The sequence below is a fragment of the Diadema antillarum genome, unplaced genomic scaffold (genome assembly GCF_040938485.1).
Source record: "Diadema antillarum isolate AM-2024a unplaced genomic scaffold, OU_Dant_1.0 seq00000657_RagTag, whole genome shotgun sequence".
Taxonomy (NCBI): Eukaryota; Metazoa; Echinodermata; class Echinoidea; order Diadematoida; family Diadematidae; genus Diadema; species Diadema antillarum.
In genome coordinates, this window is record NW_027271569.1 from 516,830 (window position 1) to 588,918 (window position 72,089).

The 72,089-nt window shown below is 38.4% G+C and overlaps 2 protein-coding genes across 2 annotated transcripts; one reads left to right on the top strand and one right to left on the bottom strand.

Moving 5' to 3' along the window:
• Positions 1 to 7,992: 7,992 nt before the first annotated feature.
• LOC139736599 (thyrostimulin alpha-2 subunit-like) lies at positions 7,993 to 48,747 on the top strand. Its single transcript, XM_071647345.1, has 4 exons — positions 7,993 to 8,178; positions 37,238 to 37,381; positions 46,547 to 46,725; positions 48,649 to 48,747. The coding sequence occupies exons 2-4, from the start codon at positions 37,264 to 37,266 to the stop codon at positions 48,745 to 48,747; spliced, it is 396 nt and encodes a 131-aa protein (XP_071503446.1). The 5' UTR covers positions 7,993 to 8,178; positions 37,238 to 37,263.
• A 16,687-nt stretch (positions 48,748 to 65,434) lies between these two features.
• On the bottom strand, positions 65,435 to 71,183 carry LOC139736600 (glycoprotein hormone beta-5-like). Its single transcript, XM_071647346.1, has 3 exons — positions 71,077 to 71,183; positions 69,794 to 70,053; positions 65,435 to 65,702 (listed from the first exon to the last, which is right to left on the bottom strand). Exons 2-3 carry the CDS (start codon positions 69,989 to 69,991, stop codon positions 65,496 to 65,498), a joined length of 405 nt encoding a protein of 134 aa, XP_071503447.1. The 5' UTR covers positions 69,992 to 70,053; positions 71,077 to 71,183; the 3' UTR covers positions 65,435 to 65,495.
• Positions 71,184 to 72,089: the final 906 nt, after the last annotated feature.

The window sequence follows — 72,089 nt, forward strand, 5'->3', positions numbered from 1 at the left end:
CATGTATATGTATGGCACATATACATGTACGTGTACGTGCACGTACAATGATAATATACAGGAACCAATAAAGCAAATCAAATCAAAATCAAATTCTACACGGTTGAACTTGTTTAGCACGTGGCATTATAATGAAATTACATTACTACATTAGTACAATAATGCGAATTGTGAGCCTCCTTTGACATCATCCTTGTTCAGTGTATTATGTTTTGGGGTTCTCAGAGTATTGTGGCCCGTTGCATAAAACTTACCATTGAATTTCAATGGTAACTATACCGTCAAAATTAGGCGTCACAGCCAATCAGCATCAAGGATTATGAAATTTACCGCTAATTTGAAGACTTATCGCTAGAAAGGAGCGGTAAGTCCAGCGGTAAGGGTTTTATGCAACAGGGCCTTGGTTTTTCTGCTCAAGGAACAAAATGTATTTCTACAAATCTATACATGACATCGAGTTGTGTAAACATTAGCACCATGAGCTGACATACCTGTACAAATATATATGGGGGAAAAGTGTTCACATTAAAAGAGGGAAATTCATAGTAGCAGTGATTTTTCTTCCTCACATCAATCTTCCAATAGATTACACTGAATGGAGTCAGTCTCCAAAACTCTTACTGAAACTAAATATCAGACCTATTGACCGTCATATATCGGCTTTTCTGAATTCTCTCTTGGCGTGGAAAAAAAAATACCCCCAAAACCCTATCAGCAGGAAACTGTGTCAATTCGAAGTAAAACAGAACAATTATTAATGATCCCGTGCTCATAACGATAATGGTGCTTTCCTTTACATAATGTCCTCAATTAAAAGCGGATCGGGGCTAAAATGTCAAAGCCCGGTCCCTAAACACATTAAACACTATATCTTGTTTAGGATGAGAATGCAATTCCTCTAAGTATAGATATTCATGGAAAGATTTTTGTGCTAGAAAGAAGGTTGCATATGACGTATAATCACGCGTGTTGCCAAAGATAATCCCTAATTACCTGGTGGTACCATCTAAGTTTTTGTTCTTGTTTTTGTTTATTATGGAAATTTGCTTTATGTCATTAAGCCCACAGATTTTCATTGAATAACTATAGCATTCATTACGATCAGCATAATAACTTAACAGGAACAATATTTTGCAAAATATACAGGAAATCATAATGAAAATAACTCCTAAAAAGACCACGTCATATAAGTTGCCACTCGAAGAATATAAACAGGAACGAATAATCATTGACTATACACTTTGATAGATCAACTTCGACACTAAACATAATACTAACAGGACGCAATGCATAACAAAAAGCTCAGAAGGTCGTAAATCGTGATCTCTTGCATTCTTTTTGCAAGAAGTACGTGCGCTTCATATCTGCATGTACTCATTCATAATGACTGAGTCACGTGTGTGTATAATGGACGGGCCATATCAATATTGATCAATGGGTTTTGTGGAAAAGATTGCCATTACCGCTGTCTCAATAAGCTCTTTTCATACGTCAGTCTAAATGGAGGAAATGCATTCAGATTGAAAGAAAAATTGTGAATCCGTGGAGATAAATATGCATTCCATCTCAATTTGTCGTGAAGTCCAACCGTACGACACGAAATTTGATTTCCATTATTTTTTTTTATTTTATTACTGAACATGATCGTTACGTCTAATGGTCTCTGCGGCACGGAGGCGGAAGAACGCAACGTCCCAAACTTGCAGTCTGCTATCTAGAGATAGAGAGGATGAAGGCGTATATACCCGGTATACACTGTTCATGCATCGTCAAAAAGCGCAAGAGTGGGGAAAGATGGGCTTTGCGTTTAGGCGAGTTTTGCTCCGAGAGGGGAAATATGATTTCCTTTACTGATGAGCAAATGTCACGTAAATGATGTCTGCTAATGAAATGATGGGATACGGGCTCTCTGCTCCCCAAATCCATGTGACAAGAAGAGTCAGCACACCGCATTTTACTTCAGGTCTGTCTCGAATATTAAAAAAAAAGGAAAAAAGAAATGCAACTAGAGTGGTATACTTATTGGGTGTTGTTGTTTGTTTATTTTTTCTTCCAACATGAGCGGACAAACAGTCCATGCGAAATCAACTTTTCTGGACTGAAAGAGGTGCAATCAAATCTAGAGGGTTTCGTGGGGAAGATCAACCATAAGGGCTCTGTCGGTTCATGCCTGAAAGAGGAATAAGGAGAGGTAAAGCATGATTATAGAATGAGGGGAAGAGAGAGAGAGGGGTAGGGGGAGAGGGATGGCCGGGAAGAGGCATGCAATAGCAATAAAAAACTTTCCAGGAAATTCAAAGAAGAAGGTAGACAAATTCTAAAGCTTTGTCCTAAATAATGCTTCACACCATAAAGTCCTGTCTGTGTATAACAACAGTGTTTCCATACTGGAAACAAAACTCACCAATCCGAAAATAAATCAACAACAACAAAATTACCCTTCAAGGCCGAATCTGATGTTTCTGCCTGTATCTAAAAGCATTTTGTATTCAAACAAAATTGAACCAAACGTAACTGAACTAGCACACGTATAAAAAAGGAAAAAACAAAGAAACACGAACACACACACACACACACACACACACACACACACACACACACACACACACACACAATTCTAACTGATCAATGATTTCTTCTACTGTAGAGTCAAAGAAAATATTACAGTTAGAAACACCTCCCCTCACCTGTACATGTTTATTGCCAGATGAGCGTGTTACAATCAGATGAAACTGGAACATGAGTGAGGAGATCGGATCGTTTAATTATAACAAAATGGAGCAGCCATGTAATTTATGCTTTCTACTAATTGGAAGCTTCGACATAAATCACTCTCGTGGGACAGAAGTGATGAAAATTTTGTACTCTCTCATACACTGAATATAATCATTTAATCATTATGCCTGCGGTATGTTAATTTGCGTGGAAAAGGAATGAACGAGAATCAATTCGATTTGATTTTCCCCATCATACTGGGCTCATTATATCTATACGCCAAAAAGGGATCATGTTTCGTCACTCTAATTGAAATTTTTTTATGACAGTGCATGCACTGTGATCAACTTCCAGGCAAGGATGCAGGAGTTTTCTTCGGGTGCCAACTCCTGGAAATTATACTTTTTCTTTATTGCTAATTGCTTATCTGTGATACTGAAACAATAACGTTCATTCCTATGAAACAAATTTCCATAAAATCGTGACCTGTCCTCTTTTATATGTCACACTTAACCTGGTTATTTAGACAAGTTCTTTCTTTTTTTAATTTGCCTTCATTGCTTTTCATGCTTTTCTCTTCATACTTTCTATCTGCCTTTCTCTGCACCCTGAGCATCTATTCGTGTGGAATACCGCCGCATTACAAGTAAGAAAGTAAGAGAAGGTATATATACTTACAAAGGATAAGCGATACATATTTGAAGGTCCCTACAGACACGGAGACGTGACAATAAATTTTCTTTCATACTCAAATTAATTTATTCAGAATTTTCTGCACTGAATATATATTTCAATTGGAATACAGTCATTTTTAACCTCTTCTTTTTTCCAACACAATAAGGTATACATTGTGTACATTCGAACATAACTGAAATGTTCTTGTACAACGGGCTGTTAACAGATTGAAGAAAAGAATAAGAAAACGCGTCGATTTGGAACTACACAGGATGAAACAAAATTAGTGACTAAACTATGCTACATGTATTGGGAGTGTGAATGCAGAAGATTGTCGTCATAAACATTTAGCTTGAAGATACGACAGCCTTAAAAGAGAGAAAAAAACCGCGCAAAGCATGCATCATGTAAACTTATCGATAGCAAAAGAAAAGAAGGGCGAAAAAACAGATTGTCATTGTGGCATCACATTGCGATGACAACCAAAATTGTATAAAGTAAGGTGACTGTGGTGAGTGCTGTAGTCAATAGAAACAGAGAGAAAGAAAGAGAGAGAGAGAAAAAAAATATGAAAATTGGCAAGACTAGGGGGAACAGGAAATGAGAGAGGAGGAATTCCATGACTTCCAATTCCAAAGTTTTAATAAGTAGCGACTGCCCCATTTGGTGCAGCTTGCATGTCTAGTAAACTGTCTTCTTCTCATCTTATTTTCTCCGTATAGTTGAACTCGTTTCTTCCCTCAAGACCAGTTTTCCCACTAAAACTCAATCAATAATATGGTATAATCGATGAACTGGTTCATTCTTCATCCCACATGCATGAGGTACAAGTCGTAGTGGAAATTTTGCATACGCGGTGTTTTGGTATTGAAGATTTTTTTTCACGTAATTTCTGCAGGCTTGTTGATGAGGGGCATTATTGAAATGTAAATTGCGTTAAAGGGTGCGATATCCCCGACTTAACGAGCGATGATTAGATTTTCCTTTCTCCTCTGGAATTACAGTGAAAGTTTTATTGATCTTACAAGTGTCATCTGCTTCCTTTGGTGTTTTTTTCTGGTATCATTTCCCAGGCTCTTCTGTAGGCAAAATCTGCTCTGTGTAAGATGAGCGCAGAATCACAGTCACCCGCCTTTCTTTGAAAATTATTTGATTGTACGTTTTTTTTTCCCTTCGTTGTTGTTGTTGTTGTGTTGTGTTGTTTTGCTTTTGGTTAGAGTGCAGATACCAATCTTTGGAAGCTCAGTCGGTACAGAGCAGGCCGTTTCATTGGATCCCGATGAAAAAGTACGCCCTCCCTCCATCGCGACCGCAATAACGGGATCGCACCATTTTTACCGCGCCACGAGAATTACCTGACGATTATCATCAACACGTGCTCTGGAGCATCTTATTTCTGAATAATGACAGTTCTTGGAAATCGATTAATATAAGACATTACGAAAACATTTCTTGATTAAGAGTCCATGACAAGACGGTCTTCCTCCATCCTCGAAAATACCTGAACTCCATGCTGTTCCTTCCTTCAGATGATTTTCTGGACAAGGTTTCTTTTGATTGATCAAGAGGATTATGTCTATAAAGAGTGTCTCACTTAAGAAATATCTATTCTTGGAAATCCTCTATTTGATGAGCTAAATATACCGCTATAATCCAGATTTAACCAAAACGTAAGACGTCAAGTAATCTGAAGGATAAAGACAGCGTTATCACGAACTATATTCAGCCTTTTGTCCTTTCAGCTCGTCACGTCTCACCGAATTGGTTGATAGCAAAAAAATAGAGGACAAATTAGGTCAATATTAACGGCCAAATATTAGTGACCAGCTATGGACCTCTGCTTTGATAAACTTTACAAAGTGCACAAATTGAGTAAACGCGAGAGCATTCCACTAGCGTAGCGAACGGCCGGTAGCGGGCGGACTAAGTTCCTTTTTTATTCCTTTCTTTTTAGGGGTGAAGGGGGTTGTTTTTTTGTTTTTTTTTTTTGCTTGTCAACTTCAGTATTACTATAGCAGGCTACTGTGACAGTCAGTGACGTAGAGCTTCGCGGCTTTATTCATTTTAAACAGCAATTTGTTTTGGTGTGCTTGTCTTTCTCTCTCGTAGTTCTATGTATGGGATTAATACATTGCGGTAAGAGATGGGATTATGATACACGTAGCATCAATAGTATTGCAGGAAATTATAAATTGCATTGCGTGTACGTGAGCAGAGGTTGTTCCTGTGATGCACATTTTCATATAGGTATCGGTCCTTCCGGGCGACGAATGCCTTAAAGGGGTGGTTTAGATTTGGTTGAGATGGGGATTCAGCTTTAAACTTTTAGCGATCGAGATAATTAAAAAACATTTAAATAAAATATGAAAGAACATACAATTCTAAGAGGAATTTAAAGTTTATATGATGAAAATCAGTTTTGAAATGGCTGAGATATCCAAAAACAAAGTAAAACAGGGTGCTCCTAGGATGAGAGGCGGGTCACACCTTTTATTATTATTTGGTTTCTAATTATCTCGCAAAAAGCTAAAATCTGAAACCCCATCTCAACTAAAACTATACTATCCCTTTAAGTCAGTACTAAAGGGAATGGGAATGCTTAAAGCGAAACGCCATGCCATGTCCTAGTTGACGTCACCTGATGTGGAAAGTAGGACTAGACATGGTTACGTTTTTAAAACCTCATATTTGGGCAAGATTCTCATTAAAACGCTAATCATCGTTTGTCACACTATCGTTGTGTTGATTTTGTGCAATAGGTATATATATATATATATATATATATATATATATATATACATATATATATATATATATATAGAGAGAGAGAGAGAGAGAGAGAGAGAGAGAGGAAAAGAGGCCCTGCATGCTGACGAAAACGGAAGTGACGTAAAGGTCTATGGGAATGCTCATCAGAGATTCACGTATCAAGCCGTAATAGGGAGAACCGTCATCGGATTCAACGAAATTTCATATACACTCGTTTTTGCAGTACATTAATATTTATATCATTTTCAAAGAAAGTGTCATAGTGCTTCAAGATGTAAACCTGTACATTGAAAGATAGTGTCATGAACTTAATTTTTTAAAGAGATTTCTGAAGAATTTTGACTTTACGAATCCTCATTTAGACGAACTGTTTGACGATTTCCACAAGAAGGATTTCAGTCAATTGCAGTGTATAGTTTCATCATCAGCTCGGTTCATACTGCAAACATTTTGATCCGTCTAAATACAAATGTCTACTTTTTTGCGTAGAGTACTTATAAAGAAATATATAATAATTCAAACCAACTTCGAATCATGTGGATTCATTAATCAAGCCTTTTCTAGGTACCGCTATATACGCGGTTGTTTCTCACCAATATTAGTCATTCAGTGCGTGGGCCTTGATATCGTATATCGGGAAGGACAAGTCTAATAGATCACTAGGTGGCGTCGTAATCACCACGATGGTGGGTGCAGTTCGGCTGAGGCATTATATATTATTTTTTCTTTGTTTTTGATTCCAGTCTCAATTCTATGGAAAATCCACCGTGTTTGATCAAATAGAAATCATTCGCATCAAAACAAACCTTGACAAAGAAAAAAGCAAACCTTGAGCTCAATACTAAGTACGTAGGCCTATACTGGAGCGTCTTCGTTTACAATCATCTATGATTTTCCGCCAAAGTCAAGATGACAATAAAGGATATAAAGATTACATCATGGTAGTGGAATTGGTCCAGGCAAACTTCTACATCCAGAAATGTCTACTTTTCTTCAGGTTTCTAAAGTGAATCATCATGGATGAATGTTTCATAGAAAACCTGAGCTGAGCTGTTAACTTGACAAACCCTGACGAGTTCGACGAGTTCGTGAAATACGAGGAAGAAAAGCAAATAAGTAACATGCCCCTATTACGTCCGAATGAGCTGAAAATCCTTGAGTTATTGTAGCAGATTAGAGAGAGAGAGAGAAAGAAAAAAAAGAGACAGAGAGCGAGAGAATATACAATTGTAAATTTGCTGAGATTTAGTTTGTTAAGAGATAAGTAGACTGAGACATCCAAATATTTACAGCGCGAGAAGCCGACTTCCCGCGTATAACAGGAATTACGGAGTGAGGAAAGAGAGCGCGGAAAGGGCGCATCAGTACACATGCATACATGGCCGTGTGTCGTCTGCTATGACTCGCCCACTGACGGGCAAACAACCGCATGAGGTTCCCGAGTGATGAGTCAGTAGTAGTTTTCTTCTCGAACAGCCACCAGATCGCGTTGCCTTGGTAACCTTATCAATACACGGCTCTCTTGAGGATTCCCATGTGGCGGAATATAAGGGAAAAGGAAGATATCTCAAGGGCTGCAGACAGCGTGATTGCCTTGAAGTTGATACGTCGATGCTGCTTTGAAGAGGGTAAGGAATTACAAGTTTTGTCGAAAGAATTCAAGGGCCACTGGACTTTGCACTCGTCGGTTTCGTCATTTGTGACGCTCGTTGCGGACTATACCTATGCTAGACGACTAATTACACTTTGCCACATATAAAGTGAAATAATACATACACACACACGAAAAGAAAAGACACTCAAAATCTCTTATGCTTCTCCAAGGAGGTTACAAGTGTGGACGTTTGGGATTAATAAGTTCTCGAGTTCTACTTCATTAGTGATAATTCGCTCCGTGTTGGGTCTTCTTGAAGAGGTCTGTCAAGCGCACGGCGTGCGGTCATCGCTGGAACGAGGAACAAGTCGCTCTTCTGTGGTCTTTATCTTAAACAAGGGAGGCAAAAATCAAGGGAATAAGTGGTAAGTTTGTCTGTCTCGTTCATAGATATGATTATTACATGTTGATGAAAACTCCAGGTTACTAACCTAATATTATGGGTGATTGAATCATCACTCAGTGTTTGATTTGCCCGCTGAAGTCATTACAAGCCCAATTATATACACTGTACTTGTAAATTAAAGCGCATTGTTAAATTAAAGAGTGTGTGCACGTGTGTGATTGCAGATTAGACATCAAGAAGAATAGTAATTGTAGGAGGGATGGGGCGACAATCGAGCAGTAAAGCAAGTCGATAACAAGTAAGTCCATACAAGTCATTATGTTTTAAGCTATGCATTCAGTGTTACACAATGAAACGATTACTGAAATTATACGGCATTAATTACACTCAGAACACTCTCACTATACCACGATATCAAGTTAGAATTGATATTGTACATGTATACAGACAATTTGTTCAGTTATTTTTCGTAAGTATTGTTAACAAACTTCTGGTTTATCATTCTCCATATCATCATTATAACTATAATTATCATTACTTATGACGGAAAGAGTAATACTGGCAGCTCATGCGATGCCCTTGGCTATACACACGCACGTACACATACGCACACATACACTCAAACACACACGCAATTAGCAATTGTGTTTCAGTCTAATACTTGCTATCCATTAGCCATCTTTAAAGTCAACTTTAATCTCGAACATCGGTGGTGCTCGCGTGGCAACACTGACTTGTGAAGCTGTGTTCAATCAAAGGCAAGATTCAATAAAAAAATAAGATCCAAGACAAATTGGATTATCTATGGGTTGAACTGTCTTCTTTCTTATAAGGACACTCTTCTTAAAGCAAAGTGGTGCCTATATGTTTGAAGCCACACAAATGTAAGACAATATTATTAGTGTGTAAACACAAAAGAAAAAAAAAACACACACTAGACAATAAATACCTGGCAGCTATGACAGCCTGAGATGTACATTCCGCTAGCTTTCTTTAAAGTAATAATCATCTCAGACATGCACATATTATATAATATAACCTTCTTCTCTTTGCATCATTTTGAAATTTCAATCTAAGATTCCATGTTTCATTTTGTCAGTCCTTTATCTAATTGTGTTTTGCTTTGTTTTGTTTAAGTTTGTTCCTTTATTTCACAGCCAGCGATGACCGTGAGGAATTGTTAATACGTGGGGCGAGGTGCAGGGTATCATTATCAATCACAGTAATTGCTTACCCGATATAAGGGGGAGGGGGATCCTGAAAACGGATATGTTTAGCTCCATATAGAAAGTAAGAACAACTCGTTAACTTACACGGTTCCTGTTATTGTTGTTCGATCATTGTGACATACATTCCTTGAAATATAACTGATGAAAGAAATACATCAGTTCAGCTGAATTTGAAGAAAGAGAGGTGTCGAAATCTCTCCTCGCCATAAATCTTTCCGCAACAAAATCTCCACCATCATGCTGACGGCAACTCTCATATAAATTCTTTCGGCAAGCCTTGATCGCAGGTCGTATTTTAACCGTCCCTTTTACATATTTTAAGCTTTCATATCCGGTCGTTTGAGGATTCAGGCTTTCAAATATGTTCACACTGTTGCTCTTCAAAGAATTAAGAGTTCGAATTCTGTTACATTTTATTTAAAAAATGAGAAAGACAGAGAGAGAGAAAAAAAAAAGAAAAGGAGAGGAGGAAGGATTGAGATGGAGATGGAGAGGAAAAGCATGACTAGTAAATGCTCCCGATGTGGATCCAAATATCAATCAAAGCCATGTGAAGGTCTGGTAGCGGTTGGCAGTACGATATAGTTGCGGTATACATATAGACATTAAGCCCAAGGCATTGGAGATTGCCTGAAGCCTATTACTTCCGGTTGTCCCACAATTCCCTTCGTTTGTATGAAAATCAGAGGAAAAAAAATCGTCTATAGAAATCGTGTAAGACTGAAACAGATTCATTCGGGGCATTAATTGAATGTGACAGATCGAAATACAGAAAAAACTCCTTCTACTTTAAAGGGTAATTCCAGACCAGCTAAAAGTTAGTCTGAAAAGAAAGAGTAAAATTTCATAAGCAAAATGTCGTAAATTTTATCAAAATCGAATAAAGTTTTTTTTTTTTTAAAAGTGAAGCTAGAGTTCTCAAGCAGTTGAGATGGATATATGCAGCTGAGTGGGTTGATGACATCATCACCTCACAGTTTTCTATCGATCACGTACAAAAATCTGACGAAAATGATTATTCCTGCAAACTATTAAAAGTGTAAATATCAAGTTATTCCTGGTTGAATTACTTCAAAATAATGACCAGTCAGTTATGTTTGGACTTAAAACTGGGCATAATTGCGTTAAAAAGGAATTTTCAAGATTGTCTGCACAAACTATGTGGCAAGTTGTAAGGCGATGACATCATCAGCTCATTCACTTTCATGTTCATATTGATTGGTCAAGAACTGTTTTGTTAAAAAGATCGAAACTTCACAATTTCATAACTTCTCTAATCCTTATCCGATTTTGATAAAATTTCACTATTGTACTGAACAATTTCAAGTGTGATTCTTTTTTTTTCCAGACTACTTTCAGCTGGTTCAGAATGTGCTCTTTAAATTTAGAAGTAGCTCGTTTATAACTTTGACCATTATGATGCTGAATGACGGAGAATGATACCGGTGACAATGTCGGTAGTCCCTTTTTTTTTTTTTTTAGTGATGCCTATCCAAGCCTCAAAGCGCTTTAATAACAAAGCTTTGTAACAGAACAGTTTAAGCACACCGAACACACTTATGACAAAGAGAAATGCACATGTTACCCTCATGCTGATGAACGTCAAAAGAGCTCGCTTCTGTGAGTTGGACAGTTTACGCGCGTACATACACACACACACACACACACACACACACACACACACACACACACACACACACACACACACACGCACGCACAGTCACGCATTCACGCGCACATGATAATGAAAATGGAGGCAAAACATGCAAAAAGACACACAAAAAATACTGTATACTCTCTCAGAAGCGATGTACTTTCACTTCACTTATGTTTGATTGAGGCTTGTGGTAAAAAAAAAAAAACGCGGTTGGAATTGCGTTGGGATGGTGGAAATGCAGGAATCAAATCCCATCCATACATCGGGACGAACGAAGAACATAAGAAGAGCCAAATTTATTCAACGAACGGTACAAAACCACTTGTTTAGAGTTCTGTCTGATTTATGGTTTTGGTGACGCAAGTAAAAATGTTGAGAGGAGTTGTCTATGCTTTTGTTTTTGTTTTTATTATTTTTGTTCTCCAGGTGACTAAAAAAATGGTGAATACAAATCTCTGTACAATCAAACAGGATTTTGCGGACAAGCCTTAAATGTGATCATTCAAATCCCGGAAGGGGAATAGATTGGTCATGAAAACGTGTGTGAAAATACATAAGTGTACAAGGTAATCCACTGTCCTCCAAACGTTATTATACCCAAAGGAATCCAATCAATAACAGCGGTCTTTCATCCCGTGGTCATCTAGACTGCATAAATTGGGTTATCTCATTTTATCTATTATAAACATGTATCACATTGCTTTACCTTTTCTTTTAAAGAAAAGGAGATATCAACTTCACGCATTACATGTACAATTTTGAATAGCTTCCTGAATATGGGAAGGACGTTTGTGTCTTTCCTCTTTGCTCCGCCAAACCATCAACGGATTTAATTGTACATGGAGCACATTGATTTCCCAGGGGGGTGACGACTGAGAAGGGACGTGTCGACAAAAAGCTACAGAGGATGCGGCGGCCCGGTAATAGGCCGAGTTGTCAGTACTCTCACCTATTGGATTAATTATACATGATATTTCTGAAATATACAGAGGATGCTGAATGAAGCTCACGCAATAAATGCGTTCGGCGTGCTATCTAAATATGGGGCTGATATCAAATGAATGTGACTAGAGGTGGTTGCACTCATTTGCAAGCAGAGATTCACTAATTTTCATTTGAGAATAATAAATGGATATTTTTCAATAGATACCTTCTATTAATCATATATATATATATATATATGTATATATACATATATATATATATATATATATATATATATATATACATGTATTTATATACATATATATATGGGCCGTGACGCGAGAAAAGGGCCCTTAGGGCATTAAATACCGAAAATGAGTTTTCACCTCCACATTGTAGAAGGAACTCTGACGTATTTAGATATGCAAACCTTTTTCTGAAATTCCAATCCTAAATAACCCCATTACAAAATTTTAAAAAGCATGTTTTGTCCAAATCCTGTCATTTTTTGGATGCGTCTATGCATGCGCGCGCAGTTAGCTAGTCGATCTGTTTTGCGCGTATTGCTTTGTCAAACTTCCGCGCCGTTTTCTGGCGTTTGCGCGCAGCAGCGCTAAGGGCCCTTTTCTCGCGTCACGGCCCATATATATTAGGGAGCTTTAGATTTTGACGCGCGGACGTTTGAGCCGACGCTTGCGCTGGACGTTCTCCTCTTCCTGCGTCGTGTGGAAAAGTAGCTTTAGATTACGCTGGGACGCAACATATAAAAAATAAAATCGCGCCCCCATATGATCAGTGCATGAAGAAGCTCTCTACGTCGCAAACTGTGCGGACGTGAAAATAGCCCAGTACGCGTAGTAAACAACTCAGGCGACGCAAGCTAAAAATAGATTGACTTTACGCGCGCTACTGCGCAAGCTCAGAACATGTTTTTTTCCTTTGAACGTCCGCGCGTCTAAAATCTAAAGCTCCCTAGATTTGAAGGGACTAAAATTCTTGCTCAATCTGCTACCAGGTCTTGATGTAAAATTAAAGGATCTGGTTAGAGTGCCCATTGTATCATTTCGTTTTTGATTGCTGAAGCTGCTTTCAAATCAATCGGCTTTCATAAAGTGGACTAAATCGAATCAATTAGACACACTATTTTGCGACTGTAAATGCGATGTCTAATATTAGTTGATATCATCATCTTGTATGTCAGTCTAAACTACAGAAACCGTATTTCGTTTCTAGACGCCCACGAGGTGCATGATGGCCTTGACCTATTCTGGAGAAGTTGAGGGAGGGGGAGGGGTGATGTCTCCATAACAAGGGAAGAGCTCGAAAGGAAGAGATAAATCCCTTTGAAAAAAAAAAAACATCGGAAGGCTTTTGAACATTAATAAATCTATTGGAAATTGCGCTCAAGGACACGCAGCACTATACGGCTCCATCGGTAATTGAAATAGTGACGTGGATGTTAAGAAGCCGGATTAAAACAATGGCTTTTGTTTTCGACAGAACACGTGAATGCAAGTCCATTATGAATTTCAGTGTAATTTTCAGTTGTCCTTGTTTTCCTCCCATGCAATTATGATTTTTTTTTTTCTGGCTGTAATCACACCAACGAAACAGAATGAGAGTTGTTTTTATCATTAGTGGGAGAATTACAGTGAGTTATGGTATGGGCGTAATATGATTATGATCAGCATCATAATTCAAAATTAAAGGGAACTCCATTACATCTGTTGGGTAAGAGCAGGTATCATTGATCAATTCCTATATAGCCAGCATCTGAGTAAACTTTATTTTTCCCCAATAGCAAAATCTTCTATAGCATTTTACATCAGAGCCGTTTTTTGCTTTAATGAATGATTAAACAGGTAGTGATTACGAATTTTTGATAAAGATGATGACGATGAAAACAATGATAACAATGATAACAAGGGTTGATCATAAAAGAGAGAACTTTACTTATCTCACATGGTCATAATATTCCCTGTTTGCATTTTCCACCCTTTATCTTGGATTCTAATCATTACTTTTCGTCCTCACCTCTATCCTTGTAAATCTGCACACAAGAAGGAGCGGAAAATACAACACAATGTCGAATCAATGCCGCCGTAATCCGAGCTTAAGAGAGTTTCACTCTCTGGACAGCTCTTGGTACGAACGCCGCTAAGTGGCTGCGCTGCCGTTGCCATGGAAATTATCATTGCAAGACATCGACTTCTTTTCCCCCCAAAGCGGGGAAATGAAATCTTAGCGATTGTTTATCTCTCCTCTATAACACGTCAGAACGTATTCCCTAATGACATTTCCACAGCTTCATCATTAATCAATATCAATATATCAATATACATACATACATCCATATCATACATACATACATATATACATACATACATAGATTTAGATATACATTTACATAATCATACATGTATATCGATGTAAGAAATAATTATCAACTTTATGTTCATTGTGTAGGCTTGTAGGATTAATGTGTGCATATTATCACATAATGTTTATAATACATTAGGTAAGATCACCACGTGTCTTTTAGCTAAATCTATTCTTGCATGGAGATGAACTGGAATACATAGGCCTAATCATACGTGGATTTTTATATAAGAATATGTCAACTTTATGTTTTTTGTTTGAGATTGCAGGATCAATGTGTGCATAATTATTATCACATATACATGTACATTGAATGCAATCACAACGTGTCATGCATAGAGATGAACTGGAATAGGCCAAACGTACATAATTGTAGTCTCTTGCAGTATGTAAATGTTATGATTACATTTCATTCTTAAGCCTTGTAATATTCTCTAGAGAATAGAATCTGAATTATTGTACTTCTGGACTCGCGCAGTGTTGGGAAAATCACAGAAGCGTGCAGACCCCACCCCCAACACATATACACACACACTTCAAACATGCCAACACGGATGTGAGCATGTGGGCCATGACTATACGATGAGTTTAACGAAAGCGGAGTTTTGCTTTGCTTTGTTTGTGGCGCTTTCCCTATTAGAATCATAATACGTTTGAAGCATTATAACCCTCTCATATACCACCCTGCATACATTATAGAGTATGGCTGCATCGGAATGATAGAGACACCGGAACGAAGCGTTTACTAGTGGATCAACTCCCTGGGGTTGAGCTAGAAGACATTAAACGACCTTCCAGTGCTACTGATTTGCTTATGATTATGTGTGCAATTACAACGTTAATCACACGATAAGTGTGTCAATGGCGCACCCCATAATCATATTGCGGTTCAAAGCATCACATGTATACATAAAGCTTTGCTTTGAGTCTGTGCAATGAATGGGAGGTGACGGTGGTAAAGTGATGTTGAGGATATTATAGTAATCAGTTTCTGGACGGCTTTGTCGGCTTCAATGAGCTGTCATTTACGTATGTTATAAAAGAGGATAATAATTATGCCACTTTTTTTATTTGCATGAATATAATGGAATAAAGGCATCTCATCTAATCATAAGAATAAGAAGAACCATTCTGTGAAACCAGTTTTAGAGTAGAATGCTACTGACTTGATAACCATTTTCATTTGTGTACTGGTCGAGCAAGCACAGTTGATTATCATAATGTGACGATAACTATAAAAAAAGAAGACCATAGTGCTTTGAGCGCTTTACTAATTAATTGAATATAAGATAATCGAATGACGAACCTTTCTTGCTTGCCTTGGGAAATAAACAATATTATTCACTGTGCCTAAAAACGCAGGAAAACATGGCGTTTTATAAATCGTTTTGTTCATCAATGACCCCATTATTACAATGAACCGTATTGCACCTTATTGAAAGATAAGGCCTCATGCCCTGAGTAATGTCATACACCATTTATAGAAACTCACGAGGCATTGGAAATAGGTTGTATAGCGCATGAGAAGAGAAAAAAACCAATAACATTCGTCTATGAGAATGCCCTGACATCAGTCTTGTCAAGCACTGATGAAAACCTGCTAGCGCCATAGATTTTTCTGACAGTTTGTATAACACTCGAAAACCGGCTAATGTTATGGAATATTGCACAATTATTTGTACGAACTGCCTGGGGACAATAGTGTGTGTCTTCATGCCCGATTGCTCGGCGTTATTATCAAAACAATAATAATATGTCATCATATACTTTGATGGCTATCTGCTGCGAGATGACATTCTTATCACAAAGAAGATCTGAGAAATGAATACAAAATATATCTTGTTTGATCACTCTCGACATGCGAGCATATATTGCTTTTCAACTTGTTTAGGTCACTCGCACACGGTCAATATTGTCGCAAAATTCGCCGCCAGGAAGTGGCTACATTGTAATAAATCACGAGACACTAAATCTGTAAGGAGAACTTTGAAAAACATATATTCGTTTGTATGTCTTAAGAAGTCTGGGTAGTATGGGGAAACATGTGTATATATGGTTCTTTAACAAAGCAAAATATATCATGCGCGATATCCTTCATATACGTACAGTTTGTGTGCGCTTACAATATTCAATGCGATCTAAAGTTTGTGTTTATCCAAAATGTAAAAGTCGTGTAGTAATCATGCCTATACTGCCGTCATTCAAGAGCAGCTTGAACCATTTCGTGGTGTGACGTCAGAACTGGTGTCTGCTTGATTGTTACATGGAAGGGATATACTCTGATGTAATAAAGTGGTCACCGAGGGTGAATGTATGAAGTCATAGTCTTTATAGATTGAGTGCTGCAGAATACCGCATGTATCAGTATTTTATTATAGCATAGAAAACAATTCCAGAATGACTTGATATGCAGAATCAATAGTAACGCTTTGCACAATCTGGATCAGCATGAGAATAGAAAAAAAATAGTGATTTGACGTCACTTATAAGCAAGGAAAATGTCCTGATATTATGTGCACTTCACTGATGTCATCAGATAATGTGCCCATATGAGCTTCCTTCTTGTTTGATCCGTATCTGCAACTTGAAAGACACGGTGTCTTCTTTTGTGCGCGGGCTGAGTTAAAGATAATATGAAGTTTTGGTACCTCAAAAGTTTCCCTGAGTTTCCTTGTCTTAGTTTGTGTTTCAGGTTAAAGTATCTTTCATACAACTAACACTGTGAGACTTACTCGCCCCAAAGTGTTCTCACGTCTTAGTAATCATGCAATAATGGTTTCGTACAATACGTGTACATTGATTATCGCGGTACCGCGTCAAGTCAAACTAACGGCTCGTTCGAATTTTTCAGAGCCCGCTCTGCTCTGGTACGAAACCATTATTGCATGATTACTAAAACATGAGAGCACTTTGGGGCGAGTAAGTCTCACAGTGTTAGTTATATGAAAGATACTGTAACCTGAAACACAAGCTAAGACAATGAAACTCAGGGAAACTTTTGAGGTACCAAAACTTTATATTATCTTTAAAGTGACGATCAAACACATAGGCTGGAGGTGAATATTTGATGGTTTCACATTATACTTCATGGTTTTACAACATCTATTTTATTAATCTCTTTGCAACGCAGGTATATGTTTATCTTTCTTTTCCATGAACAACATTTTTCTTTCTACATTGTATCTCGCACCTTTGTAAATGAACGAATATTTCTAGTGAAATTATTTTATAATCTCTTTCTATTTATCGTTCTCTCTTTGCGTAGTATAAAGCTCCTTTTCAAGCATTTCTCTTTATGTACGTGTGTATGTATTTTGTTTCATACACGTCTGTCTCTGTTTGTCCGTTTATCTTTTTATCATGTTTATCTATTGATCCATCTATTCTTATATCTATTGTTATTGTCCATTTTTTATTCTGCCGTATCTATTTCCCCTTCACCCTTTTCCCACTTTTTTCATCTTTCTCTAAATCTCGCTTATCTTAAATCCGTCTCCACACGATGGTTTCACCCCGGAAGTACTTCTGCGCGTCCCACGACGCTTCCTAATACGTCCTTCCGCCGCAGATTATTGACATTCCCAAAGTCCTCTTGCCCCGCCCCCACAGCTTCACACCCCTCTGAGAACGCGCGGCAAATCGGACCTTCAATGTTCAAACTTTGAGAGCTCTCCCGTGGGTTTCGACACGTGCTTTCATCGGCACTCGACCCCGTTTTCGTCGTCTGCGGACGTGGTTAAAGCAGGGTGAATTATACGCTTTCCCCCACAAACTCGTATTAGTTTTATTCTATTCCTGGATTGTATTCTCTGTTAATTTTTCTTTGGATCATTCTATATCGCAGGAGTCAGAGCTAGAGACCCACAGTATTGTGCTTTTTGAATCATTTAGCTCGTAAACCGGAGTCTGGTTCTCATTGTGGCTAAACAATTGTTGTCTAACAAAAAAAAAAATAATGATAATAATAAGATTAAGTGTAATGTTATTGAGCGAGCGCATCCACATACATGTCGTCAGAGTTATTTATACAATAATGATGATATTTTCCAGTCGTTCTCGTGCAACTTATTCCCCAAGAGACCGCTTGCGTTACTGCTTGATGAGAATTTTGTTTCAGTCCTCATAGCGTTTGATAACACTGATAGAATTCTTCACAACCTACGACAAAGAAAAACCTTTATCAAATCTTGTGTATCGAAACCCCCTCTAACTGCCATTCCTGTGTTTCTTGTGAAATGTAAATTACGAAACAGGGGTATTTCATTTTATTTCATTTCATTTTCTTATTTGTCCAAATTATGTATAAAAACATGATAAATTTGGTTTTGTCACACATTCATCATGGACACATCTTGACAATAGATGAACAAGAAATTACAGTCATTACATATAACATCGAATGGATACTTTAAAAAATACATACACAAGGAACTAAACATTCAGTCAAAACACAAACTTCTTCCTTAAAACATTGCTCCATAATTGAGCTAGTGAAAATGGCGAGGATGTAAAATGATATGCTGTTTGTGTCCTAGTCGTATACCGAGTCCCATTGAGAGTCAAGAGACAAGCCAGCTATCGTATTGATTTTAACATTGATCTTAGCCTTGAGAAGACGGCATGTTTAAAAGGAACACCGACTGTTAAAGACGTATTAAGGAATGAATCCTGCCCGATGGCATTTCCGGGACAAGATAAAACGGAAACGCAAATGCCAAGTCCCTTGCAAGAGTCAGGCATATGATAGCCACAGGTAGACGCTCAAAGAGGTAAACGTCCAAAACTCGAGATACACACACAAAAAAACAACAACAACAAACCGCATGGTATCATCATTCATGCGTTTTGGTGTCCCCGGAAATGGATCGAAGGATACGACAGATTCTATTCGTAGCATGAAATACGGCCTCACTCTCTGTCGCCTCTGAGCGCACTGCAAGTTACTGATATAAACACTGGTATCAAAAAGGTGGACAGAAGTTGAGGCATCGTCATCCCAATGGCCACTTCCTTGCATTTAAATGGAAAGAAAGATGATACATGTGAGGTGATGGGGAAGAAACGCCTTCCATCACACCCCCTCCCCCTTCCTCTTCCCGGTGGATGCATTTTCAATTATGGCTCGTTCTCAAGAAAACATTACTCTAAGTCAGAATCGAGATCTTGCGAAACAAATTCGAAACTTGATCGGTGGTATTCTTGTGACGGGTATGAGAATGGTCTTCTTTACCGAGCAAGCCTCTTCGATGTTTTATCTGAGACAACCATGTCGTTATTATTATCCATGATACGTCGGATATGTTGTATCAGTTTCAGTTTAGTTTAATTGCATATTTCTAGAGAAAAAAAGACCCATACATTGTGGTAACATAAAACCGTAATAACATGTAAGAAAATATATTTTTTATATCTCACAAATAAAAGAAACATACAGTAAAAGTCGTAATGGCCATTTGCTTTATTATTGTAAATGTTAAAGGGAGAAGTGAACGTGAAGGAGTCTACGAAAAGCTAAAGTTTGAAATATTTGTTTATTACCTATGAGTCTATAGAGGGACGTACACGGTAGAACATCTTTTTCAAGAATGTGATCATCCAGCAAGATTGGAACTCAGGACCTGCTGTTTGAAAGCCCGAAACCTCAATCCATTGACCACAGTGCTCCCAGTTGTTGCAGCATCTTGTCCGATGTTTCAGAAGGAGTCGAACCTTTGACCTTCAATGGAAAAGTTAGTTGCCCTTCCAACTATACCACGTGTTTGTTTGTTTTTTAATCCATTATATCAGCATTCTAGAATTTGTGTTGCCCAACTCGCATAATCTCTACATTTGCAGGAAGCAAATTCGACTGGAAAAGGAAAGAAAAGAACAAGAGTGGTGGCATGGCAACAGTTCATTTCCCCCACCTCCCACCCTGTGCTCCTTAATATATTCACCTCTGTATATTTAGCGTCCTACACGCAGCAGATTATGTGAGATGCGGTTTACTGCGCCTGCGAATATGCCTGATTGATGTATACTCGTGGCGAATTTTTCCATGCCGTCCAGTCCAACGGAGAGAGTCATTAGGAGGCTTTAGAGTGAGGTATACGAATCTCGATCGTAACGGACAAGCTCGATTCCACGTCTTGATGAAATTAACCACTTTTGCTATCCTAGTGCCCAGGAATTAGGTCTAGAGTTTAGGTTGAGTGAAATGTCGGACCGGAAAAAAAACCAGAGAAACATTCCCACCATGAACATAATGTACCGCAAGTCCGAGAAGCAATGCCTTACATTTCCATTAGATTTCCTGAGTTCTCTACACTTTCCTTTCTCTTTCCTTTTGCTTTTATACTTCCGTTATGTTCATTAGTTGTTGTTGGTGTTGTTTTCTCTTCTCTCCTGCTGCCTCGTATTTTCTCTTTTCTTGGTTATCTTTGCTTCTTGTCTATGATTCGTAGCTACTTTATGACACCTGTTTGAATGATTACCGGCTTGATGAAATTCCGTTTTGGACGGATCTCTGTTCTTGTCGTGTTTGTTGTTAACCTAAAAAAAAAATTCCTGTTTCCAGTAGCTGGTAACGATATCTCTCCAGGGTAATTGTCTCAATTAAATATTATTTTTGTCGTATCATTAATGTCCATATGTTTGACATCAAACTAATGAGTACTCGAAAATAAATGATTGAATCGTTGTATTGATACGATATATTCGTCAGTTTTCATGATATAGCCGAGCCTAGTTTGGATGGTTGTATTCCGGGGGAGAATGGCCTCTTCAATGCCGGTCGGAGAAATAGGCCTAAAAGTTGTTGCAGCATCAGTGCCATGTGATGCCATTTTCGTTGTCATAATCATCGTCATCACCATCATCATCACCATCATCATCATCAGTAGACGGAAATAGTAGGTGGTCCTGTCAAGACTTCTGGTCGTTCCTTCGTGTAGTACATGATGCTACCTAAACTTATAATGTACATGCGTGGTGGATGAACGGACAGGTACATTCCTAAGGGGAGAGGATTGGTGTAGGGAAGACCAGTGCTTGCCCAACCTAGACTTGAAAGTATTGAGTAAAGAACCCGAGATTATTGTCCTATTCGACATTTCAGTAAATAAAACAGCTGTAAAAGATTTACTAAGTTTTAGCATCTATTGTCCAATATGTGGACACGTTTCTGAGATAACGATACCAAGAATTCTTCTGTTGAATCATTGGCGGCAAGTCAGATGTTAATAGGAGTGGATTTAATCCCTCGTGGAATATACCCATCGCTCACCACTCGGTAACCGTTCCAGATTCCACTGGCACTGGCGGAGCGTCGACATAATTATATCCACGCGATTACATGTAGGATCAACGAGTTTTGAGATGATAACTGACGAGAACACGTGTTACTCTTCGATGGAATTGCATATGTGCCGATACACACCGTCCATTGCCATCCATGTGGCATCATGCTTCCCAGTGCGAAGGTCTTTACGGAGGTCTCCAGGAACCGTTTCACGAAATTTGTCAGCCCTGACAAGTTGTCATTCTATGACGATTATCACAGTAACAGTCAGTGACCGGAGTTTCTCAGCCAATCAAAACCAAGGATTTTACTGAAATTGTCAGACTTAAAACTTCCATGAAACGGTACACAGGGGGCATTTCATGAAGCCTTTTGTCAGATTTTTTTTTCCTGATAAACTGTTATAAGCTACTAAAGTCCTTGCATTCAAGTGGTTGAGAGCAAATTCGTCCGACAAACTTGTCGGACAAATCGCTTCATGAAATGTCCCCAGGTGTCTTCCGATGTCTCTCTTTCTGTTCAAGAATAGACGCCACCTTTACATCTACCGATCTCGAGCCTGATTTAATAAGCTCTGCACTAAAATTGGTAGAAGAATAGATGAATCACTAGGATTCTACTGGCCTCCAGAATAACGATATTGATCTATCGTAAGATCGCAAGCCTTCGATGGCACCCAAGAAAATAATCAAAAAGTTAATGTCGTCTTTACTTCGAACAGAAAATCTCTCCGCCCCTTATTTTGTTTTGTTTTTTTTAAAGAAGGCTATGCAGTCTTTTCTGTACACACACACAAAAAAAAAAATTGCTCACTTTAAGAGAGGGACTTACAATATTTCACACTCTGTGTCTACCCGGAAACCATATGATATCTCAACTTGTTGGAAGTACGGACACCCACTAAAAAGGAACTCTGCTTTGAGCATAGGAGTCGATGTACATGACCAAAAAACAAAAACAAAAACAAAAAACCCAGCACATACAGCTCATTATAGCATTATGGTATGCTGATACAACGGTGCACGTCATTTTAGATGATTTTTTTCCTTTAATTTCTTACATTGATACTGTTTTTCTGGGACCGAAAGGATTCTGCACTGTCAACACTCGAAGCTTGACTCTTGACTCTTCACCTGCTAGTAACGAGCTCGTGCGTGAAGTCCACCGATGATATCAAGCCCTAAGCAAACTGTGCTTCAACCTCGACACGATGTCGATGAACTGTAGTGACACGAGAAAAAAAAAAGAAAAAATAAAACAACCCACGAATCATTCTACACTACATCCTCGAATTGAGATGGATGAGAGAGCCAGCAAGCCTGTGAGTGGGTTTTATTGGATACGTGCGTTAACGTTAACTTATTTTTCCCGTTCCGTTCTCATTAGCATCACTGAGAACGTCATTCCTGGGACATGAATCCCCATGCTCAAGGAATGACTGTCAATGTCCTTTGTTTATCATAGATTGACAATAACTGCGCAGAGTGCTGAATCAAGTCGGGTGTTGTTCGTTATTTCGAAGGTTCGTCATTCTGAATGTTCGTTATGACGCGAAGCACAAATTTTGTATACCTACATGTTTGTTCATGCGAATATGAACAAAAAAGAAAGGTTTGTTATTCCGAAGGTTTGTTCATCAGCCAAAATGGAAAGAAAAGGTGCGTGTACTATTACGAACCTTTGGAATTACGAATATCATTTCATTTTCGAATTAACGACTCTTCGGAACAATGGACATTTTTTTTCTTTTTCGTATTAACGAACCTTCGGAATATCTGTTACCATCAAATCAATGGTAGGCATACACTAGCGTGGTCCTCGATAGAACTTGACCCTGTTTCAGTCCGTGTCCTTCTATGCAGTGTAAAGTACTGATATTCACGAGAGATCGAGAAGAAATTCTTTTAAGCAATGCAGAAGCAGTACGTGACAAAATTTGCGATGATAACCTGGTGGTTGGAGAAAGAGAATATACTCCTCAAATGAAATCGTTAAAGCTATAGATCCGCTTTAAATCCCCCATACAGAGAACTTAAATTTGTTTCTTTCATCACCTTCTTTTGTACCAATAGCACCAATAATTGTATGGAAAAAGAAAAGAAAAAACAAACTTTTTTGTGATTCATTCTATTATAGAATCTACATAGTTTCGAGAATAAACAATATTTCATTAAGCTCGAACAAGATTTGATGATCAATGTAGCGTTTATAATTATAACATACATGTACATATTCGTGTCTGTATTCACAAGTACTTCAGCATTATTTTGTAATGCCTCGCTCACGTATCAAATTTGTCAGTATCTCAAGCAAGCAAGCAATGACAGCAATGACTACGACGACGACGACTACGACGACGACGACGACGATGATGATAATTATAGTAATAGTAATGATAATAATGATGATAATAATAATAATATTAACAATAATTACAATGATAATGATAATATAAAAGAGTTATGTTTATTACAATTAAGGCTTGATGTTTCTCTGTCAAGAACGAAAAAAAAAATAGCTTGGAATATGTGATTGAAGTTCTGATGGCCTTAAGTGAAATGGCCTCCATTTCAGCTTTCACCATGTTAACCAGTGATATTTATTTGTCTGATTCATAAGAACCATAAGACTCTGAAATGAAATATGACAAGAAAGGTCTGAATTCAACTTAAGAACATGCAGCCGTATATATTGGGGGGGGGGGAAGGATAATACAGTAGCTGAAAAATGTGTTTTTCACCTCGCTTGACTCAAACTGCGGAATTTCTCGGTGCAATATTCATAACCGCTTTTATTACGGGGAAAACTGGCAGGAGTGTGACGGCTGCCCGCAATAACTCATCTAGTATTCATGAGAAGTTGAAAATTGATGAATGGAAATGGTTACTGGTAATTTATGGCGGAGATCATATAAGCCATTCAACATTATTCAATGTCCAATATTTGGCACGTTGTTGCTGGTTTCTTCTATTTTTATTTGTATTCTCGTGTGTATTCGACCTCAATATTTTGTGGGGTTTTTTTTCACTAAAACGAGGACGCACACAAAAACATCACACATATACGCACAAATACATAAACCACTCAAGCACACACATACACACACAGACAAGCACACACACGCACGCACACACTCAAACACTCACACACATGAATGCTTTCTCCCCACACACAGTCACACATACCACACACACACGTACACACTCAAGCACTCACACACATGAATGCTTTTTGCCACATACTCTAACACTCACACACATGAATACTTTCTCCCCTAGGAATAATCTTCTCATCTCCATTTCTCCCTCGGCCTATTGCGTCAGGCGAGTCAAAAACACAGCTGATTTACGTCAATTTACCAGGCGTACTTCTGGTACTGATTGACAAAAAACAAACAAACAAACAAACAAACAAACAAACAAACAAACAAACCCAGATTGGGTAGTAGTAATAAACTGGCAAGGTCGTTATAAGGCACGAAATAATAATATTATTTCTTAATTCATCTTGCCAAAATATGTATTTGTGTTCTTTTAAATCCCACATATACCTCTGAGAAATTCACCTGTTGATTTAGTACATAAAGTAGAATCTAATGCTCAGCAGGTATGTGTATACATTGCAGCTGTTCACTATATTTGATTAACTGCATTCTTCGACTGGATGTAAGTTTTATAATCATTATAAACCTCTCCTGAAATAAGCGGAAGCAAGTTGGATGCTCCCACTCTCTTTCTAAATGACTTTTAATTAAGCCAGGACGAAATAAAAAAAGCAAGTGCTGCATGGTGACAGTAACTATTCGTGGCGTCATAGGGGAGCGTTGATATGGATATCGGTTTCGTTTTACCATTCATGAATCTGTCGTGCATCATGTTCTCAGAAAAGGAACACACAAACACACACAGACACACACACAGACACACACAGACACACACACTCACACCCCAACACGTCCCGTCCTATACTCCTCCAAGCCCCTGACACCCCCCCCCCCCCTCCCGCCCGACGTGCAGGGAGACGTCATGCGGTTGAATGCGCGTCAGGATCCTGATGAATTTACGGAACTGGGGCCGGTCGCTTGTCATTTGGTTGGCGTGATGCTGCATGTACTCGGCCAAAAGAAAAAAAAGGGGGGGGGGAGCCTAGGATAAACTCATTCGGCGCTAGGTTATTTCCATATTCGTGCCGTTTTCCTTCAAGTTTTGATTGCACTGGTCGTAAGACAGGTGCGCAGACAGCGAAAAATACTGTTGCTTCCACAGGGCTCTGGTAGACGTTGCGTTTCGAGTTACATTCCACACCATAACATTGACTTTAATGAACTGCGTAGAGAACAGAATGGGAAATGTTTTATCGAAATTGGATCTAAAATCAAGAAAGTTATGGCACCTTAAAGCGGTCCATGCACGTTTTACACACAAAACAGAAATAGGAGCGATTTAGCTGAGTGGTGATACCATGGAATTACAAATCCCATCATTTGCCTTTTTACACAATCTTTAGAAAATGCCTTTTTCTGACGTGAAATAAGAAGACGAAAGCTTGAATCATTTGCATAAAAATTTTTGCTGCGTTGCAGTAATAGAACCTACTGATCATGATTCTTTTTAAGGGGGACGTGGTGTATTTAACCACCAGTAAACAATTAATTTTTGCTTTCATGTTATATTTTTGCGCACAACCAAATCGCAAGACTTATGAATGGGATGATCTCTATCTTCCATGCATATTTTCAATATGCCTATCTCGTATAAACATACATTTTACATTTGAAACTTTTACATTCCACAGGTTTTAATATGATCTCTGCATATGGTTTATAAAAACCGTCTGATTCATACTATCTATCAAAGTCTGGCTGAAGTTGATGTGAACTTCAACTTTAAAGATGCCACTGCTGAGCGGTTTATATTTCATTCGTTCAATGTCGAAAAGAGCAGTTATTGATAATGTCTAAATCAAAACTAGAACAATGTGATGTATTCTATTCCCCCCTCTGCAGCCGAACAATGAGATAACTACAAAAAGTGATGACGCAGAGACAGTAATGTTTTTTTTCTCATGAATTCACATGAGCATACCATGACTTTTTCCGTCCTCCGTATCACGGATAAAATAGCATCACGAGCTGCTAAAAAGCGTTTATAGAAGGTTCGAATTTCGGCACCTTGAGACTTATATAGGGTTTGCATCATGTATTGCTATAGGAGAGAAAATAAAAGAAGGCTAAAACCTCGAGCAACTAACAACGATTTTCTTTCAGATTTGGACGTGATGATTCCCAGTTTGGACGCGATGCTAGACGCAATGATTATTGTAGACAAAGAGCGTCTTTGTTCTGATCAAGCAGGAGCATCCCACGACAAATAAGTTTAAACGTGAAAGTGAGGTTATTCTGGGATAGTCTGCGAATTACCTCAAATATTGTTGACTGTGATGTCTGCTGTCATCGACGTAGCCTTTCCCATGTTCTTCCTTTTCTCTATTCTGAACATTTTTTTCTATTTCCTCTTCATCTCTTCCCGTCCCTTATTTTGTCATCTAATCTTCTCCATCCTGTTTTTCATTCTCCTTCACCTTTTTTCCCCGTTTCTTGTCCTCCTCCTCCTCCTACTTTATATTCTCTCTTCTCTCTCTCTCTTTATATCTACAATGTATATATAATGCCTTCTTCTACCTCCTATTATTCTTTGAGCTAGTTGCAAGTCCTAACTGTGTGTGCAGCAAAAACCACATCCTGATCGTAAGCTACCTGGATCTAACACGGAGAGAGAAGAGAGAAGGCATATTAATTTGCCAAACGAAGTTCATCAAAGTAATCACGTGGAGCGTATATGACGCACTGGCTCCATGTCCCGGGTAATTGTTACTATACTTGTGGACATAATTGGCATAACGGACATCGATTTCCGAGTACTCCCGCTGCATTGATAACGGGAGAGCTGAACTATGTCGCCTCCCGATAATGGCTTTATCATGATCATTTCTCCACAAGTGTCATACAGGGTTTAGTACTTTGGACATTAAAGTGTAAAAGCAAAGCTGGTGGACCCCTCTATACGCGAGACCTACACCTTTTTAACGAGATGAAAATAGCGGAAGATCAAAACCCGCCAAGAGTTTCCACAAAACGGGGAGATGAATGATTTGGCTGAATAGCTCAAATGAAGGGAAAAAGTCACGTGAGGGTTCATGTTTCTCGGAAATGAGGGGAGTAAGTCACGTGAGGGTGTATGTTTCTCAGAAATGAAGGGAATAAGTCACGTAAGGGTGTATGTTTCTCAGAAACGAAATGGAAACGTCACAGTGGAAAAAGATAAAAATACACGTTTATTACGTAACAATTACGTTTATTTTGCCGCAGGTATACATATATTGTCTACACACACAGACACACACACACACACACCACAAGTACAGGGCACGCCTTTCTGTATATATGCCTGCATGTTTGTCCAAAATATTGTATATATGATAGAAATTATTATATACATGACTATATACATAATTATATTTTAAAGAGATTCGATCACATCGCCTTCATTCGTTTTCGTTGTAAGAATAACGTCATGGCAGGTTGCAGCTTGCGGTGCACACGCTATACTCCAAAACTGCCTCTCACAATCAAGAGTAGATGTGATATCATCGGTAGATGTGTGTCGATGCCAACTTTCACAGAGTTTTAGAGGAACGCTCAGTACCGAATCAATTCCTGCTGTGCTATTACAGTGGCGGAGTGTCTGCTTTGTTCTGTCGCTGTACATGATGAGATAAAAATGGTATACAATATCAAACAAGCCGCTCCTGCTGGAATGAAAAAAAAAGAGAGAGAAATAAACAAAAAACTTAATGCTCTGTTTGAGGTAGATACCACGCGACGCGCTTACATAGTACCTGACCGCTAAACAATAATTGGTTCGCATTTACATCACAGCCTGATTTTCTGGGTGAAATGGACTTTCAATAATCCTGATATATTGCCTTAATATGGTTGCATGTTCATTGCGGTGCCACTTTTAGACTCTGCACCAAAACCCAATGGACGGAATTTCATCAGCACAGTTGGGGCGAAACTGAAACCTATATGACTGTGTAGTCGAATCACCCAATTAATTCTATGACGCTCCACGCTGCCAAATTGACTCAAATGTATACAGGTGTGCCCCGCTTGGGCATGCAATATTAGATGCACTCATTACGTCAGAACCTGTCTATATTTGATATGTCACTTTCTATTGACAAAGTGCATGTTGTATGGGAATAGGAGTTAATGCACAAAGCTGACTTCAAGGAAATTGGTTATTGCTTCTGCTTTGCAGTGTTTTCCCTTATTGATAATAATGTATGCAAATTATTAACCTAACCCCTCTTTTATCAACTTTGAAGAACCGAAAAAAAGCAAACAAACAAACAAACTCCCTTACAATTGGCCTCGTCGAGGGAATTAATATTGCTGCGTCACTATGAGAGGAAGTATCGTGTAGATGACAGCCGAAAATGAAAACCGTTATTTATGATGCAATGTTTGCGTCAACGAAATCCCTGAAAAACGTTAATCGCCCGCTGATACCACCATTATACTTGTACGAATGACGTTGAGATGATTCTGGAGTGCCTTTCCAAATCAATCTTCTGTGAAATCATTCTTGAAAGATTGATTTCATTGCCTTTTTTTATTTGGGGTTGGCGCAGGTTTCGTTAAGCAAGGATCAAGAACATTAAGCCAGTGATATGACAAACATCGTTTATGCTATATCCAACTCAATCGTGTTTAACCTTGTGTGTGGGTGCCTTCGTTCGGAGCGGATGTTTGTTTCTTGTTAAAAACATTCAATTTTGGTTTAGAAAAAATGTGACTGTGTTATCGAGGCAGCCATTTGCGACAGGTACTGGTTATGAGGGCATTCTCATACATTGACATTTTGCTTTTATCTTAGAAAACAACATTATTTGCTCGACGATGGAGTAAAACTAAGTTCTCTCAAGATTTCAAATACATTTACATCTAAAGAGATCTGTAATGTAGCTGGAAAAGTAGTTTGCGGAGTGCGGACTCCCTTCTCCGTAATTAGCAAAAACTCATCTTGAATACAGGAAAGCATCGAAAGCAGGGAATGAAAGTTGACATAGTGAATATATTGGGGATGATAGTTGTTGATTATACGTAAACTTTTGTTCCCTTTTTAATCGGAAGCCACTATCGCGAGGAAAGTATCAATTTTTCCTCCATTCAACGAATATACTGTATCGAGGAGGCAGTTAAGCTAAGTATATAGGGCGGCTGATGCTTTAAGTTGATACGATGGTGAAAATAGTGCAAGAAACAAGGGGTGACACGCGGGCATCACGCGAGAACTCGTCCGATGACCGATGATAAGGATTCATGCGGAACGTGCTGAACACCCTGAATGCAGGGAGGAGTTAGTCCCGCAGTGCCCCACCCCCACCCTCTAGGACCAGCCTTTTGAGAGGTGATCGGCAATGGCCTACTTGTTGAAACAGGCGCAGGTATATTGAAGTTACATTTCGTATTTGAAGTGGCCCGGGAGGGTAAGGGATTCCTGGTATGGATGCAAAAGAGTAACATATTATGTTCCCTTCTCCATCCAATCAGGCACAGTGCATGGAATTACGACAACAGGCAGAAGGCCTTGCAAACTGCACTGCCTTGGTTTGGTATCAGAAATAAACGAAATTGATGGCCGAATTGCAAGCAATGTTACAATTCTGTAGGTCCACCTGCCTTTTGAATACAAATCTCCTAATTTGCTACACATAAAATGAGCGCAGTGATACACAACGGTTAAGTGCAGAAGTTCGCTTAATCACCCCTAGAATGCCCATTTTGATGGTTTTCCAGTAATTTTTGAAAAAATAGAATTGCAAATTACTTCACAGTCATGTGATCTCAGAACATATTTGTAGAAGCTAATGTGATTAACCCCTAGATGTATATGGTTTCGCCAATAATCAAAAAGTGTATCCAAGGTGGGTTATTTCTCCTTCTTGCTTGAGCATGACAAAATATGTACGTTCGAAAAAGCCATAGACGTGATTAACAAACTTTGAAGAACTTTCTTAAAATCTGCTATACTTATATGACATCATTAACAGCCAGGGGGATAAGCTTCTATCCATTTAAATGCATTCCACCACAACGATAGGACTCTATCTCTGTGCGAGTATCTGCACGACAGTTATCACATTGATCAGTATTATAGTATTGTGTTAATGGGCTGACCATGGTAGCCTTAAATGCCTACCGATTCTCGGTCTGTCTTTTAGGGTTCCGTTACGCCGTGAACTAGTTCAGTAACTCTCCGACTCGCGTCGGCGGAGATGGGAATACAGGGGGGCTCGAATTCGGTCGGCCTAGCTCTAATCCTGGACCTCACGTCATGCTTTTCGGAGAGGATTAGCCTACATTTTTATGCACTCAGGGTCTCAGCACCCTATACTATATTGATTTCAATGTCCATGCTTGATCCACCCCGTCTGTGGTGCTACTGAACGGTATCTGAAGTGCGAGATATTTTGCGACATGTTACGATACAGTTCTGTCACTGTCAATCCGTGTATAGAGCTAACTAAACGAATCGCAAATTCTCTAGTGTGTATATGCGAAGGCGTCGGGGGACATATCGTAATGTACTCACAAGCTACGCGCAATCCATCAGCTCAAAGTTTTTGCGTAACACGTTGCAAGTTGGCCTGACTTTGCAACAAGTTGTCTATAATTATGCAGAATGATTGACTATGGTGGAAAACGAAAACGGGGTGAAGGAATAAGTAAACGAACTACTTCGCAGTCTCCTCTATATTCTCCCAAGAGACCGAGTCAGACCCATGCACGCACATTAAGATAATGACTGACCGAATGGGGAGGGGGTTGGTGTGGAAGGGAGGGGTGTGGAATGAAGCTGTATACTGGCAATTTCATTACATCTCCTAAAGGCTTTTTCCTTCAACTTCATCATTCGCGATTTCAGTAATTCACTTGGGGAAAAACACGTATCTGTCTTGAATTGCAGAATGGTCTCATACATCAACTGGTTTAATTTTCCCTTCCCCAAATCTGAATTGAAATGCTTTGAACAACAAATATAATAGCAACAACAACAGAAAAGTTCCAAAACTCGCAAGCAAAGTCATTTTGTTACAGCGAAGAAGAAGTTCTGAAGAATGATGTAGGCCTATATTTCGCTTTTAATGGCCATCAAAGCACACGCTGTGTATGTTGCACGTGGGTAAGTAAAAGGTGATTTTCATTCTTTGGACCAAACCGCTACACGTTTTGTTGTTGAGTTATATCAATCACCCAATACAGCCGGATTTCACAGGCGAATAAATTCTATCATGAAGTCTGCGTCATCATCCAAATCATATGGAGGACGAAAGCTATTTAAACAGATTAATTCATACGAACAGACAAATCAAAATTGGAACTGTATATACATTATGTTATTAAGATATTTGTTCTTTTGCTTGTTTTGTTATGAAGTGAAGTTGAGAACTATTGCAATAACCATTCTGTATTTACGTCACTATATTCCAACGCTTCTCAACATCATAAGGAGGCGCATTCGATAATTGATATACGCATGTAATCACATCATTCAGTTTTATAACTTTTGACAGTCCGGTTGCAAAACTCATGCATATTAGTCGCGTTTGTTGGCAACTAATGTGACGTAGCTGTATATAGAGGCAATGTACTCCGGAGAATACTTAACAAAATAGGATTCAAACATGAATTAAGGATATGTTAACGAAGAGAGATAGATGGATAGATGAATAGGTAGATAGACAATTAGATAGGTAAATTTTTAGACAAAATATCGGCAGAAAGACTATAGATAGGTAGATAGAGAAAGAACAGCCGTCTGGCTGAATCATCTGCCGTGCTGAAATAAATGAATGAAATGAAATGAAATGAAATAAAATAAAATAAAATGAACATGAACATGAAATGAAAATGATATCTATGTGTATCTATCTCTATCTGTCTGTCTTTATGTATCTGTGCCTCTATATCTTTTTCTATGTTATTATCTACGGTCATCTATCTATTCCTTTATCTATTCATCTATCTATGAAGCTGTATATTATGTAAGTTGAAATATTCATATATCTGTCAAGCTGTATATTATACAGATTGATAGATAAATAGATGGACAGATGGTAGACAACTATATAGAAAGATATACATAAAGAGAGATATAGTGAGGGAGAGAAAGAGCGCGATGGAGAAATAGAGATGCAATCTGCGAAACAGTGGCACAATACTTGATGTTGTACGAAAACTGCATATTTTGTACGTTCACACTGTAATGGAAGAACAAGGCACAATGCAGGGTAAGATGTTTCTATAATATTATTTCATGAAGGTTATATGAACCACCACTTTATTTCATTCCCGCCGCATATTTGCATCAAACGTGACCGCTTTGTAGTTGTTAATGCCTTCACAAGAGAAGCATTTCTCCATTCTGAATAATACGTAAATGTTCTGTTCATTTTATTGTTCGTCTTTGAAAACTGAACTAATCAACAAATATATCACACGCTCACGCGCACCCAAATCGTTTCTCTGGAAGTGTTTGTAAGCGCAGGCGGTAAGTGTAATACTACATATCATGTCACAGCGAAATCAACGGAGAGTGACGAATATCAAATGATTGGCCAAATGAAACCCAATGCCATACAAACAGGGATATTGAAACGATGTTTTCCCCTGGTGTTTTTAAAGATGTCTTTTATGGAGTAAACGTTAGACTTTGACGACCTGCGCTTCCGTTATGACAAAAGAGCCGATCCATCGGCGCCAGTGTCCATATATTTCCCCCTGTCTAAATATTCACTCAGCTCGCCACTCACATCCAATTTGGTCAGCCATTTTCCGTCCGCGGACTTTCCGCGAAACCGTGCGTACCAAAAAGCGCGCAACAAAATTGCCAATTTAGGGATGGCTGAGGACCTAATGACGCGATTGGCGTAGTCCCTGTTCAGCCATGTCATCGATTTTCTCTCTCTGTCGGCGCGCATTACGCTCCCAGACAGTCGGCAAGAAAATCGTGGATTCGCGCGATGGCACGACTTTTCTTGGCCGTTTCAATCAATCCATATTTGGGACATTCCTCGAATTGACTGATGTATTCAAATACCCTTTGCCAAATGCACTGAAATACAGTATGTAAGGGAATATGTTTCGAGGAAATATCGGAAAGGAAGTTTTATGCAAATATTTTATTTTTGTTTTACTGTTTTGTTTCTTTCTTCTTCTTTTTTTTTCTTTGCTGTTGTGGGGGTATTTTTTTTTCTGGCGGGGGGGGGGGTGACTTGTGAGGTACATGTAAGTATTCACGTTTTGCAGAATAGACGTACAACTAGTTTCTGCCGTAAGTGTAGGTTGATACATAGAATTAATTTCGCATATCCCTCCTATCAGATCTTTGATATATCACATACGTGTAGTATACAGAAGCATTTTCCGCAGAAAAAAGGAGAGAGAGAGAGAGAGAGAGAGAGACAATCCAACATACACTCAGGAGATAATTAATATTGTCTCTGATTTCAGTTCCAAAAAAAGTGCTGGACACGATGACATCAGCAATTTTCTTTTAAAGGGGGTAATATCGTCAATTGCGGATCCCTTAGCTCATATATTTAATCTATCCCTTTTTAATGGCACCTTCCCCGAAAGTATGAAAATAGCAAAAGTCATCCCCTTGTTTAAAAAAGGTGACAAATTAGATGTAAATAATTACCGACCAATTTCTTTGTTAAGTGCATTGTCAAAAATTCTTGAAAAAATTATTTATAAAAGAACTATTAATTTCTTTAAATTTAATCATATATTTACGAATTCTCAATTTGGATTTAGGGAGAAACATAGCACCACACATGCATTATTGAGTTTTATAGAAAAAGTGGCACATGCTATCGATAAATCTTCTCATTTGATAGGTTTGTTCCTGGACTTCTCCAAGGCCTTCGACACCATCAATCATGATATTTTACTTAACAAATTACACCATTATGGAGTGCGTGGGAAGGCCTTGGAGTGGTTCAGGAGCTACCTCATGAACAGGAAACAATATGTTTCTTTAAATGGTTGTAATTCACAAATATTAAATATCAAATGTGGGGTGCCACAGGGAAGTTTATTAGGTCCACTGTTGTTTACTGTTTACATAAATGATTTTTGTAGATCATCAGATGTTCTTTCTTTTATTCTTTTTGCAGACGACTCAAATCTATTTTTTTCACACAATAATCTTTTTACCCTTGTTAATACAATAAATTTAGAATTAGAAAATGTTGCCCAGTGGATAAAAGCAAATAAGCTATCTCTTAACCTTCAAAAAACAAAATATATGCTCTTTAGTAATTCTACTGAGGCATTACCTGTTGATATTGTTTTAGATGGTACTCCACTCGAAAATGTCTCCCATATAAAATTTCTTGGAGTAACAGTTGACAATAAGCTGTCCTGGAAATTTCATATTGACAGTATATGTAAAATTATTTCACGTAATATTGGTATAATTAATAAGCTTAAGTTTTGTTTTCCTTTGTCGTCCCTGCTCGTATTATATTCATCCTTAATATTGCCACATTTAAGTTACGGTATTCTCGCGTGGGGAAATACATATAAAACATTCTTAGATAAATTACTTTTATTGCAAAAGAAATCACTCCGTGTTATATGTCATACTGCATTTTTGTCCCATACTGACCCACTATTTTATGAGCATAAAATATTGAAAATTAATGATTTGTATTTGTTTAATCTAGGACAATTTATGTATAATTATAATAAAAATAATCTCCCAAATATATTTGAAACAATGTTTCAAAGAAATCAATCCATTCATAATTATCCAACACGGCGATCAAATGATTTCCATTTGCCATTTCTGAGAACTTTGTTGGCTCAAAACACATTTATTTAAGACGGGCCAAAGTACTGGAATTCACTTCCCAGTAACATTACTACTGCTCAATCTCTGAATTCCTTTAAGAATAAATTAAAACCATTTTTATTGAAACTTTACAACATCCAACAGAGTTAGTTTCCCTTTATCATCTCAGTCAAGTCATCATTTTTTTTTTACATAAGTCCTCCTATTAAACTATGTCCCTCTCTGTGTTCTAAATATAACGATGTGTTTTTTTTTCTCCTGCATTCTTACCAACATAACTACGTATAAAAAATGTTTTGCATTACATTCAATCCAGCTTGTATTTTATCACTTATTTTACATTATGAAATCCAGATTGCTTGCGTCCACGATGGCACATGCTGTAGTTCCCTCTTTTTTCTCCCTTTTTTTCCTCTCTTTTTTTCCTCTTCTTTTTCCTTTCCTTTTCTCTCTTTTTCCTCTTCCCAATCATTTTGATGTCAGTTGACATCGGTTCGTTTATTGTGTTTTATATTGATGTTTTGTGTATTTTTCTGAGGGTCCCATATCGTACAAGCTTTGCTTCTTAGTGGGACCCTCCACTTCCATCCTCATCCTTAGTTGACTTGTATTATACGCTTTATGTATTTAACAAAGATGTAATCACATCTACTTTTCACTTTCATAATTTTCTTATGTACCTTTTCAAGTTTTGTTCTGTATCACAAATATCCCGTGTATACGCAATGTACATAAAGTTCTTTGTTCATTTTGATGGAGGTGAAAATAAAGTTGAAAGTTGAAAGTGTTTGTGTAAGTGTGTCTCATTATATCTTACATTCATGTAGGTCCAGAACTCTATAAACGTACGTACCACTAATTTCATAGATGCATATCGAGTTTATGTCACTAAAGTATAAAGGGGCTATATGAAGGCTGGTGCAAAGGCATTATCGGGCAATGTTAGATACTTCTGTCTCATGATGATGAAGCATAGATCTTCGGTCGTGGTATCGACAGGAATGTTGGAGGTAATCCTGTGAATCTATCTGTGGCTTCCGCGGGGATTCTGGTCGCCTCACTCATTCATGATTTTCTTTAATGAGTCATTTCGACACGCAGGTGGTCGTTATAGATGGACTTGTAGCCGCTGTAAGGACCATTGCATCAGACCAATCGCTTGCCGTCGGAAGTGTTAACATATAACACTGAGCTGTTCTTTCCGAGTACGGAAAACCCATCTTTACTAAAAATTCACAAGTTACCAAAGTGATCTACCCAGTGCAAATTGTGCGGTCTTGTTTCATAATAATGCCAAGTCTTTGAAGGCCGGCAAACTTACAAACCTCCGCGCCCAGCCTGTCCTGTCGGCTTTATCGATCACACCAGTGCACCCTCGCGCACAAAGTGGCGCCTGCCACGGCTAACCAGTGCCTTGAGTGGTCTGTGCTATCTCCAGAGACGATCTCCACACTGCTTTCTTAGCTTCGTCTTCCCCGAAGGTAGGTCTAAGGACGAAGGACAGCGAGTCAAATAGTGTTTTGGTGAGCAGTTGGGTTGTATAAGACACACAATGTTACCACTTCTTTTTCCCTGTCACTTTTTGCTCGTGTTCTTTCTTCATGCTTACAACAAGAGACGCTTAGATGCAGTTTATCGCGAGTTGTGTTAACTGCTTTGCTCTTATCTCTCTGCCTTCGCAGGTGTTTTCAACAGACAGTCACTAGCCATGCGGGTTACGCCTTACATGATAGCGTGCCTACTTGTGGTGCTTCTGGGTCTATGGTTGCCGAGGTTAACGCACGCCCAGCAGCACTACTGGGAAAGTCCCGGATGTCATCTTGTAGGTAAGTTAGAGAACGTTGTGGTTGATCCTTTGCGTTTCTTTTAATTTCTTTTCTCATCCATCTCCTCTTTGCTACCAACAAGAAAGCAGCTTCTTCACCTTTGCCTTATTCAACCTCCTTTTTTGTTTTATTTAACTTCTTCCACTTAGCTTTAAATTTCACAATAGTTCTAGCTCTGTTATTGATCAGTATTTACCAGCTGCTGTTGAACTTTGCGTGCTTCTTTATCTTTTCGCTGAACTCTTTTCGCCGCAAAACTAGGTTTATCTCAGCCTCTCTGAGCATTTCTATGAAGAAAGTCTCTTTTTTTGAAGGTTTTGCGACTAATGTGACACATTTAAATGAGGTCAAGTCATGGCACCGTCTCGTTGAAGCTTGTTGAGAGGATCAACGTTTGAGTGTCTCGAAAGTCATTAGTACGAGTTGAATCTATCACTCTAGCTGTAAAACGATAAGACACAGGATATTACAGTTATCAAGAAAGTAGTAGAATCGTGTCAAACAGCCCATTAATGACAAGGCGAGTCATCCATGTTCCCCGTGATGTAGTACTTCGGATTACTTTCGAGTGCTTTTAAAATGGAATCGCTGTTTTCAAGATATAAAAACCGTAGCCAGCATAAGTATCTATCGTCGCTTACAATGTAAAGGTTTATTACAATACGCCCTTGATGTTGTGCGGATGGTGTAACGCGTGAACACTTGATCATTCTGTGGTAAAGACCGTTATACAGTAAATGTTCCAGTTCCTTATGGTCGTATTAGCGTCTGCTGTACATTGATTCTACTTGAGGTTATATGAGATTGTAATCACACCGTCATGAATGTATTCTTAAATCACACTTAACAGTCATGACAGTTACAAGTTATACAAGAAGTGATGAGCATACTCATTTCAGTGCGTGTGGGATATGTTAGCCCTACGGAAGATAAAACATTTGAGCCTCATTCTCAAATGTGTTTGTCACCAGAAATTATAAACAATGACGTCTGAATTGATAGAGGGATAAGTTTAAAGTTGTAAACTGATTGAAGTTTTGTAGACAAACGGTGTAAGCTACTCCTTGATGTAAAAAAGAAAAAAAAACTGTCATGATGTGGCACGCTGAATATTGATTCTGAAACATTCATCATTCGCTGCGTCACTTCACATTCGATCGTCACCAGTCCATTGCTACATGGTACGTGCTCAATGAAAATTACTCAAATGGCCATTAATCGGGTCCCAAATTCTAGAAATTGGTCGATGACGTCTCAAAATGTGTATATAGTAAAACAAACTCGATTAAATTTGCCGAAGGGATAAAAGCAGTCTGTGTTTGAATATTTCCTTAAGGGATCTTTCCAGATAGGCTAGCCCCGCATCCTCCTTTTTCCTTTTTGTCCCTCATACTCTCAGATGACTGCCAGACTTTCAGGTGTATAATTGTTACCTTTCGAACTTTTTTTTTCTACTAGACCTTTTTATTCAACTTTTGTTTTCATTTATCGTAGTAGTGGAAAGAGTGATTTCTGTGTTTTTTTTTTAGACCTTGACATCATCAATTGATCACACACAATCTTTAAAAAAAGGAACCAGCAACAAACAAACAAGTAAGCAAGCAAGCAAGCAAAAAACAAACAAACAAGTAAACAAACAAAACAAACAAGTATTTTTTTTTAGAATGGAAGAGGTTTAATGTCAATAGATACTATACTTTTCGAGAGCGAACAGATTTCGACAGTGTGGTAAATATTTGATTGAAAAAATATCCTGTTCTTGTTTCGAGCTGATAAAGATTTATGGCATATAGTGGCGTCATTAGATAGAATGCAATTCTTTTAATTTGTCTTCGGTCGAAGTGATGCCACCAGCACGTTATACTTAAGATAGGAGCCAATTCTGAAATTGCCATTTACTGCATATGGAGAGATTATAAATACTGAGGAATGTTGCTCTTTCATAGAAATATTGCGCCCCCCGAAAAAAACCCCACATACACACACACAAATCAACAACAACACATACAACAAGCAAATCACAATGCCCTTTTATATGAGTTTGTGAACGGTATCCCCAAAAAACGACAATGGGTATTTAAGGCAAGTAAATTGACACTTTATTGACAGCATAAGACATTTGCGTCAGAGTCCTTTGTACAGGAAAAGAGCAAAGGAGGTGAAACAAATGGCTCCAATCTATTCCAAGCACATCAAATTGATAATTCGTGTCGTAAAGTTTACCCTTAAAGAATTCCTAATCTTTCTTTGATGTTTGGACATGCAAACATCATCTCCGCGTACCGAGCAAATAATCAACCGCCACTATCGGGCATTATTTACTTTAAGCTCCCAGAGCTTCCTACGGCTGTTTCTGTTTCTATCCTAGCTCACCGCGTTTTCCCTGCTCCCTTTTCTAAAGTCCCTGTGCGTTCATTGTCCCCAACATTTTCATTGCAATAATATGCGCGAACATCTCCTCATCATTTTCTGTTCCAAAATCATAGCTTACAAAGCAGGGGGTCAATACAACAGAAATAATGGATGTAATCACTATGGGAATGAGCGAATTCCGTGTTGATTATATATTGCAAACATATATCTCGTTTCAACAGGTTGATTCAATTCAATAAATGAGAACGGAGCGCTATACCGGTGCATTCAGAGTTTCTGGATATCCGGTCATTAAAACGGGCATGCCTGGTGAAAATTGGGGTTTGATTTGTGTGTGTCCCATCAATTTTGGCCGTAAGTGAATTTGGGCGTTCTGGCCGGACGGTGAGAAATATAAATGTCACCGAGCATTCAAGCTTGTGCATTTTAGGCGTTTTGACCTAAGTAGACTGGCCTAACTTCTTTCTTATCATCCAAACCATCACAAGACGGGATTTATACCGCCACCGTCGCCAGCAGATGAGGCCGATCATATCACATCTGGTGGTTTGTTGAGAATGCAAACAAGAGTTATTGCTCGTTCCATTGCACAGATCGAAGTTGAAGTGCAATGGTTCACGTAACCTCTGAAGTACAAGGGAATAGAAGAAAGTTTATGAAAACTTTAAGCAATGATTGATTCTATTTTTTTTTTCATCTCTGCAAATATGAGAACAAAATAGGATGAGTATTTTGTCAAACCATATAGCTTCATTCGTATGACCATAAACGCCGTAGATCACTCATCAGTGGCGGCTATTTTCATTTTCTATTTCAATTCAATTCAATTCAATTGAATTTATTTCCATTTTTTCTTCCACAAAACATGATACAAGAGATTTACGAATGATCTTGAGTACACATTGGTTGACGGCAAGGTAAAAAAAAATATCAAGGATTTGGAAGCGTGTACAGATGCAAAAATGATTTCAAACCAAACCGAGCATCATGGATGTTCTAAGGGGGGACAATTGAGGGGTCCACTAAAAAGCATGCAGTGATTGCATACTGTGGACTCATGCAATAAGTATGCTGTATCTAATATCCTGTCAATCTTTGTTTAAGTTTATCAGTTTAATGATCAGCCGAGATGAGCTACTTGGAATAGAACTCTTTTTAGACAAAGAGAAGGATAGATAGATAAATAGATAGATAGATAGATCGACAGATAGATAGAGAAAGAAAGAAAGAAAGGAAAATAGCGGGCTAGACTGACAAACATTTTGTTATAAAGGCAGAGGGGTGACAAAGATAGAGGGAGAAAATGAGAGAGGTTGTTGTAGACGATGCCAATGCAAATCGTGCAGCTTTCAAGTAAGATGCTGTCGACTGTCGAAGGAAAACAAAAACAAAAAGCGAAAAACCCCAACAAACAAGACTGAAAGCGCACACACCAACTGAACGAGTATAAAGAGGAAGAGAAAAGGAATGAAAGAGAGCGGGGGGGGGGGGTGAAAAAGAGGAGTGGAGGGACAGGGATGCGGAGGTTCGGCGGTAAGGGGGAATCGTTTTACGCTGCCAGATATATTCATCCATAAAACATGGGTCAGCAGGAGAATTGAAAGAAAATCCAGTAAGACGGTTTGTCCCCGTCAGACGGTGCTCAACCAGAAAACGCGTCCGCTGCATTGAATAATTGGACCACTTTTCTGGAAAGGTCGCTCATCTATTTAAACTCATTCTCGGGCATTTTATCTTCCATGCGGATGAGGAATGATATGCGATTTTTGACGGAATAATCGCTTGGTAATCTCAGATCCTCGGCCCCGGAAGGTCAGGGACGATTATAAAAATCCATGTAAAAACGGACGGTTCGTGTTCTTGCATGTTTACCATAATACCATACGTGCGTGCGCTTATCTTTCTCAACAACTCAAACGTAAAACAAACAAACAAACAAACAAACAAACTAAGACATATAGTTGTCGTTGTATTTTTGTTTGTTTTGTTCATACTGAAGTTACTGCTCTTTTTTAAGGCGTAGATTGAAGTTAACATTCATTTTACGTAAGTGCATTAAAATTAGCCACTGGACTGACAGCTTTTAGTCCTCTCCGAACCTACAGGTATAACAAAATATGAAGGATTCTTGAAACTGCTGGTTGCATTTATTGTGCAACTCAAGTCCTTTGGTGTGGAAAACAGGAGCCTGGGGCTGAGAGTATAATCTTACTTGCAAATCGTAAGTCCGTAAACCTTTCTTCGCCCCCGTAAGGCAATTTCCAATTAATGAGTAATGTATAATATCACAATGAATTTCATTATGTTTTATTTGTTTAAAACTAATAAACCTGCCAAAGACTATGTTCTATTAAACTTTATTGAAGTCTTTTTTTTAAATTCTAGCACTGATGACCTTTAACATAATTTGAGAGACAAGGGCGATGGAAAGCGTTTTAAACTCGACCCCCACCCTTCACAACATTTTAGTGTGCATGAGATTTTCCAAGCAGTTCCATCTGGTTCCAAGCATCTGAGTTGCCTCCTATGTGCGTGAAATTGTATATCCTACCATCCAGTAATGGAGCGATGACGTAGCGATTATGGAGAGAGATCAGAGAGAGAGACTGGAGATTGTGATCAGCGGGTTAATGCGTCCGATGTATCCACTTCGTCTGGAGGAATTCAGTCACTGGTGGTACACTGAAGCAGGAAGAGGGAGAGGAGGAGGAGGAGGAGGAGGAGGAGGAGGAGGAGGAGGAGGAGGAGAAAGAAGTACAGACTGATGAGAAAAGACGAGGAAGAAAGCAGACAAATAAAAGAAGTCACGGGCGTCAGTGAGTTGGTGGGGTTCGAAAAAGCGTATACGCGTAGATTGAATCTGAAAACGAAGCTTACTGACAAAAGTTATTAACTCTCTTCGAACAAGCTTTACCAATTGATATAGGCAAACAGCGCTCCGTAGATGATAGCTGACATAAAAATTACACAAGGTTTCGTCAATGGAGAAAACTGCAAAACACGCGAACAAATCAGCACACAAATATGTTGAAGTTTGGACTAGCTGTCGTCTCCTTTGACAAAGAGATACGAAACTGCCCGTTCAGTTCATACGATTTCTTTATGACGTGTGTGTGTGTGTGTGTGTGTGTGTGGGTGTGTGTTTGATTATTCTTTCAAAAGCTGCTTTACGTTCATTTTGGAGGTGACCACCTGCACTTGTTTTTTAAGGTTTCCCGATCGATGGCTCTGACAAAGTTTGAAAAGGAAAGATTACATGCATGATTCAATTCAAATTCCATCGAAGTTCATTGCATTTTTTTTTCAACGGAAGATAGGAAGAGCTCCCTTAAACTCACTTACAGCAAAAACATAAAACAATACGAAAACCTCAGTCTTAGAACAAGTACCAGAATACAAGTATTCGATACAATGTGTGTGTGTTAAGTTGCTGATGTAGAACACTTAATCAAATCTGTTTCTTTTCGTAACTTTGTCTCTTTTTTATCCATGGTTCTCATGTTCATTTCGCATTGTGATTTAACTGACACTGAAAAACTGATATAGCGTTGGCTCCCCTTGCAAACACCGACCAGTGATTATCTTCTGCGTGTGCTTTTTTTTTCTTGAGGTGCGAAAAAAAAAGTGCTACTGAAGTTGAAAGTTCGCGCGGTTCCTCATGGGGTTTATGTGCTGTTTTCATTAAACGCCGTTTCTTCTACTTGTAAATTGGATGCGTTTTGACGTCACTGACCACACCTGCTTACAGGAACAACGGGAGAAAAAGTATCAGAGGAAATAAACAGAACTCCGGTTTATTGAATAGTACTGTTGACTTTGCCGTCTATATTGGTTTATTTGCAGGTGTAGAAAGTGTAAATTCTGGTGCAACGCGATGTTTCCGCGTTTTTGTTGCTTCCATGATCAGTTGATAATATAATAATATCTTCAGGCTCTCTCTTCCCCTCCATTTCTAATAAATGAGAAAAGGGGGATGGAAGGAAGGGCCAGCAACTAAAAAAACACACATCAACAACAACGAAAATAACCGAAACAGGAGACGAACAGCCAACCACATGTGCCTCGAATGAGCATGGCATCATCTGTTTTCGGTGGTGAGTCGTCTGTTGTCATCCCCTGTTACCATTTTGCCAGAATGTCTCCGACTTGTTTGCGCATGACGTGATCCTCTGTCGACTGCGGTTGTCGCCAGTTTTATAGTCTTGGTTCCAGAACTATCTTCCTTCTGCTCGAAACTCAGACTTATTTCAGAATATTCTTCATTTCTCAGAACATCGAGCTTAAAAGATTATCGAAATGATAAGAAAAATTGACAGTAATTATTGTACAACTGCTAGCATAAGAACAGCAGTAGCGACATTAAGTTGGCTTTCTAAATTTTTCCACTTGTCGGCATGATATTCGCTGGTATTGTAATTGGCAGCAACAGTAAAGTGTCTTATGAAAATAGTAATGGGGAGCGCGCTTCTGAGTAAAATATCCCCGGTTCTTTAGCTTTCGTCTCGCCGCTCTCCTCAAAAGAAATAAAGATTTCCTTTTGAAGTAAGGTGGGAGAGTTTTCTTGTCCGTTAGACCGAGTTCAGATTTCACAATACCCTTCTTCTTTCATGCAGTTAACTTTATCGGTGTGAACGTAGCACGTGATGAACGCGCTGACAGGAATAGGGAGTTCAAAGCTATTGATGCGAGCGGATATTGCCGAAACCAAGTGGAGATCGCCCATGGTGGCCGCCCGCTCGCCCGCCGGATTGCCACCACGGAGAACTTATTATGGGGCTAGGAGTTCATTTAACCACGCCGCCGAAGATATGAAGAATTAAATATTAGCTCGACGTGAGGGAGGCAGCGCGTCAAAGATCGAAAGAAAGAAAGAAAAAAAGAAGAAGATGTGGTGCGCATTGACCTGTTGTCGGCCGAGCTGGAGCACTTTCATTCAAGGAAATATCGATTTAGCATCCCTGATGATATTTGGACGATTACTTTCATTCCTCCGGTGAGCCATGTAAAGAGACAGGCAGCCAGATTTTTCTCATCTTCGACATATTTATCTCCTCGCTCCCCTCTCTCTCGGAGGGAAACGGGAGAGGGAGAGAGTTCTTAACTCCCACCGATGCAAGCCCTTGTTCAATCCCTTGTTCAATCCCTTTGCTGACTAGCCCACAAGGTCGTAGCCCCCTAATATTAGTGTATGACGAGCTTATTATAGTCATCGTCGAAAAAGAAAATTGCATTTTCCTTGAACCTGCAGACGCGGTTTCATCGATGTTCTATCATACCAAGGAATGATGTTTTTGGGTTTTTTTATCTGTAAGCTTTACTATGTACGAAGTCGATCCTTCTTCTCCCATTGAAATGTGAAATATTGTTCACATTCGTTTCGTTTTATTTCATTTCCAACACATTATGATTACAACATTTGAAAACACAATCACATACTAACGATGCAATGAAAAAAAAAACAATAAACAATAATGAAATTTTATAATTTCTATAGATAAGTATACAGATAAAAAAATGGTTGAAAATGGAGGGGACTGCTATAAAGCATAGTTTTTAGTCTGCAGTCCCCTCATATAAAAAAATACACCAAAAACTAATGAGGAAAAAAAAGTGAAGTAAAATTGAAAAAGATCACTAAAGGTTATGTCTTAATTAGTTTGACTTATAAACATTTTGACCTCTACAATTCTCTTAAAGAATGAGAAAGTCAATGGAAGATTGACGAAGAGACCTATGTCAAAGTTCATTATAATTTTGTTGCATGACATTTTGCATAAACAGTGTTACACAACTCCCGATTTCCAATGTGCTGTTTTCATCAAAGGTCATCAACTCAGAAGAGAAGCAAATCGCGAACAGAAATAAAAAAGCAGAAGAAAAAAAAATCATAAAATGTATTGAATTGACGTGCCCTTCAGATGTATGTATCAGATGCTTTCAGTTTTTTATGTGTCCTATGTTTTCTTGATTATTGCGATAAGGAAAGTGTTTCTGCGTATGAGATTGGTGCTATTCTTTTATCAATATCAAGGAGGTCAAGAAACTGTGCTTCGACAGAGCTGATTAAATTCCAATGCCACTACTTGTCTTATCATCAACATGCGTTTCTTCTCTTTTCTTTTCTTTTTTTGAGCAAATGTCGCATCAGGAAATTTGTCTGCGACAATCGCCTATGGCTTGTTTGGGTATAATTTGCAAAGAGTCGTGTATGTTACGATAGGAATGTGGCAAGAAAGCAATAAATGACGATAGCTAGCATAATCCAACTTACGTCACCGTAAACGCACATACAAATCTTATCAAAAGATAAACGAATTGTATTAAATTGACATGGATTTTGTGTATTTTAACTAAAGTGTATAATGTTGGTCCATGATAAAAGAGGTGTATCTCTCATTATGTACAAAGGGTGTCGTATACTTGCGCATTTTCCCTTCGATTTTTCCATGTAATGAGAAATTAGGAGTTAATCGTGGCAATGAAAATGATTATGCTCTTGCAAATCGAAAAAAAAAAAAAAAAAAACGTAGCCCGAACCAAACTTGATGCTAGTTTGTTTGTTTTGTGATCAAGACCGCTTTTTGAAGATTTTCCATAGAATGTTACGTGAGAAAACTTGCTGACAGTTTGATCTGTTCTCTCCAGAGGCTTTTGAAGAAACAAAAAGCCAACTCTTTGGTGTATAAATGTCATGCCCCCAGCATGCTGATGATTATGAGCTTTTAAAGGTAAGAATTGCTCTCGACATCATAATTCTATATCTGACATCGACCCCCTTTTCGTCTTTCTCAGGATATACGAAGAGGGTACGGATTCCGACGTGCAGGGAGACGAAAGTCCAGATGAACGCGTGTAGAGGCTTCTGCCAATCGTACTCGTACCCGTCGGACTGGGCGACGATACAGAGCAGCGGCGGAAGGCAGATATTCACCACGCACGGCTCTTGCTGCTCCATCGCCAGCACCCACGATGTAAGTCACACGCACGCACACACACACACACACACACACACACACACACACACACACACACACATATACACACACACACACACACACACACACACACACACACACACACATATCAGGCAGATTGCTCTAGCCCCCCCCCCCCAGCCCAAACCACCAAATCCTCGATGTCACTCCATCTTCCTAGATGCTCCAGGGTCTTTACATTATTATATCCAATTTGTGAATCCCTGATCGTATATTGTACTTACCGCTACCCTTATTAGACAATCATCAAGACATGTTTTCCCTGTCTAAAAAAACACCCTTCCAGGGGAGTATACCAGAGCTGTCTTGCTGAATTAATGTGATTTATGTAAGCGAGAAGTAACTAACGCTTGATAAAGAATTAACATCTACAACAAACATAACCGCATAGCCTTTTTCCTTTAACATTTTATTCGCCAATGATGTTGTAAACAGTAACAACAAAAATCTCAAGACGAAACACGAAAAATTAAGAAAAAGGTAAAACAGGAATTACAAAACCAGCATTATTAAAGCACGTACAGGCGATTGCATGACACCCAGAAATTATAAAGAAGTGGAAGGGAAATTCGACAGCAGAAGGACGAGAAAGAGAGATAGATAGACGACCAATTTGAATGAAACTGGGTTGAGAAAGGGGTGGGGGAGTGGGAGAAAAGGCGAAGAAAACCACTTCGATGAAATGAGACAACGTTCTCGTGAGGAACGGATGAAGAGTAAATCAAGAACAGGATTATTATCACGCACAATAAAAACGCCTCGTTAAAGGCATCGGCTTTCCTGCCTTTGCTGATTTAACACGCAATCTAGAGTGTGTGAAAAGTCGGCCCTTCCGCAATGAAGACCATACTTATCCTACATGAACCATCAGTTTCGAGAATCTTATAAGAGATGCTGTAAGATTGCTAACTGTATACTGGTGCATTGTTGTCGTTGTTTGTGTTGTGTGTGTGTGTGTGTTTTTTTTTTTTGTCAAGAAAGATGTATGCGTTTCTGTAAAACTAATTAGCAGGGAGGGAAGTGTCATCTGTTCCTTGTTCCAGGTGAACGAGGATGGTTCGAGCACAAAATATGTATTCTTTGTCTCCCTCTTCACTGAAGAGGCAACCATATATTTCACATACATTTCTGTGTGTTTTTAACAGATATAACCAGAGGGTTTCTAGCATACAGCAGCAATAAAAAAAAGCAATATAGTATACCTGCCACTCAAATTTAAGGTGTCCAGGATAACTTTTATAATTCTTATTATCATCCTTGCCAGATTAGCTATACAACTTATTATTGTCGTTTGAATCTGTTGTTGTTATTATTGTTGTTGTTTTTGTTGGGAGGTTCTTGATTTGCCTTAAAAACCCTTTGAAGAATTCAGTAAGAAAACGAGGAAGAAGCAGAAGAATGCGAGAATGATGGAGATAAAAAGAAGCAATATTACTAATTACTCTTTTTTTAAAGTTAGGCAAAGTTTTGCCTGGCAAAGGAATGACTCTAGCGTCCAGAGGGTAGCAGAAAATGATCGAGGAAACAACGGCACGACGTGAAAATAAAGTCATTGCCGATATCCAAGTGATCCAGCGCCATCACATGCCGCGTTGCCATAGTTACCATTTTACTCCAGCAAAAATTCTCATCTGCCTTCACTGCTCCTCTTTCTCCACTATTCTTTTTTTCCTCCACCGTCGTGTGAGAGATGGCTAACACGTGGCGGTTCTTTAACACACTGCAGAAAGTTGTAGCGCCATAAATCTTACATTCAAACGTGAATCGAATCGATGTTTTCAATGAGCAATGCGATATTTATTCTTTTTCTCTCTTTGATTAACATCTAGTCTCCTGGCACATATATGTTTGTTTATTTGCATTTATGTTTTCTCTCATTTTTTTTCGCCTTTCCCACAGATTAAAATTCGGTTACAGTGTGAAGATGGCTTCGAATACACGGACACATTCAAATCGGCGGCGTCGTGTGAGTGCTCGCTCTGTGTTATAGGAGACTGACGTCACAAGTAGCTTGCTCAATGTTACCTTTTCATCCGCGACCCCTTCTATTCCGCGATCCCATCTTTCTCCATTCTGTTTAGTTTTTAGTTTGATTCTTAGATCATTAGTATGTGTCGATAAGAAAAAAAACCCTTTCAATTCATATTTATTCGTAATGTGTGCATGACTGTGATGACGTATTAAGCCTTGGGTTTGTATAAATGCCAAAATTATGTTGTCTTGTTATCAAAGTAGGCAGCTGAAATTGTAAGCTTCGCCAGAATTATTTATTGAACACAAAAAAGATGACATTCCTCAGCACAGGACCCCCTCAAAGCGAGAAGCGTGTCACTTTATTCAAATTGCTTATGTGAGAAGAAGTTAATATTTTTTCTAAATTTTTGCCTTTCTTTATCTTTGTCTCCTTAATTTTCCTTAATTCTCCCTGCCCCTCTTTCTTTCCCACCCATTCTGACTTTTATTTACCTATCTATCTATCTATCTATCTATCTATCTATCTGTCTATCTATCTATCCATCTGTCTGTCTGTCTATCTATCTATCTATTCATCTATTTCTCTTCTATCTTTTTTCTGTCTATCCATCTATATCCTTCTACCCTACCTGTCTATTTCTACTTTTGTTTATCTGTCCATCAATAAGGCTATCTATCCTTATATTTTATTACTCTTCTCTTCTCTTTATCTTCTACTCATTAAAACTTGTTAAACAGTACATCACATTCTCACATTTTTGGTGTGTCCTGTGCTTTATCGACAATGCAACACGTTTATGTAAGAAAACACCAGATTCGACATCATTGTACATGGGGATATCACGAGTTGAAAACCGCCTCTTTCAAAAAAAGTACTAAATTTTGTGGATTTGTATGATATCAATGTTTATGTTTAAGTAAACCGTCAGAAAACTAATTGGATAGCGAAGACTAGAAAGCCCGAGATTTATTACAGATGTATAAGATACATATATTTTGTTCCCTTTTGTAGTGTCGTAAGATTGCTGTTGTTGGGTTATTGTTGTTTGTTTGTTTTTTGCTAGAAAAAAAATTGCACAATTTGAGTAGAATTCCCACGGAAGTAGTTAAGATAATTGCTGTATATGCTTGCCTTTGGCGGCAATTAATCCCTGTGTTTTATATAAAGGAAGAATAACACCAATCTTTGAGATATAAAGTGTACCTTATCGGTCGCTGTGCATCGTCCTCGAATGAAACCTCATATCGAGTCAGTATGTGATATGATTCTATCACTGTAACAGAGAACACCACCCCCACCCCCAGTTTTCCAATGTTGGAAGTTCGTTTAGATAGGAGCTAAGTTTGATAGGGCCACGCCTTCCATTGAGCGAGAAAGGAAAAGATGAATCTGAATTTGAAAATCGCGTATCGACTATTAGCCGAAGTGCGTCGATGTGTCACGCTCAGTCATTAATTTTTGGGAAATATTGCTCTGCTAGGAGATCGCAGATCTAGAGGGAAATTTGAGGGGATATTTCGGACCGATATGAGGTTAGTCTGATAAGAAAGAGTTAAATGTTACGCGCACAACAGTGTAGATATGATCAAAATCGCAATTAATTTAGTAAATTTATGACAAGTTAATTGTGAAGTTTCGCTGATTTTCATAAATCAGTTCTTGAAGAGTCAATATTAATATGCAAATGCCATTTTGATGATGTCATCACCTCTCAACTTACCATACCATATATTTTGTTCATGAAATCTTTAAAAGTTACATTTTTTTCGTCTTCAATGCTTATATTTGTATTTATATATTTTCTTTCATGTACAATTGTGAGCAATTCAGCAATTTCAATGCTGAAAGTCACTTTTTTTGATAAACCAGGAATAATAATATTACATCTTACTGATCATTACGTTAAAGTTATTTATCCAGGAATAGCATTACGTTGTACTCTTTGAGAGAAGAAAAATTGTATTTTCGTCATTCTTCATTTGTACATAATTGGTGTACAATTGTGAGGTGATGATAATCAGCTAACTCGTTCGCATGTTATTCATATCTGTTCGAAATCTGTTTTTCAACAAAAAATAGCAAATTTGTAAACTAAACTTCATGAATTTCTTATCTTTAATCCGATTTTGATCAAATTTTCACCGCTGTGCTTGTAGAATTGTACCTCTTGCTTTCAGAATAACTTTTAATTGGTATGGAATTTTCGTTTAACCTTTTCCGTGTCAGGGACTTTGGACAGTCTGTACAACGCTATGGAGTTTTCTGTGCCAATATGCATTCAAAGCACACACAGGGTTAATGCAATATCCGAGCTTCACTGCAAAGATAAAGGTGTAACGAGTTAGTGGTGATTTGCTTTACAGTGGTAGGCACTTGCAGAAATGTGAGAAAGCATAGTATCGAAGAGTCGGCCTGAACAAATAAAGCAACAATATCCATTGCTATGGCAACGATGACTTTTACAAGGTGTCGTCGCCTAAGTGGTAACCTCCTATACGCCATTTCTCAATGGGAAGGAAGTTCTTCAAGATGTCACCCTCTAAAAAGGGTGAGATGAAAGGGGGGATGGAGTCAAAAATTCAGATCAGTCCCATTAGGTACGTTACTTATATAGTGCATTGTTGATATATTCTCGGCATTGAAAGTAATGGGAAATTCGTTTAATTTCGAGAAACGACCAACACAAAAATCAATTAAAGTTCATTTCCAATAATCCAGTCCGTTGCGCTTGATTTTGTTTTTGTTTAGCATTGATATTGTTTAAATTTAAGCTGACCTAGTAGTTGTGTTGTGATGAAGAAGAAATAGGTACTCAACGATGACGTCAGGTATGTCAAAAGTAGTAATTGTCAGTTTAAGCGGTTTGTATACTACACTCACAAAACACTGCCTGAAAGAGTCTATTAAGCCAAATTCTCGATTTCTTTTACGAAAAACAGGGGATATTCATGTTTTGTCAATGTGAGTTATTTGTCATGATTTTAATTATGTTCGGTAAAAACTTTGTTGTTCGAGTGATAAGACAAGAAAAGGAAAGTATGCAGGAAAGATTAATAAAGATCTGTGACTGTAAGATTTCTTTTCCTTGGTTTATTTTGTCATAAGTTGACAGAGAAGGAGAGTTTCGAGATGCTTAAAGACGTGTGATGGTAACGGTTATGATGATGGTTAACTAACACACTTTTTTTTTGTTTTTCCACGATATTTTATTGATTTCATTCAAATCATTCATAAATCAACCCATTCTGGGTGTAACATGAACATAAACGGTACAAATGTCATTCAAAACACAAACAAATCCATTTATCAACTTAAACTGCCAATCAACTCTCTTCAACATAACAACTCGATTATAAATCAATCCTACTGACAATTTCTTCACGAGAAAGTATTGACATGTACAAAAACATATATTCTTTGACTATACTGAATCATGTTACTCACACTCACAAGGGTATATACATACACACATGCTCGACCACCCCACACACACACACACACACACACACACACACACACACACACACACACACATATATATATATATATATATATATATATATACATGTAGGCCCTATATAGGGCCCCTATATATATATATATATATATATATATATATATATATATATATATATATATGTAAAGACGACGAAGTAGGGTAGTAATGCATTTTAGTCCAACCAGTGAGGTGCTAGAGAAGGAGAGACAACTACTGCTCTCCTTTGAAGTCATGGGCGGCACCGGCGACAAGTTATGCGTTCAACTACAGGTGTTACCCATGTGCTTTGACAAAAGAGAGCATCAATAATCGGGACTAGAGCTCTCACATGTATACTAGAAATACTTGCCCCTGCTGCAATTCCCTCTCTCTTTCAATGTGATGGCAACAATGAATTTATGCATCTTGAATTGGAGCAGCGAATCAAAATGCAGTGTAAAGCTGACAATTTTAACAGCAAATAGTTTAAAAGCACGCTCGAACACGCTTTAGCGGAGTGCTTTATTAATTGAAAGATCAAAATATCCCAGATTAAAAGATAGAAAACTAACATGCGGAAATTTTGAGAGGGCCTAATTTTCATTTCATTTCGATTTGCGCATTACGAAGAAACTAGAAATACATGTTTATAATATTGAATTCTTTGCTAAACTATTCTAAATCAATTCGAGTATTTCATTTAAAATTTTACGGTGCAATAAAGCTTGTAATTCAACGAAAGGTGAAATGCGTTCTTTGTCTCCGAACTTTGTCTTGCAACTAGAGCGGTGCTGAGCATGACTTAAAAGCGTAGTGAAATGCTAGACATCCCATTGTAACGCCTTGAACCCAAACATGTGTTTGCATGAATTACGAAGAGTTGCCACTCCATCTCTGTAACACCTCCCTTAATGTCCAACAGTGATGTCTATTCAAGCCAAATTTTCGACGCATATACACGTCTTCAGGGTCGACAAATTATATATATATATATATATATATATATATAAACATACAATAGGCCTATGGAAACAGATGTGTGTGTATGGATGGCAGATCTTCGTATGAAAGTATATGTTCTTCAAATATGAAGCAGAATTAGTTCAAGTTCAAGCTCATCTACTCGCCATTTCATCATAAACTAAGTGTGAATGAAAGTAAAGAAATATTAACATAAGTAATCAAAAAGTGGGGGTACATTGTACTTTTGTTGGGGATTGAAGAAGTTAGACGTTTGGCTGATAAATAATTAGAGGATGGAGATGGGGGGGGGGGGTGGTCCACTAAAAAGCAAAGCTTGTAGATTGTGGATCCTACCAGTTCCAATGTATTTTACAAGAAGGGAAAAATGCGTGGTCACAAAATCCAGTACTATTGCTTAATCGATTGACCAGATCAAACGTTTATATTCATAAATACATATTATTTAGGGGGTTGATAAAACTAAATGAAGTGCATAAATCCAGCAGAAATGAGACTAATAAACAAACAGGATACAAGACAGGTACATGAGCTAAGACACACCGAAGTGCAAACTCAAACTTCAAATCTAATTCCCTGACTTATGACCCATCCAAAAAGAGTCAGAAGTGCTTCGTATAATATGGTGTTCCTTTCTCTTTCACCCCGCGGCGGCGTCTTTCTCTGCCGCCTTATTCGGCCAACTGGTCATGTCTACGTCACACTGCAACCACAAAGTCAAATTTCATATAAATCTATTTATTGGCCATGTCGAAAGTGTCCGATCTCTGCGTGACATCGACTGCCGTACGTTTTCATTTCTTGTCAGTTTTCAATTGGGAAAAACATCACCTTGATCAACTCGAATGAGATGACGATCCACAAACTCGCAAGGACACAAGGATAAAGGGAAAGGTAAAGAAAAAGAGGGGGAGGGGAGGGGCAGGGATAGAACGGAAACATGTAGAGATAGAGACAGAAGAGAAAAAATAAATAAATAAACAGGGAATGAAAACAAGAATAAGTTTACGAAGGTGAGAGAGAGAGAGAGAGAGAGATTGCCGTGAGGACAGCTAGAAATGGAAACGAGATCAGTGTGAACAGAGATGAAATTTGCGGTCATTATTTTGTATGTGGGCGTTATTAAGTGTGCGCAGATGTTTGTGCATAACGTGGCGCCGGAAGCTCAGTTAGCCTTTTTCTTTTTATACATCACCTATACACAGATTCTTGCTATCCGACTATTCGAATGCTCATCACGTGACATTTTCTTTTTAAAAAAAGTACTATGGCACGCTGTCAATGTTGAGAGTGAAATTTTGCACTTTGACGTCACGGCTTTACATAAAATACTGCCATGATACTCCCTTAATCAACTCGTAGTTTTGTACAATATCGCACTCAATCAGTTACCAGCTCGTGAGCAATCACGTAGTTGCTGTCAACAAATTCAGCCAATCGCTTTCTCTTACGACTTTACCATAATACACTTTAAACTATTCGGCTTTCACAGACCTAGTTGACATTATTTTCTGTACTACAATTGTATATTCAGGAATTTTCGTTGACATCCGAGGTGTTGTGTAAAACTTTAGTGTAGAGTCTTTATACTTTAATGCATCAGGTTTTCGCAGCATCGGTGAAAGATTTTGTACCTTTGCACAAGTTACCATTCATCATTTTGTATACTTATGATTTTCGTCGTAAAGGACAAGTTAATATACATTCATTTAAAGTAGGTCAAACTGACTTCTCGTTGCGTGTGGTGTAGATTCTGCTTTTTCTTCGTCTAACTGAGATGTCTGCTTTTCCCTCCTTCTCCCTGGAGGGTTCTTCTGACCTGAAGGGAAAAGATCGTCGTTTGTGATATTGACAGACTGGATAAGATCTGGGATTACCGATTACCCGTTGTATCTATATAATCAGAGGATTAACTCTGACACGAGACCGCTAGAGCCTGTCCAATGTGAAGGGGGGAAAAACATTGCAGGGAAGGAGGCAGCGAGAGAGGGGGAGGGAGAGTATGGGAAGTAGCATAAGGGAAAAAATGGAGACGGGAGAGAGATAGAAAGAGACATCGAAAAGAGAGGGGGAGCGGGAGAAAAAAAGGGGGGGGGGGGGGTAAAGAGGGAGGACATGTAAGTTTAAAACTTCAGGAATGGAGGGGGAGTGAAAAAAAAAACCCCGTTGACATGTGACAGGAAATTAATGTAGGGAAAGGAGGCGTGGGAATAGACTGTGCAAGGCCTTATCATGAAATGTTGACAAGAATTGTTATAATCACACGACAAATAATAGTTATTTACTTTTTTTTTCATCAGTATGCATTGTTCTAAAAGGATTCTTGCGCTCGTATAGTACTTGTATGAGTAACGATGTAAAATATGGGTGTGTTTATTTGAGTATGAGCCTGCATTAAAGTGTTGTCAAAACTATTTTGTTGAACTATGTGTGGAAGGATAGTTACCAAGAAATACATGTACAAAGACACACAAAAGAGCAGAGATGCTGTCACCTTCCAAATTTTCGGAAGTTGGCGAGAGTACAGGAGACGAACGCAATGCTAAACAATACGTCATTCGAGCACAAGGGGTCCTTCTGATGACGTCACTCCTCCGTCACCGGAATGGGCGTTTTTCAGCCACTGCCGCATCAATATTACGTATTCTTTCAGCGGCTTAGAATTTCGGCACGCCCTATCACCGCGTAGTTTGTTCGAGTTTGCCAAAGGCGATTCACTATTTTGGTACATCGACGTATATGCAATCAGTTCATCCTCTCTTCCTCTTTTTCTCTTTCCGACTATCCTGAAGTGTGTGTTTATAGGAATTGCTCTTTTGTACGAGAGAATTTAAGTCAGTTTTGCTGGAAATCTACATGGTGTCAGTTATAAATCCGAATCGCCACACTTGGTAGAAAACCACGTCCTTTGTTTATCGATGAAATAATAAAAAAGAGTACACCAGGATTGATTTACTGTTTATACTTCAATAATTCATTCACTCAGAAATAGACTAACTGGCGTAAACGCTAGAGCTTTAATCTCTGCCTACATCAGAATAATTAACTTTTAGGAGAAACAGTTGTTGATTCGAGAGAACTACTCTTGACATTTTATTAATGAATGTCCAGTATGTGATGCACTCATAAGCATATGCAGAGGCAAAGTTGAAAAAAAAAAGAAGAAGAATAGAACTATCATCATGGATATGGCTATTTCCTAGGAGTAGGAACTATATTATCAGTTATGTTTTCGAAAATGGAATTACGATTTCGGTCATCCTAATTGTATCTTATTACTGAGGTCGATTGTCTGTTTTTAACTGTCCCCGCATGAATATGTCCCTGTTTGTTTGTGTTTTTTTCATGTATTTCATTTTCATATATTTCATTTCCAACAAAGCATTTTGCAGCATAACACGTGCATAAAGAGGTGGTTGTAGGAAATAATTGAGGCTTATTTTTTCAACAGTAAGGGAAATATTGTGTAGGGGAATACAGACTTTACTGCATGGAAGAAAAGCTGTTGGAAATGGAGGGGGGGGGGGGGGCATACTGAAAAGTTTGGCTTGTAATTTGCAGTCCCCTCATAAACGATAACTAATTACAGTGCGTACTGAACTAACGAAACTGAGGCAGATTGCCTGCAAACAAAGAAAAAAGAAAGACAGAGGGAAGGAATGGACTGAGAAAATAAATCGTACACTGCAAAAACATCGGTGTTAAATTTAAGACCATGGGTGTCAAATCTAACACCAATCAAGTACCATAGAGGACCACACCCGAAAGTGTAGAAAATATGTTGTGATGGTGTTGAAAAAAAAGGTTCGCCTGGCACTTCGTGGTGTTAATTTGACACTGTAGCTGGTGATATTTTTGACACTGCGCTGGTGTTAATTCAATAATGACACTGCATAATGTTGATTTGATATTGCTGGTGTTTATGTCAATGGTATAACACCCAATAGCTTCAATAGCTTCAACAGCTTCAATAGGAGACCACACCAACTGGTGTTACTGTGGTGTAAATGTGTTCACACCTTATTTTTTTCAAAAATCAAGTACTTCATCGGAAAATTCTTGATCGTCTTGTTAAAGTTCAAAATCAACCAGAAGAACAGTAAGTAAGAAACTATTCAAAGTACAATTTCATATTTTGAAATGACACCCGGAGGTGTTAATCTAACACCATGAGCACCGGAAATTTAGAACCAGCTCGGTGTATCATATCTAACACCGGACTTTTTGCAGTGTAATAGCATTTATTAATTGCTCACGCAAGCAAAATGATCTATAAAGTAGTGTCGGCAGAGTTGCCCAAATGATCCAAAAGCAAGCGAGGCGAAGGTTTAAGAATACCAATGAGACGTTCATGTCCAGGACGTTGTCCAGGATGTTCAACTGACGTTCTCACAAGCATGTACATTTTTGGCGAGACTGAAAGAAGGCATAATGAATCACAATCTCTAGATCAATCCGAAGAAAGAGCTCTTACCTTAATCAGAAAAAAACCCCGAAACAATTCCCTCCCATATATTAACCAACAAATCAACCAGATTGTAAGCAAAGGTTGAGGGAGAATGGTTTGTGATAGTCTGAAATATCACGAGTGATTATGGATGATAGAGCAAACTGAAAGCAAAGGCAAAAAGCAAGGACTTTGGCATTTTATTACATTACTTCTTCACATATTGCGTCAGCGTACAGGGTACTAGAAACGGGTTCACTGTGGCAACGTGTAATAATGATGTGTACCAAAGGAGCAGAACGAGGGTAAATTGTATCTTACGTCATCAGTAGGCAAATATATGACCAGACTGGCCCTTACTCCATTGAAAGGGGAAAATAACCCACCACAATGAAACCGACTTAAATTAAGACATACCACACGTCTTAATGGAGCCATATCTAATGGTGATCACACGGTCAGCCAGTTTACAACGCAGCTCCTTCGGTTGGGGTTGATTGTCTACAAAAGTTACGATGATTTTGCACATTTTCTCTTTCTAACAGGTAAAAACAGCCATCTTATTTAATCTAAAGCTTCATCTTGATAATCCTATTCTTCTGTCTTCATTCCAAAGACAATTAACATCTCCAAAGTATGTCTCATAAACTGCAATTAAATCGCAGTTGCTCTAACACTGGCATTTTCTTGACATTAAAGTATACTTTGATATTGTTTGCGATTAACGATTAAGTCAGCTGCCAACGATATTGGGTGTAATTTATTCGGTGTAATGTATTGGCAATATGTCACTAAAGCAAGACACAATGTGTTCAACACTGAATTGACCCATTCAGTGTTTTGTAAGTAGACAAACCTATATCGTAATGCCACAAAGATTATCATTTCAATTGCAAAATTGAACAAAGTCCTTGAAGGCTCCTTGCTATCAGTGGTCATTTTTAACAATGCAAAAGAAGGTAATTCAAGGAAGATCTCTCTTTGCTTTCTATTGACATTTCGGAAAGACGTTTGATCTGTTATAATGGATAAAAACAATTTTGATGCTCACAGTGTCAATAACAGATGAGATGGAAACAAATATTTGAGGATCTGCGAAGATCGAGGGCTGTAATATCCAGAGGTATTTACTTTACAATAACGAATTTTCTCCGTGGTTTTGGATTTGCTTTGTTGTTTTAATTCTGTTATGTGTCAGGAATGGATGCATGTCTAACCGCGGATACGCGGTGGATCGTCAGTCGACTCCTGGTGGTTTTTCGACGAGGAGCGGCTATTTTAGGGCTGGCACGCTCCGGATTTAACGCTCACCATTATACCGCAAAGTAAAGATTAGGAGCATCCTTGAACAACGGTAGTGGCAGCGAAGATGTTTGGACGATAAGAAGAGAACTCATTTCGCCCTTTGCTTTAAGCGCACTGCTGATGACGAGTCTGTTGGTTTTGATCTTATCTCGATATTTCTTTTCTTCTTCCTTGCATACCTTTTCTCCGTACAGCAGTCTCTGTTACCTTGGTACTTTAAGATTAACGTCTGAGACGGTGGAAAGCTTCTCGCATCAGCAGTGGTTCAATTAATTTAAGCCATCATGCAACCCGAGAGTGGCTAGATACCTAAATATCAATTAGTCGGCTCTCTGTCCAGGTTTCCTTGAAGTTTGTAGTCTCTTGACTACGCATGCGCATTAAGACAGGGAGAATAGAGACCGCTGTCAATGTTATCGAAATTAAACGAAATTAAACATCGTTCTTGGTATTGGTGTGAGTTCAAAGAGGAAGTGACAAAACAAAACACTTTAAGATGAGAAACTGTGAAAGGAGACGATATCAAATTGCCAAACAAAGGAAAGAAAGAAAGAAAGAAACATAAATACATTATGTTCATAAAGTACTGAGTTCCTCCTTTTATTTTGTTTTCACTTTCCTTTGAAAGATGCATGAGTTGGAAATTCTTGAAAACATTTCGTGAACATTTCCTTTATTCCTTTTCTCATACCTCCTTTTTCACTGGTTTTTTTTCTCTCTGCCTCTCTTTCTTGCGCCATGAGCATCTTTTCATGATGGATACCGGCGCATTACAAGTGTTTCATATTATTATTATTATTATTATTATTATTATTATTATTATTATTATTGAAAAGTGCGGTGTTCGTTACTGTGTTGATTATGTTTACGTTTGGTGGTGAGTGGCTATAATTTAGTCTCAGGTGATTCCACTTCCCTGCTGGGATATATTTCATAAAGGAATGTAAAACAAAGGGAAATCGCTACCACTCCAAATCCTAAAACCATCCTAATCACTATCTTGTATCTCCCTTCAACATTAAACCCATTAGTTCAGTTCTCGACTCTGTTGTTTTTTTTTTTTTTCGTTGATGTCACTCTTGGATGACGGCGCGGTATCTTCCTTTTCTCTGTTTTGCGAAAGTAATGCGCACGCATCCGAGCTCGCAACTTCAGACACTTCTAAAACGCCTACGCACACTTACTTTCCCGAAGTAGAAGGAGATTTCGGGATTACTAACAGACCACTCACAACATGTCGGAGTGACTGGCTATATATCGCCTTCAAGTATACGGAAAACAAGGTCGGCCGTTGAAACCCCTCTCCAGTCCCTGACATGTCTACAATAAAATGACCGACATAATCTTGTGTGTGTGTGTGGGGGGGGGGAGGGGGGGTGGAAGGAGGATGGGCATCGGAAGATAGGAATGCAGTTATAGGGAAATAGAGCGAGGTGAAGCGTTCAAAACTTTAACTTTTTTTGACAAACATTCTGCAGCGTAGTGAAGCGACTTGACGGATCAGGGAAGTAATTGCAATTAGCGAGAAATTAGGCCTTAGAGAGGAGAGCAAATCCGCCGAAGCAGCAAACAAGGCCACTTTGGGTATTGCATCCAAAATTGTGAGCTTAACATCCTTATAAGGTATCCCTCATGTAGAATTGGAAAAAAAAAGACAGAGGTAAAAAGGTGAACGTGGTACTATCCATCTCATGCAGTTCATGAAATGAGTTTTATCTAATAAACAATGATTGTAATGAAACTCCCATATATCCTTAACATCCTACACATACATACATACATACATACATAAATACATACATACACACACGCACACCTCACACAAATACCCTCTCTCCACCTTACACACACAGACACACACACACACCCACACACACACACACACACACACACACACACACACACAAACACGCATACACTCCAAAAAAAAAAGTTAAATCCACATTTATCATGATTTCCAGTTCGCCCAAACTTTGTTGTATAATTATTATGTAAAATTTAACACTCAAAAATGTTAGATTAAATATTTCTGAAATGGTAGTTTTGATTTTGAGTGTTAAATTTGACATTTAACAAAAGGTTGGAGGAGTGACGACATCTAAAATGTTTATTCATCTTTCAGATTCTGGAGTGTTTATATATTACGATATATACATTTTATATACAATATCAATGTATATGTAGATAAATATATGGCATATAACATAATAAATGTAAATCATTTTTATTTGTGTATTCATGTATCTCTATCTTTATAGATAAATAGATAAATAGATAAATGAATAAATAAATAAACACACACACACACACACACACACACACACATCATACATATTATATATATATATATATATATATATCAACGTGATGTTTTATATCACAGTGAAATAAAACATCATGTACTAGTTTAGGTCTAATTAGATCAATGATTGCTCTTTGCTCTTGTTCCTTCTTCTTTCTTTTCTTCTTTTTCTTTTTTCGTCGGACGTCGTTTTAAGTGTCCGCGATAATTAGCATGTATAGGGTATCAGCGGTGATCGATGAGGGGAAGCTGCGATCTCGATCCTTTCACTGACGCACATATTACAACCATCTCTTGAGACGGAGCATAGATGAATTTGTACTAATATCCCTTTAGTCATTATCATGTCTCCGATGTTTTGGTCCGGGGCTCCAGGGATTATGTGGGAGCACCTGATGAATATGCCACCATGCACTTTTCACCGGGAATTATTGGGGGGGGGGGGGGAGGTGGGGGAGGGGTATAAGGAAAGATTACGTGGAGGTGGTAGCAGTTTATGGATGACATCCGCAAAAACAACCGTTTTGAGTGGGTATATCGTGTTCAATAATTAAACATATATTTAGGGTTTTTGTGTTTTTGTGACATTTAACATGATGTGATGGATGGGAGACGTGGCTAGGGTGTGGTGTTTACCACCCCTGCACCTTGTTGAACCATGATTTCCCCTCCTTTTTATGCCCTATGGGGACGTATAAGGAACGGACATGAGAATGTAAAATTGACATTTTATAATTCCCAGGAAAGCATGTTTTGAAACGCGCATTTCAAAAGGTGACATCACGAAAGTGCTCAGTTATGCATAAAGGTTAATATGTTTACGTGTAAAATTATACATGAATCAGTCAATGGTCAAAATAAAATCGAAATTAAAATGACAAAGCTGAAAGATATTCTTTCAAACACAGCCGATTGTAGAAACATGGACACATAGCTCTCAATAAATAGATTTATTTCAAGAATGACAAACACAACAGTCAGCACACTGGATTACTTGCCAATTCATTTTATGAACAGACAATTTCACTCCTAAGTCTCAAAAAAGAACATTTGCCGAATATCACAGAATCATTAATACTGCATATTCTTGTACTTTCAATTAGCTTCTCCTGACGAAACATTTATTTCAAACATTTATGGTATATACAAATTGATGATAAAACCTCAATCAATGAGTTGAACAGTTTACATCACCCCTGTCCTAGTTGAGCAAGCGACAGAAATAGCAACTCAGCCAGGGCTGAGACTCACTCAAATTGATTAATCTAGCAATTCGTCAGCCAGTTGCAGTCTGATTTAATTTCAATAAAATGAATCGGGCATGCAACCCGCGTTGGGCAATGTTTAATACCGGAACTATGTCCAAAGCTGACATTCACCATCACGATCACTTTTTTTTTTGTCTACGAGATATTAGGGATTACAATCATTTCAGTGTAAATTACTAACTGGTCGTTCGTTGGTCAAGGCTCTTTGTAAATGGCATTAAATCTAATAGCTAGCATGCCAAATCACCTATCTAAATGACGTTTTGTTTCGCTTGTCGATTTGAACTCGTACATTTGTCGCCTCCATCGATGTGTAGTAATTCGTTCATCCTTCACGGCTCGGCCGTGCGTGAGCGTTAAGTTCGGCAGAGGAACTTATGGACTGTCAGGACCTTCACCTATGGAGTGTGGTTCAGGCGATTTTTCAACTTTTGTTATCACTGGTATCTCCACGGAAATAAGACGTAAGCAATATCTTCGGAAGTTTTGCATGTTTTGTGCGGCTGTCTGTTCTAGTATACTTGAAATAAAAAGATTATAGGAATAACCTTCATTGAGCACCCAAAATACGTCGTTTGAAAGCACTGCCTCATTGTATCCCACTTTACAGTCTATCAACTGGCGTCTTCCTGCTACATTGTCCATACTATCACAATGGCAAGGTCATGAAATATTTCAATACGTAGCATTTGAAGATTTACGTATGAGACTTTACAAAAGTGATACGCATCATAAGTCAACCCAAAATACACATTTGTAACATCAGTACGAAGAAGATTTACATTGCTGTTATGTCATTAGATGATATGTTACATAACAGGCAGCAATTACAAACGAAGTGACGCCATTTCAGAACTCAAAAATAATAAAATAAAATCAATACTAAGAATATACACTTGTTAACGGCACGATCTAAACATAAAAGAGCGCCCTACGTTTGAGTGTGTGAAGTGTGTGTGTGTGTGTGTGTGTGTGTGTGTGTGTGTGACACATTTTCAATATCTTGTTCTGAGAAGACCCACTTATACTCCAGCTTTTTTTTTTTCAAATCTCATTTGACTCTAGTTACTATTTGCAGTGGGTGCGACGAACTCCCAGTCTACGTGCAGTTTCTACCTTTCCGCTAAAAATAACTAATTCTCCACTGACCAGCGGGTCAATGCACCAATTACGAACTGGCATCAAATCATACTAGATGGCTGAGTACACACGAAATTCAAATAACACCACGTCCGTAAATAGCGGCGAGACAGACCAGATTAAATGTTGTTCATGAAGTCCTCTTACTGAGGTTGTTTGTCAGCACAATATTACATATGTTTATAGAAAAAAGACATATTGGCTGTTGGAGCGACAAAAACTATGTATCTCAAAAATATCAAATGTTCAGGAGAGCGGAAAAACACAAACAGTGCAGCCAAAGCACTATAAAGAATTGGATCGCTTTTCCCTATGGACATGCTGTGGAGGCTTCATTTTTTTTTTTTGGGGGGGGGGGGGGGAGGGTAGGACAGCATAGATTTGGACAGGACATCACTTAACTGATTATCTGACTGTCAATTCCCCTCCCCAAATAAGGTAATTTAACCAAAATTTGATATACAAGTTCTTGTCACCCCAGCGACGATATGTCTTGAGGATGCTATCAATATTCATCAACAAGAAAAGTGCAAGGCACCACAATATGTTCTAACAAAAGGCAAGAGAGTAAAAATGAAAGAGGAAAGAGATGGGGAGAGAGAGAGAGAGAGAGAGGGGGGGGGGTGGGGAGATGGGTGAGGAGAAGGAAGTATGGGCGAACGATCAATGAAGTGTCTGGAGTTGTCTCATTATCTTCTACTCACCTTTACAACGTATCCAATGATGCATGCAGAATAAATCATGTTGAATGATCTAAATTCTTCCCTCACGGCATTTCTGCTCTAATCCTTCGCCTCCGAAAAGTTGTAATCTCTATAGAAGTTGTACACAACACATCTGTTTCTCGTAAGCAAAGGGTTATACCCCTATCGGCGAAATTCATATTCATCTAATTTCCCCCACAGCTTCATGTTTGTATTGAAAGGCACAACGTTTGTTTACAAGGGCAATTAGACATAACTGGTAAAGTGCTGTCATGCATCAAGTTCTCCTGAAGACAAGTGACAAGTTGCGCAAAAATTCGATATTCACATCAAAAGAATGCACATTTTTGGACATCAATGCATCGATCTAATTTACACCATATTTTCATGAGTGTTTGTTTATACTGTACATGAAGAAATCCTAAAACATAATGAATAACCATATCTACAGCAAACAAACAAAGACATTGTAACGCGTCTGTGCTCTTATCGATGTTTGACCACCCGTTTTCCCACTGGAGCTCATTTGGAATAGATAAAAGCACTAATTCCGCTGTAATGTAAAGGTTGTCGCGTTTCTGTTAAGTCAACAGGTAGTAAAGGTGTGACTTATACTCTTTGTTCTGGAGGTGAAGATTCAGTTCTGAACAGGATGTATTGAAGAATGTGACGTAAAAATGAGCACCATAACCATTCTTATCTTTGTCATTCTGTTATCATTTATAACGACAGATTTTGATGAATTGGATGACATTTCAAAGTCGATGTACACAGTGCGTGGCAGGCTTTAGAGGAATGAATAGATTATAAAAACAACAACCACAGAGCAGGAAAGAGGAAGGAGAGAAAAAAAGACGACCTCTAACGTTACTTTTGACATGATTCTCAGAACTTTTTTTTTTCATAAACCATTGCACACAATTGCTATGGAATGAAAAAAAAAAACACCCCACACACACGCCAGCAAACACTTCTTAATTGAACATAAATACATTTAAGAATTCAACGACTGAAAGTATCAACCTCCATGCAGGCGATCAAAGTTGATGATCCTGTCAGTTGTGCCTATATGCTAGTGAAATATGGCATGTTTCAGACAAAACAAAAATAAAAAATGGATGAAATCCAATTCGATGCTGTGATATCTCAAGGAAGGTAGTAGTCAGGTCTGAAGGCGTAATGAGTCCGAGCGGTCCTGATCCTGCGACACTCACATGTCGTCGCCTCTACGTAGCTGTATGTACTGTCCACTCCGGGTAAGCAGTTGGGCAGCGTGATGGTCACGTTCTTGTAGCTGGCCGGAGCACACATCGGGTGGTTGACGTCCAGGAGTTGCGAGAGAAGAGATGGGATCTGCCGGAAAGAAGTGAGAACGGAGATCAAGGCATGAAACTCTATGATCATAAACATGATTCTAGTAAAAGTTGACGCATAAAACAGGCTATCCACAGCGACAAAACAACAAAAACAACAACAAAAACAGTCCAGACTTTTCTCTCTCTTCTTCGCTCTCTCTCTCTCTCAGAGAGACATCAAATTGCCTTAATACTTTCCTTTATGTCATATTCAGAACATAATCATTTTTAAATCATATTTTTGTATTTGACACCGCAAAGGTGTATCTCCTTATACCACATAGTGGGGTATCTGTTCTGACTATATACGTTTGTTTTATGCTTCATTCTTGACCCACGTTCGTAGATGTAAGATGAAATCTATTACCGTTGATGAGTGTAAGGAAACGTGATAAATATGGGTGAAGGCTAAAATTTAAATTTCCAATATTTTCAGCTTATTGCTAATCACAGAACACAAAGAAAAGAAGTGAAAGTTTAGCGTCTTCTGATTAACTTGTATAAGCGTATTATTTACAACAATAATTTGTGTAACACACGAATGCAGACAGGAATGTTACCCATCTAATGGAATGTTATCCTGAGGTGACAAGACCTCTTTCAATTACTTTTCGTGCGTCGCCAATTCTATACAATTATAGCCTAAGTCCAATCTACTCAGAAGATCTAAACCAAAATCGAAGAAAAACTGAAGTGATCAATCACGAAATTACAGATCTTCATCTTTACTATTTAACGCCATCCACCTAGTTTACATTTTGCTGATGTGCTTCCGTCAAGATTCCCTTTTTGTAAGCAGCTTCGTTATCGTTAAAACCATCCTTTTTATCATCACTATTGTTGCCTTTATCAAATGTGACCCTGCATCACAAAACCAACAAAAATTCGACAGTCATGGATTTTCAATTAAGAGCAGATTCAAAAGAGCAGACTTTTAGCTTTAAAATGATGTATAACTCAATTCAAACGGACTCTCCTAACCTATCCAAATATTTGAAAGAAAGCACGCACTCTGGAAAAGTGTGTATATGTACTAAAAAAAGAGGCTCTGAAGTATAACGTCTATTCAAGCGCTTGCTCTTACCATGCCGTTCTCTGTGCAATGAATGGAAAATAAACAGGATGTAAAACTCCATAGCAACAAAAAGGAAGGAATTATTACGTTAAGCTGAAATTGAGTATGCTCTACTAACACATTCTTTACTATTCATGTCTAATATTAACTTTAAGAGCAGTAGCATTATCTTGTCGACAGTAATTTGAGTTCAAAGTGAAGAGTATGTAAAGGTTTTTAAAGAAATGTTTAAGGGGACTCTAAGACTGACGCTATTTTACAAAAAAAGTGTTCTCGAAAATTGCTAAAAACATAATTATCCCTTCGTTTTATGATCTCAAACTACAGAATATTGTAGAAGAATTGCTCTTTCAGAAAAAATGAAAGTTTCCACATTATACTAGGTTGACCAATTTCACCTATTTTGAGTCCTCACGTAATGTAAGGGCGAGGAACTTTTTGTTGGTGTTGTGATGCAAGGTCACATACTATAATTACTATCAAAAGCATTATTATCGTCATTACCATTAGTAGTATAAATATTTCATTATCATTATCGTTATTATCATGTATATTAATGCTATCAAAGGCATTGTCCGCATTATTTTCAACATCTTTAATAGGGGAAGCCCGGTTTCGAAGCGACATGAAATTAAACGATGAAGAATGACTAAAATCGAAGTACAAACTACATATGATTCATGCACTGTGTTTTCCCCCGAACGCCTAACAGTACCGAGGAAGGCGCGACAGTGATTAAGTTGGAGGACTATTAGTAAGTTGGAAGCTGAACAACAGTACTGAGTGACACCATTAATGAGACTCGCTGAATTTTGACGAGTTCTGTCTTTGATCGCGCTTTGGCAATCATTCGATGCTTTCGATCATGAATAGAAGTATCCATTATCGTATTGTGAAACATCCGGTTGCCACGCAGACCTAACAGGCTTTCGTGGGGGATTTTTTATTTTATTTTTTTTTCTACCCTTTATATTTCCAGAAGTTACACTAATGATCGTCATTCTCCCTTTTAGGTTTATTTTCTTTACGACTTTATACCAGTAAATTCGATAAAGGGATGGCGTCTTTTATCAATAGACAGATATTCCATTAAGGTTGTGAATGTTACACTGCTATGTTCGTAATGGACAACGACACTATCTCGAAGTGTCTGCCGTATACTTCCAAAAGAACACACAGGATCAGAATGCGGAAATACGTTTTAAGCAACAACACAATTAAACATTAATCAGTAATATGTGCCTTTAAAAAAGAAGAAGAAGACTTATGGTAATGTCCCTCATACATTATTCCTTGTTCGAACATAATTGTGTATTGAAGCAGCTCATAAAGAACGTCGCCAGCAGCAATCTCGGCTCGCAAATCAAAATAGTACTGGTGATTTTTTGTTGTTGACTTTCCTTAAACTTTAACTTTCACAAATTTACATTTTCGCTATTTCGCTATCTTTTCTTTTTTTTTTTTGGAGGGGGATTATCATCTAACTTTAAGTGAATAATGCACTTGAAGTTAGTGATTAAGTGGCTTTTAAACATTTTGCAATTGAAACATTATGAAACACAAAAGACTCGAATATAAGAGAATTCTTCTTTCTCTTCTTCTTACAAAAAAAAAAAACACACACACACACACACTAACAATGAGGAGTCTATTATTTAGAGGAAAATGAAAGAAAATATAAGACTTAACACCAAACCTAAGATACGGTTTCTGGGAATTCACAGACGCATGCATTATCTTTCTGCGTGTCAATGTAAAACAACCAAAAAGATTGAATATATTTCAAAACGACTCTATCAGGTGCATAAATGTGTGCGCCAATACCACTGTCTTGTGCGCATGTGCCGTGTGGGCTGATTGTAGAGCACTACGTATGATGTCAGGAAAGTTCCCCATGGATCTTGGCTAAAGCCTTATCAAACAACTCATGAATTTGTGCAGATGAAAAAAAAATGTATCATACTTTCTGATAATTTTCTCACACGTAACAGATGTTTCTCTTCGTTTGAAATCGATACATTCATTCGAGTGCAGGTGCTTGCTATTATTTTTGGTATATATCGGGCATCAGGTGGAAATGGAAAGAGGTGCTAGAGGCCTATAGAGCTCTCCATCGCAATTTTTCGGAATTATGGGAATTTTTTTTTTCTTTTTGTATGACGTCAGAAACGAAGACAGACATCGCAGAGCTTCTTGCGATGTTCTGTCTCATTTTACGGACGGGAATATTGATTGTGCAGAGCGCTGGCGGGCTTTTGACATTTGATCGGCAAAGCTATATGGAAGCTGTTAAAAGCCCCTACAACAGTTTGGCCTCTGAGCCGTCGATACCATCGATCCCGATTCAGCAGAGAATAATAGATTGAATGGCAGAACTCTCCGTATCTCAACTAGATTACCCAGATAGTTTATCGAGAATAATCAGTTCATGGTCTTCGAACAAAGCCAACGAACTAGAAACAAAGAACGAAAATCACTAACGTTATCCTAACTGCGATGGTAATGATACTGATAAGTTTACTAATGGAAATATTGATGCTGAAAACGCTTTTAATGATCATGAAAATAATCAATCCGTATTAATAATGTCAGTCATGTATAAACCGCGCATAATATTTGTTGTAGCCAATTAGTACATACTAGCGTACATTCATGAAAAACCTCTGTACACTTATACACTAAGTTACACAAGCTATACTGAATGTCACACACACACCCTCACACACACTTCGACATACACACACACGCACACATGCACACACAGTTGGAATTCCATCACATGATTTTGAAGTATTCTCAAGTTATAGGGCCCGCATATTTTGTGATTTGTGTCCATATTTCGAAATAAATGTATCAGAGGATTATCAGAGGGGGAAAGGAGATCTCCACCTATCACTAAAGGACGAGTCGGAATGGTAAGGCGTCACATGGCTGTATCTGTGGAAGCTTTCTCAAACTTAACCTCCCGACCTTCCGACCTTTCGACCTCTCGACCTCTCGAACTCTGTACTCACCTGGAAACTGTCGCACCTTCCCCAGCAACCTCTGACAGTGACGAGCTTTGGTTCGCATCCCTCCTTCTCGGCCATGTGCTTCATTCCCGTGTGAACGTAACAATCGATGGCTGTGGCCGGGTCGAAGGTTGCACTGACGAAATGCGTTACCGTGGCAACCAAAATGGCGGCAGACACGAGGATCGGAAGTGAGGACATTTCTGTGTGTTTGTGTTGAACAAATAGGTAGATATCCCTGTAGGCCTACCTGAGAGATAGATCTTAAAAAGCAATACAAAACAAATATATCTTCTTTTATATATTTTCAGTCTTCAAAAAGTACAAAAATAGAAGATTGATTATGAAGTTATATCGATAAAATCCACATCAAATTCATATTATTGGCTCATCCCTTCACACGCTACTATATATTCATATGATTTGATCAGCTACAGTGCTTTCACGGAAGGATATACTGTCGCTTGAATTACTTTACCAAAAAACAGAAATAACATGAGATAAAATTCAAGTAACAAAACTTGTTTCTGACTTAATTCCGGCAATTCTACAAAACTCATTAATACTAGCATTGTTTTGTTGTGACATTCATTTTCTTCGGTAAGGCTAAGGAAAAAAAAAAAACTGATGTTATAGATATTTAGTGACAAGTCAGGAAAGGAACCTGTAGTGCATACCATAAACATGACCCCCAAAACATAGGTTTTAAGAAACGTTATTGCGTGTATGACGACCCGAAATCCTTTTTCTGATGGAGATAGGAGCATCTCTACTGGAGGAGCAACGTCTTGCTGAATAATTCAACAGAGAATTACTAGTGCTTGGGGGAGAACAGCGTAGGAGTCATTCCCGCACGTCATTTTATGCCTGAAACCATGATTTACAAAATAATGAAAATGCAAACTTGCAGGGTATATTTCAAACATTTGTCTTTAATTGTATAGTGATATGGTTCAGCGCTCATAATTATGTTTGCTTGATGATAGTCTGCGGCAACATTAGCAGGCGATCATGCCATGTGACCAATAGAACCATTCATTTTGTCACCTGTAATTTCACGACTGCTTCTGGCGCAATGTCGACATTACTACAGTTGATTTAACACCGCCAAAATGCACTGCAATATTGCGGATTGTATTTCTATTTCTTGAATGAGTTCTGCCAGCGATACTTTATCACAGTCGACATCGTAAGAGGAGTTGGACCGATTCATATCATTTTTTGTTTCTTCTTTTCAAGACATTCATGAAGTATGTGTCACCATGTTGTAACAAAACCATTCTTACCTTGTCTATGTTACACAACCGCACGAGAACTCACAAGTCAGGCTCGACGGGTTGTTCTGCCTTTCAAGAGAGGAGCATGGACGACGGACGAGAAAGAAGTGCACGAGTACACGAAATCCGAGATCAAGATGGCAAATCACACAGAATTGAGATAAGATCTTGACTGACGGAGAAATCTCCAGTCCACGGCAATTAGAAACTGTGCCAAAAAAAAAGGAGAGTGTTAAGGGGAGACGGCAAAAGGTGAGATTAAGGCTACCGAGTTTTGTAAAAATCCAACCTTGCACGGTGTCACCAACTTTTGGATACTCCTACGGACATCCAAAGTCGAGCTCACTCTTAATGCGTGGGAAGGGGGAGGGGAAGGACGAGAACAGAGGGGGTATGTTGAAATATTCAAACTGTGACACTGTTACGGTTGCCTTGGAGATGCGAGTTAAGCGCTGGAGCATACGATGTAGAACTACCATCGAGCGTAATGTAGACTCCTTCCTAATCCCCTTGCTAAGTTGCGGTGAGAATTCCGGTCCGTTACACAACTACTCAGAAGGCCTTGTTGACTGATACGTGACCATGCCGATTCTTTCGCTCCAGATGTCGTAAGATATAATGATAGAAAGAAAATAATGGAAGTAGGAGTTTAATCCCCTTCCCCCTTCCTAGCGTAGACAAAGAGAAGACGAAATATCGCAAAAGAGGGCAGTCACATAAAATTTGCAAAGATAGCTAGGGAATCAGCATAAGACTTAAAAACTCAAGCACACTTCAAAAACACCCACGACTACACACACACACACACACACACACACACACACACACACACACACACACACACACACACACACACACACACACAGGCACACACGAAAGAGTTGCTTTATTAACATAACCCGATTTTCTGGCGACTGGGAACCAGCTATAAAACTGTGTGAGTTGATTGTTTGCACATTCTTTGTGGATTTTTAACCGCCTCGAATGGTGAGACAAAGCTCAAACAAATGACACAGGCGTAA

Coding starts and splice junctions, on each gene's coding strand:
- LOC139736599 (XM_071647345.1), top strand. CDS start 37,264: ATGCGGGTTACGCCTTACATGATAGCGTGCCTACTTGTGGTGCTTCTG. Junction 37,382..46,546: donor TCCCGGATGTCATCTTGTAG/GTAAGTTAGAGA, acceptor CGTCTTTCTCAG/GATATACGAAGAGGGTACGG. Junction 46,726..48,648: donor CCATCGCCAGCACCCACGAT/GTAAGTCACACG, acceptor CCTTTCCCACAG/ATTAAAATTCGGTTACAGTG.
- LOC139736600 (XM_071647346.1), bottom strand. CDS start 69,991: ATGTCCTCACTTCCGATCCTCGTGTCTGCCGCCATTTTGGTTGCCACG. Junction 65,703..69,793: donor GAAGGTGCGACAGTTTCCAG/GTGAGTACAGAG, acceptor TCTTTCCGGCAG/ATCCCATCTCTTCTCTCGCA.